Source organism: Nicotiana tabacum, chromosome 11 (genome assembly GCF_000715075.1).
Source record: "Nicotiana tabacum cultivar K326 chromosome 11, ASM71507v2, whole genome shotgun sequence".
Classification (NCBI taxonomy): domain Eukaryota; kingdom Viridiplantae; phylum Streptophyta; class Magnoliopsida; order Solanales; family Solanaceae; genus Nicotiana; species Nicotiana tabacum.
In genome coordinates this window covers 114,084,677-114,156,765 of record NC_134090.1, presented here as the reverse complement: position 1 = coordinate 114,156,765, position 72,089 = coordinate 114,084,677, and positions in this window count along the sequence as shown.

Genomic DNA, 72,089 nt, shown 5'->3' with positions numbered 1-72,089 from the left:
GTCTACCGGGACTCTCGCCTGATCGGGAATGGCGTAGCCTTCCAATTCTGAAGCTTGGCGTTAGGTCCAATATACAGCACCTCAGCGGTGCTTGAGCCTTCCCCTGGCTGAACTATGTGGGCTTCATACAGTATCTTCCTCATCGCCCCACAGATCTCTTCAATCTATTCGGCCGTGAAGACCTCATGTTCTTCTTCCTCATGGTATTTTGGCTTGACAAATGTTTTGTACAGATGCGGCACCGGCTGAGGCAAGACCCAACCATCATCCTTTCAATCATTTGCCCATTTTACATCAGCTAGAGTGGGTCGGAAGCCTATCCCAAAGAACTTTTCACTGGCGGTCAGGGTGACAGGTTCAGTTATTCCTTGCAATGATTTCTCGAGCCCCTTCCCTGGTTTGAAGCCATATCTGATCATTTCTTTGGCCACCATGATTGATGCATTAGAAACAAAGGGTTGAGGGCAAGGGTTTCCCTCTTCGTACTGGTCTGCGACCACAATTTCAAAGGCTTGGTAAACTATGTGCTCACTCCCCTCTCTCACTTCAAGGCATGGGACTGATGGGTCCCGATAAATTGATTGCTCGTCTTCCCCATGGACCATAATCTCTTGATCTTCATTTTCAAATTTTACCATCTGATGGAGGCTAGAGGGTACAGCCCCCGCTGCATGAATCCATGGCCTTCCCAAGAGAAAATTGCAGGATATGTCCATGTCCAGAACCTGGAAGGTTACTTCAAAGTCTACTGGGCCGATGGTCAGAATCAGATCGATCTCTCCAATTGTGTCCCTTTTTATACCATCAAAATCCCGTACACAAACATTGTTGGGTCGAATTATTTTGGTCCCGATTTCCATGCGTTGTAGAGTTGAGAGTGGACAGATGTCTACCCCAGAGCCTCCGTCCAACATAACCCTTTTCACATAGTACCCTTCGCATATGACTGTCAAGTGCAAGGCTTTGTTATGCGCGGCCCCTTCTGGGGGCAAGTCATTTTTGCTGAAGGAAATCTAGTTAATTGCAAAAAAACTTTCTGCAATCCTCTCCAACTGTTCTACAGAAGTCTCAATAGGAACATATGCTTCGTTAAGGGTCTTGATCAATACCTTCTGATGTTCGGTGGAGTTCATCAGCAAAGCCAACAAGGAGACTTGTTCGGGAAATTTTTGAAGCTGATTGATCACCTCATAATCCGCCATTTTCATCTTTTGAAAGAAAGTCTCCACTTCTTCGGTACTCACGGGCCTCTTAGATGGGAAGCGCTTTTGAGTGGCATTGTTCACCTCTTCCAAGTTAGAATACTTTTCAACGGGGTTATTTTCTTGAACTTCTCCTGAGATGACTTTGCCCTTATAGGTCACCACCGTTTTGTTGTAGTTCTAGGGCACAACAGTAGGATTTGTCATGGGCCTCTGCGGCGTGCGTCCATTAACCACGGGCTCACTCAGCCTTGGTGGATTAATTGGCCCCCGCATCACATAGGCTCCTTTGGGCACATACATTTGGGCTGCCTTGTTCAACTCGAATCTCCTAGGAGGACTCAAAGTCATCTGTTTTTCTTTGTGGCCCCGAGGCACATAGAGAACAACATCTTTGGGAGGTGTTGCCCCAATCCCCGCTTTAACTTTCTTCTCTGATTTTGGAGGGGTGGTTTTGTTCTTTTTCTTCCCCTTGTCTTGCTTCGGGGCAGCTTTTGGTTTCTTTTCTACGTCAGCAATGGCAATGATGGCCTTCAATGCCGGGTCAAATTCCTTATCCTCACAAATCATTCCGATTACCGGCCCGTTGTTGTGGGCCGGCAGCGGGTTGTTAGTCACATTGGAATATCTTCATCCCTTAGCACTATCTTCCTTTGTTCTATCAAGTTTTCCACGGCTCTCTTCAGAGTCCAACAGTCATCCGTGTCATGCCCTTCTGCCCCTGAGTGATAGCCGCATCGGGTACCGGCTCTATAAGCGGGTGATGTTGGGTTTTGCCTGGTTTGAGGAACCTGCTGGAGCATACCCATTTGGACAAGCTTTGGAAACAGACTGGAGTAGGATTCGCCTATTGGTGTGAAATTTGGCCTTCTAGGTGGCTCACGAGGGGGAAAAGTGTTTTGTAGAGGACGGGGGTTGTAGTGGTTTTGGTAAGGAGGCTGGTTTCTAGGAAATAGAGCTTGGTTACGGTTGGCTTGTTGCTGTGGGCGGACATAAGATTGAGCATTCATGACTGTGTATGGATGAGGAGCATAGGCCATGTCTTGGTGGGGGTAATAGTGCTGCGGGGTCCTTTCTGGGAGAAGGGATCTGGGAATACGGTGTTTTCTTGTACCCGACGCTGCCATGGATGTTTCTTCCTTTTTATTGCCTTTTGCTATTCCTCCGGACCCACCCTGAATGGCTTGGGAAGTAGCTTTGATAGCGGATTGGCTTAGAATTCGACCCGTTTTCAACCATTTCGCCAATCTTGATGGCTTCAGCGAATGGTTTACCTATGGCGGACATCATATTTTGGAAGTAGTCGGCTTCCTGAGCTTGTAAGAAAACTGTGACCATTTCGACCTCATCCATCGGAGGTTTTACCCTAGATTCCTGCTCTCGCCATTTAACTATGTACTCCCGAAAGCTTTCCGAGGATTTCTTTTTCAAGTTCGTCAACGAGTTCCTATCTGGAGCAATATCAATGTTGTACTGGAACTGTCTAACGAAGTCTCTAGCAAGATCATCCCAGATGTGCCAGCGGGATATATCCTGGTCCATATACCACTCATAAGCGATGCCAACCAGACTTTCTCCGAAATAGGCCATGAGCAGTTCTTACTTTCCACCGGCCCCTCGCAATTGATTGCAATATTTCTTGAGATGAGCAATAGGATCACCGTGCCCATCGTACTTCTTAAATTTTGGGGTTTTGAATCCCAATGGTAGGTGCACATGGGGAAACATGCACAAGTCGGCATATGATACACTTTTCTGTCCACTCAGGCCTTGTATGCTTTTGAGACTCTGTTCCATACTTTTCAACTTCCTCACAATCTCTTCTTGCTCAGGAGTTTTGGCGGTCTTTTCTTGCCCCATAGAGAACTCAAATTGGGGTGGCTGAGAGTAAGTATAAGTGGTAAACTGAGGAGGTTCCATTTGGAAGGTGGGTGTTTGGAAGGTGAAAGCTGAGGGGTCAAAATTGGGCCTCGGTAGTGTAGGTTGTGCTGTGGTTGAGCATGGGGGAGTGGTGAAGATATTCGAAGCTACACCGAACATTGACACCTGGGGCGAACCTCAGAAGGTGTTCCCACAAAATGAGCTGAAATAGTTGTGTGTCCTAATGGGGTATTTGGGTGACTGATCGGAACAGTGAAAGTACCACTTGCTCTAGGAAAAAGTTCAAGGAATCCCGGGATGGAGCTTGGTGGCTCTCTTCCATTTGCCCAAGCGTCCCACATTTCCATAACCCGAAAATGCATGATTCTGTTTTCTTCGGCACCTGCCGATTTTGAGGTCGGGATGCCTGAGATAGGACTGTCATCCATGATGGGAATTGTTGGCAGAGTCATTTCTGAAGACATTTCGACGCTCCTTTTTGATCTAGTAAAGTATGGGTGTGAAGCCAGGTTACCGCAAAAACCAACCACCGTTCTATAAAAACCCGAATTGATTACAGCAGCAAACGGTTAGTTTGAAACAAATAACAGATAGGTAATCACATGTTGGGGTGTGATACACCTATACAATTAAATGTGTTTCTACATGTTTTGCAACAGTTGCATGTTTCATCCCAGCTTTACTTACTACTTTTTTTTTATTATTTTTTCCAATTCCACTCTCTCTCTCAACATTTTTATTCTTTTGGTTATTCTTTATCTTCTCTCTTCTTCTCTCTTTTTGTTGGGTTATGATCGAATCCTATGTAGATTGCCTACGTATCATGACTCCTCATGAATCAGACCAAGCGTAGTTCTGGGGGCGTTAAAATGTAAAAATAAATAATAGAATATTTTGGAATTTTCAATTCTTCAAAAAAAAAGGAAATACTTTGGGTTACAATGATTTAAAGCTAAAAGACTCAAAAAGGAAAACAACAGACTCCAAAAACACGATGACAATACAGACTCACAGACTCTGACAAAAAGAAAAATACCGAATCGAAAATAAACTAACAGACTTCAACAGAAAAGAAAGATACAGACTCCAGTAAAATCAAGAATACATTAATGCTCCTGGTGCCCGCGGGACATCATTCGGTCTCGCCGAGGGCCTAAATGCGAGATCCCCTTGCAGTCGCTCCAAATCATGCATAACTTGGCGGACAAAAGTCGTCACTGCAGCAAAAAAGGTGGTACGAGTCATGTCTTCGCATGCTTGGCATTTCATGGTAATGTATTCAGCGATGGTTCTGATCCTTTCTCTAATTCTGCCTTTTTCCTGAAGCATTCGCCCTATCTGCTGATTCTGGGCTTCCAACACTTGAGAGTCATGAAGGTTTTGATCTTGCAACTGTTGCATTCCTTCCTCCATTTTAGCCATCAAATCATAACAGTATTCTCTATCGGCTTTGAAATCTTTATCCTGCTTGGCTGCCTCGATCTCGAGAGTGGTTACCTTTCTTCTTAGGATAGTTGTAGTCCCTTCATAGTTCCTCTTCATTTGTTTCACATACCGTGTCCGCTCTTCTACCTTCTTTGTCCATTGTTCCCGGATTTTCGCTAGACTAGCTTCAGACTTTTCTAGGTCTTCTTGACATTCGAGGGCTTTCTTTTTAAGACCGCTTATAAGTCTTTCGTTAGCCCGACTTCTTTTCGGGTTTCTGGCAGCTATTTTCATCTTCCAGATCTGAGCTTTGAGGGCCTCATTTTCCTGAGTTAGTTTTTTCTTTTCTCCCTCATCTGCAGCGGCTTGAACGTCATTTTCAAACTGAAGCTCCATGACTCGCCTTTCCAACTAGCTTATTTTGGCCTTGTACCCGTTTTCTTTGGTCAACCAGTCCCACTGCACCTGGGCCCCATCGGTGAATTGTTGTACATGGGGTCTCTTTGCGGGCCTTTCAGAAATCTGGAATCTTTTGCCGAACCAGACAATATACTTAGGGTCCACTTCACCTCTGGCTAGATCTCGCACCATGGTCTTAGGTTCAAGAAATCTACATTCATTCCATACTTGGCGAATTTTCCCTTCTGGAAATGTGGCTTTCGGGCCCAATTTAATGACATGTTTACTCAAATCTTCATCATTGGGGACAGTTTGAAACCTTCCTAATTGGCGCAAAACCCTGTGTGGAGCATAAGGCTGGATGCTCCGGATGCCCATCAGGAGGAGGTAACACACTTCAGCTGACATGTACACTGCTTCGGTGGCAGGAAGCCGTCCGAATTCCCACTCAATGTTATAGTCAGTCAAGGATCTCAAATGTGCAAGCAAGGCTTCAGTACTTTTGGGGAATTCAATACCTGCCACTCGGCTTTCAAACTCTTCAATGCAACTCAAACAGGTCAAACCGTAATTCATATACCCCACTCGATGGCAGAGATGTTCTTGCATCCATAACTGTAGTAGTAGATTGCAGCCTTAGAAGAACTTTCCTCCTTCCCGACAGATAGTCAAGGCTCGGTAAATTTCAGATAAGATCAGAGGAACCACAGTGTTATTGGTTTTCTTGATCGCCATGTCACGACCCAAACCGAAGGGCCGCGACGGGCACCCGGTGCTTTACTCAACCGAGTACCAACGTAACATATCTTTCTTATCATATTATCATGAGTAAATAAGCCAAAAAAACCCGTCATGAGATAACAAGAATAAAACATAAGGGAATACTCAACATATGAAGACCCAATATGATACACAAACTTATATATGTGACATACGGGGCTATAAGGCCGACATGACCATTAGTAAACTCGAAACATAGGCCGACAAGGCCATACAAGTATCCATACACCTGACATTTGTCTACAAGCCTCTAAGAGTACATAAAATTATAAAGGTCGGGACAGGGCCCCGCCATACCAATCAATACATATCCAAAGCATACTGACCAAATAGGCAACTCCGGAGTGGAGTGCACCAACACCTTCGCTGAGCTGATAGCCTACTGGAGGACTGCCAACCTATCAATCGAGACCTGCGGGCATGAAATGCAGCGTCCCTAGGCAAAAGGGACGTCAGTACGAATAAAGTACCGAGTATGTTAGGCAGGAAAGCATAAACAAGAACAGTAATGTAAAGAGAGAGATAGAGGAGATACAACCTGTAACATTAGAGTGCCTCTGGGGGTTACTAATATGAAATGCATAATACATATATATACATAAACTTTTTAAAATATTTGCCTTTGTGGGCATCATCATCATATCGTACTCGGCCTCAAAGAGGACTTGGTAAAAGTGTACCCGACCATCATAAGGTTCGGTAGAATCGTACCCGGCCACGTCAAGCTCGGTAAACCAAACTGATCAGTGGTTGCACAATAGGTGCCGTACCCGGCCGACTATAGAGCGGCTCGGTAGAGTAAAATAGATACTATATATAATGCATGCTAGACTCATGGAATCACCTTCTAAACCTTTTGGAGTGACTTAAGAACACTATGGACATCCATACCCTCAATATGAACCTTAGTAGGATTCAAGGATCATGCACACTTGCTTAGAATAATTTTATAAGGAAAGAACAACATGGACAACCTTAGTTGCTAGGAGTAGATCCGTTATGAAGTAGCGTATTCATTTCACTTTAGATCATGCCAAAAGAAGAAGAAAGTGCCTTAACATACCTTAAACCCGTTGAGTCCTTAATCACTTTCAAGCAACTCTTCAAACAAGTCAACTCAATCTATCATAGTATAAGGAGATTCAAAATCAGTGTTGAGCAAAGGCTAAGTCTATAACTTAAGCTAGTAGCTCGTTTACGTAAATTTTGGCAGCATCTCCCTTGTAACAAGGGCCTCCTCCAAAACCATATACAAACAACAATGACCAGAGAAATCCATCAATACATAATTATCAATATCAAGACACCATATAACAACAACAAGTCACAACTACATAACAACGAGCGACAATCTCCGATTGGAATCCGTATACCCCTTATCAATCCTTATAGACTTCTTACTTCAACATAAAAGTATCATTAACATGATAATAAAGTCATTAATCAATGATTCCAGCCTTATACCATTTATTTATAACAACGAAAATAATCCACAACTTCAACTATCCCCAACTATCAACTTTATTCACTAGTTCATGTCTAGCCCATCCATTTAAGTTAATCAATATCAAGATAACCTTAGGCACAAGCAATAACACAATATACATACCTCCTACAGTAACTTCAAGTCAATCCAAGTTATATTCAATTTACAACAACCCTTAATAGCAATACAACACCATAGAAGTGACTTAAGCTAATCCAAGTATTATCTTGTAGTTTATCATCCTAACAACTTAACCAACATACAAGAAAGCTTAAGCACAATTAGTAGGCTGTTATACTCACCTTAGACAGAAGCAACAACTTGGAATTTCATCCAAATACAGCCCACAACAATCCTCAATGACAACATAACCTCAAAGAGGTGTTGTTCTTCACTAGAACTTAGTTTTGATGTTGAAATATGGTGTAATCACTTTGGAATCACTTCAAATACTTGTGGTATATGTTTAGGAGGGTTAGTAGAAGTTTGGAGACGAATATTAGTTGAAAAATGAGCAAAAATAGGCGTCCAAATCGTTTATAAATTGAAGTAGGTCAACCACCGCCTAAGTGGGTCCCATTGGGAGCAGCTTGCGCGGTCTCGCGAAAACACAAATATATCTCTACTCTGATGTCGTATTGACAAACGGTTTAATGAGTTAGAAACTAGACTCGTAGATCTTCAATTTGGTAGGTAGAAAACCCCATGATTCCAAGTATATTTGGAGAAATTCTCAGATACATTTGACCTAAAGTTCAGCAAATTTATGAATGTAACTTGTGATGACCTTTGCCAACTCTTGTTCCACAACTTGCTTGCCTTCAAAATGTAGAAAATGAATATCATACGACTAAAATAACTCATATAATAACCTCCTTATCATGTTAAGAACCCTAGTCTCACCCCAAAGTACATGTTATAACATTCCAAACTTGTCGACTTTTGACGAAACTTATTTTCTTCAATTGGTTTAGCTTCTAAGATTTCCAACCCTCTTGATATTCGTTACTCATGATCTTAAATATTTGTAACCTCCAAGGTAACATGATTAACTTACTTTATTTGCTTCCAAATATAATCTCATTTCCGAGCTTACATCAATGACTTACGACGTACTCTCACGTATGAAAACTTGGGGTGTAACATCATTCCCCCTTTGGAACATTCGTCCTCGAATGTTGACTGATGCGCTTATCAGTTTCATAAACTATGGCTCTTACAAATACTTTAATGCTCATCTTTCCATCTAAGCAACTGTTTTGTGAATAAATCCAAATGCTTGGGCATTCCCCCCTTTTAGGCCTCTTTGTCATGCCATGACATGTGGTCGGAATTCTTCCAACATCGTAACATTTGCTACCTTATGTCATGCAGTATGTACGACTGTGTCCTTGTATGAGCGCCTAGCGACTCATCTTCTCTTTTTCCTCCATCTTTTAGCCAATCTCTAAGCCTCACTTTATGACATATACAGAATTATGACAAGCTGTCCCTCTAGGCATCTATAAGTGTACTGATGTCTTTCGCTTGGTATTTATCGAACTTAAGACTATTTCTATCTCTTGTTTCATAGCCTTGTATATCTATCTTTATGGATTTACTACATCTAGGTAGGTTATACTATACCATAAAACTTACTTCAGTTTATTATTACCGAGGTTTGCTACCCAACTCCAGGTTACTCTCTCGCTGCTTATCCTATATGTATAAATCTAAGTCCTTTAGTGCTTCCTCATTATTGTTCATCTAAGAATAACAAACAAATCTCATCTCGAACTTTGGAACTTGTACCCATCTATTGTTTATTCACCTTAATGTTGATCTATAATCTATCACTGATAACTTGCAACCTCTTACGTAATACACTGTCACTAGGGCTCACATCTTATCGGGGAACATATGAAGTGATTTTCCTGATCCACCTAGGGATAATACTATACTCCAATAACCGTATTTCATTGCATCCCAACGCGATTCATCTTATGGGGGTATTCTAATCCCGTGCAATTAACATTTGGAGAGCTTAGCATATAACTTACGATCCTGAAGCATCTGTAATACTATCCGCAAGTGGCCCGCATGTTCCGCCTCCGAACGAGAATATACTAGAATGTCATCAATGAATACAATCACGAACACATCAAGATAGGGCCTAAATATAGTATTCATGAGATCCATAAAAGCTGCTGGGGCATTTGTTAGCCCGAACGACATCACTAAGAACTCAAAGTGCCCATATCTTGTCCGTAAGGCCGTCTTTGGAATATCCTTCTCCTTAACCCTCACCTGATGATACCCTGAACGTAAATAAATCTTGGAGAAATACTTGGCACCCTGGAGTTGATCAAACAGGTCATCAATTCTTGGAAGTGGATACTTGTTCTTTATAGTAAACTTTTTCAACTATCGATAGTCGATACACATCCGTAACGACCCGTCTTTTGAAATCCCTTTCTCGTTAAATCATTACTCAATCAAAGGCCTAAGCATCATTCTCTTATCTATCACAATTACACCCTTATTCTACTGCCAGGGCAATATTCCATCTCTTCTAAATGCACCTAGTCTCAGACTCCTCTGTGTTCATTCAGGTTGTACCGAGCTTTTTATTACATATGGAAATCATCAGATCCCTTATTTTGATGGGTTTAATCCCGAGGACATACATATTCTCGTCACCTTCTCACTCGCCTTTTCATATCCTTACTCCTATCTACCTAATACCTTGTTGCTCTACAATACTTTACCTTAGGACCTACACCGATCTATTTATACTACTCGCAACCTTCCTTCAACTTGCTAGAACCATAAATTTCCTTTCGTGCCTTCTCAGTTGTCCTTAAATGTAAGCAATTACTTTTGCTGGTCGTTCTATCACTTGTTGCATGAATACTTGGCTTGTCATTTTGCCCACGAATACTATAATTTCCTGTACCTCATATGATCTCAAACATCACCTTTGATGGCTTTTTTTACCATTCATTAGCCATGATACGTGCCACTTTCTTATGGAGTGTATACAATATTGTAGTGAGGCTATTGTTACATGATCATTTACTCTTTAGCTCACTATGCTTAGGTGAAAACCTTCTTCCTTATTTCCTCAGCTAGTCTTTCATTATAGTACTTAGGGAGACCTTCTGGCTCTTGTAAAGTTGCGAGCTTGATATATCGTACACCCGAAGGTAATTTTCGTTATTCTTACTCGCCTATAATAATCCTTAGTTACATAAATTTATGCCTTTGTGCTCGTTACTTCTAAGCTCAAATTTTTATTGTCTCCTTAGTGGCACTCTCTCTTATTTTTATAAACCTTAAAAATGGTACCTTTAATTGCCTCAACTCCTATCTGAAATTTTTTTCAAATGATTGCGATCTCGTATCTGCGAGATTGAATTCACTATGCTGCGGTTCACTACATTTATCTTGCATGATCTATTGATTTATCCGTGACCTCTTGTCTAGCCATAACTGGGATCTTCCTGAATCAACTACTAATTACTCGTTGGTTCATATATATATATATATATTCTGCATAATCCCTCTTGGGATATATCCTTTGTCTTAACTTATCTCTCGCCACTAGCTCCTGATGTATCAATTGTCCATTCACACTTATTTATCAATAACATCCTGGCCAGAAACTTTTACTGCCTCTCCCCGGTGTCGTGCTTGTATAATGTTCTGGAGTAGCAACATATCTGCAGGAACTGAATAAATGCAACATCATCCCTTTCTCCTTTTTACCACATTCTTCCTTTACCATTCCATAGTTAACTGAACCGCTTAACTCCGACTTAATACCATATCACACCATATTCCCCCCTTCAGGGGAGTACTAAGATTTAGTACTACGACGATCTACCTATACTTGTTTTACCTCTTCATCTTTGGCGTCTTTTCACATTATCAATGAATCTTAATCACCTTATGGTAACCTTCTGTACCAGGGATAACTAAATTTCTTACGCACGAAGGTGACACCTACGGTAACTGGCACACTTAGTCCCTTAAGATTAACTCTGCTTAGAGTGCTTGCTTTAGGTAAGCGACTTCCTAAATAACCTTTAAAGGTTATTCGTCTGTTGTCTATTCTATTATTGTTGGAGCACGATCTTTGAAATTCTCACGATGTCGACCATTATCAAATCCTCCGGTCCCTAATTCATGTTCTGTTTTATCTTGTTCACCAGCCCATACTGATTTTTATTACTCTGGGGTCTAACCTTTCCTCCTGGTAATCACGTTGAAGTCACCAACTCATTTCTCGAAATAAGAATATGACTTTATGACTTATACTCTTTTATTGCCTTAAGGCTTGTCACCTCTTGTATTTTCCTTCACTTGACTATAGACTCTGTCATCGTGTCATATTTTGATTTACTATTATCACCCCTATTTCACATCTTACTCATGATGCTTTATTTATTTTCTTCTTATTCTCCGGATAATATTTTTTTGTCGATCACTTTATTCTGAAAACTTCAACAAAAAGTTCTTTCCCTTTAAGCTCCCCTAGCTTCATCTCACTGGCTCTTTGGAATGCCTAACATTCTTTTTTTTACTCGGGGCTAGAGTCATACTAAGGTAATATTTGTCCCTTCTAGGATCTCACTGCCTATCTTCTGAAATTTTTTAATATTCCAGTATTCGTATCTGATTGTACTACTCTAGAGTTCACCATCTAGGTATCTTAGAAGGAGATCTATTACCACATTTGCACCATCTTTCGGAAACGTTAGTTAATGATAACAACTCATCCACAATTTTTGGGTTACTCTAACTCCAACTGGATCCTGATATCCCATCTTTCTCTTAAATAATATATGTTAGCTCCCATAGAACATAACTGAGATGGGTGTGGCCAATTGTACTTACCTCTGTCATTGATGAAGGTACCAAAATGCTTATATTTCTCTGCCTGATTTGAAAATATTGATAATCTTCATTATCTGGGTGCCTCGTACCCCTCTTCACCTTACTTCTTTTACTTGTTAAAACTTGTATCTAGCTTCTGAATTCCTCATAGATTTTCACCATATTCGTGAATAGATATCCGTGCCTTAAGGCTCCTTATTAAGAAGCATACACATCTTAGTACACACATGATCTGTTGAAGACCTCATATTTACTCATCATAAGCATGATGTGAAATCGAGTTCCTCTGACTCAACTCTTCAACATCCACATGCAATCTCTTACCAACTGTCTTTGTGGATGTAGGTATCGTTGTATTACGACTAAAGTCGAATTTAGGAGTTTGAATTCTTACAACTGAGCTCTACTGCATGATCTAGAGTAAGAAGAAAGAGTGACAGACCTAAATGCCCTGTAGCCTCCTGCTTATAAGTGTGGTGCACAACACACCCATAAACAAGACTTTACTAGACACGGCTTGTAGACTCCCTAGGACAGAATTGCTCTGATACCACTTTTGTCACGACCCAAACCGAAGGGCCGCGACGGGTACCCGGTGCTTTACTCAACCGAGTACCAACCTAACATATCTTTCTTATCATATTATCATGAGTAAATGAGCCAGAAAACCCGTCATGAGATAACAAGAATAAAACATAAGGGAATACTCAACATATGAAGACCCAATATGATATACAAACTTATATATGTGACATACGGGCCTATAAGGCCGACATGACCATTAGTAAACTCGAAACATAGGCCGACAAGGCCATACAAGTATCCATACACCTGACATCTGTCTACAAGCCTCTAAGAGTACATAAAATCATAAAGGTCAGGACAGGGCCCCGCCATACCAATCAGTACATATCCAAAGCATACTGATCAAATAGGCAACTCCGGAGCAAGTGGAGTGCACCAACACCTTCGCTGAGCTGATAGCCTACTGGAGGACTGTCAACCTATCAATCGAGACTTGCGGGCATAAAATGCAGCATCCCCAGGCAAAAGGGATGTCAGTACGAATAAAGTACCGAGTATGTTAGGCAGGAAAGCATAAACAAGAACAGTAATGTAAAGAGAGAGATAGAGGAGATACAACCTGTAACATTAGAGTGCCTCTGGGGGTTACTGATATGAAATGCATAATACATATATATACATAGACTTTTTAAAACATTTGCCTATGTGGGCATCATCATCATCATATCGTACCCGACCTCAAAGAGGCTCGGTAAAAGCGTACCCGACCATCATAAGGTTCGGTAGAATCGTACCCGGCCACGTGAAGCTCGGTAAACCCAACTGATCAGTGGTTGCACAATAGGTGCCATACCCGGCCGACTATAGAGCGGCTCGGTAGAGTAAAATAGATACTATATATAATGCATGCTAGACTCATGGAATCACCTTCTAAACCTTTTGGAGTGACTTAAGAACACTATGGACATCCATACCCTCAATATGAACCTTAGTAGGATTCAAGGATCATACACACTTGCTTAGAATAATTTTATAAGGAAAGAACAACATGGACAACCTTAGTTGCTAGGAGTAGATCTGTTATGAAGTAGCGTATTCATTTCACTTTAGATCATGCCAAAAGAAAGAAGAAAGTGCCTTAACATACCTTAAACCTGTTGAGTCCTTAATCACTTCCAAGCAACTCTTCAAACAAGTCAACTCAATCTATCATAGTATAAGGAGATTCAAAATCAGTGTTGAGCAAAGGCTAAGTCTATAACTTAAGCTAGTAGCTCGTTTACGTAAATTTTGGCAGCATCTCCCTTGTAAAAAGGGCCTCCTACAATACCATATACAAACAACAATGACCAGAGCAATCCATCAATACATAATTATCAATATCAAGACACCATATAACAACAACAAGTCACAACTACATTACGACGAGCGGCAAGCTCCGATTGGAATCTGTATACCCCTTATCAATCCTTATAGACTTCTTACTTCAACATAAAAGTATCATTAACTTGATAATGAAGTCATTAATCAATGATTCCAGCCTTATACCATATATTTATAACAACGAAAATAATCCACAACTTCAACTATCCCCAACTAGCAACTTTATTCACTAGTTCATGTCTAGCCCATCCATTTAACTTAATCAATATCAAGATAAACTTAGGCACAAGCAAGAACACAATATACATACCTCCTACAGTAACTTCAAGTCAAAATCCAAGTTATATTCATTTTACAACAACCCTTAATAGCAATACAATACCATAGAAGTGACTTAAGCTAATCCAAGTATTATCTTGTAGTTTACCATCCTAACAACTTAACCAACATACAAGCAAGCTTAAGCAAAATTAGTAGGATGTTATACTCACCTTAGACAGCAGCAACAACTTGGAATTTCATCCAAATACAGCCCACAACAATCCTCAATGACAACACAACCTCAAAGAGGTGTTGTTCTTCACTAGAACTAAGTTTTGATGTTGAAATATGGTGTAATCAATTTGGAATCACTTCAAACCCTTGTGGTATATGTTTAGGAGGGTTAGTAGAAGTTTGGAGACGAATATTAGTTGAAAAATGAGCAAAAATAGGCGTCCAAATCGTTTATAAATTGAAGTAGGTCAACCACCACCTAAGTGGGTCCCGTTGGGAGCTGCTTACGCGGTCTCGCGAAAATATGAATATCTCTCTACTCCGATGTCGTATTGACGAACGGTTTAATGAGTTAGAAACTAGACTTGTAGATCTTCAATTCTGTAGGTAGAACACCCCATGATTCCAAGTATATTTGGAGAAATTGTCAGATACATTTGACCTAAATTTCAGCAAATTTATGAATGTAACTTGTGATGACCTTTGCCAACTCTTGTTCCACAACTTGCTTGCCTTCAAACTGTAGAAAATGAATATCATACGACTAAAATAACTCATATAATAACCTACTTATCATGTTAAGAACCCTAGTCTCACCCCAAAGTACATGTTATAACATTCCAAACTTGTCGACTTTTGACGAAACTTATTTTCTTCAATTGGTTTAGCTTCTAAGATTTCCAACCCTCTTGGTACTCGTTATTCATGATCTTAAATATTTGTAACCTCCAAGGTAACATGATTAACTTACTTTATTTGCTTCCAAATATAATCTCATTTCCGAGCTTACATCAATGACTTACGACGTACTCTCACGTATGTAAACTTGGGGTGTAACACGCCACATAGATCATTCCCACAAGACCTATCTCTATATTACCATCTTTTCGCGGGCAAACTACAACACACAAGAAGGCTACCATAAAAGCTAAACCTCGCCTTGCCTCCCATTTGTCTTTATTTTCGGTATGGGTTAGACCAGTGTTCGGCTCTTCAAAACCCCGGGGGTTACCATATCGATGATACAAGAACTGGAGCGTGCAATACCCCTCAGATAAGTTTCCATCCCGAATATCTTGACTAATACTTAGCAAATCCAGAAATCTGTGGGGAGATACCGGCCTTGGTGACAATGGATATTGACTTCTAAGGTTTCCATTAAGGCCTGCATAACCTGCAACCTCCTCCAATATAGGTGTGAGCTCAAAGTCAGAGAAACGGAACACATTGCGAGTCGGGTCCCAAAAAGGTATTAAGGCTTCAATTATGTCCGACCTTGGCTTGACGTTCAATAGTCCGACAAGGCCTCCCAGAACTCTTACCACTGTTTCTCTACTGCCTTTTCCTAGATCATTCCACCATATGTGGAGCTTTAAGGGGATCTTATCGAGGACTGTGAAGGGTTCAATTTCGTTTGTGCTCATCCTGCATATTTATTAAGGTGATTTAATAACTCATTTTGACCCAAAAGAGTAACACCATTTTTCAAAGTTTTGCTTCAAAAATAAAATCTGGTTTTGCGGATACGGCCTTTCAGCGCTTCGGGGAAGAAGATTTTAAGGCTGTGCCGGTTAACCATTAAAAATGAACCAAGGTGGCTATTCTTGCAAAAACAGCCTTCCGACGCCCTTTTGGGGACATTCGGCTTATTTTAAACAAGAATGGCATCACCCAATTTATTTGTGACAAAAATTAAAATCTTGGTATTTTTGGGCTATTTTTGCAAAAAAGGGAAGTTGGACCCGATGAGGGTTGCCTACGTATCCCACATCCGGTGAGAATTAAACTGATGTAGTTCGGGCAGATTGAACGAAAATAAACCAACTAATTCTAAAAACTTTCTTTTTCTTTTTCTCTTTTTTTTCTTCAAAATTTTGGCAGAGTTTCAGCATATTTTGGACATTGATTTCTCAAAACAACTAACTATCTCTCTGAGCCCTCACACTGCTATTTTCTTTTCTCAAGTCCTTCTATTATCCACAAGCCAGTCAACATGCAAATCCGAAGAAAATAGATGCACAAGTAGCAAGTAGAATGCATCAGGATGGTCTTTCATTTCAAGTACACTTGTCCTAGACAGACCCAACCCCTGTGTTGAGCCTCCTAAGTCAAATGCATGTGATGCAAACAAACGTTCCTACTAGGGATATGGCATGAGGCTTTGTTATACTAGGTTTAAAACCTGGGTTTATTATTCTAGACCTGGCTTACCCGAGCGGACAACTCGAGCCAGGGGGAGGGGGCAGCGTACTGGGAATACAGAAGCGTCACCGGCGTAGCAACTTGTCTGAACCTCGTTCTAAACTGGGACAAGACTCTACACAGAAGAGAAGTCACACGAAGTGCACCCTTCTCCATGATTTAGAAGACTCAGAGAGAGGAAGGGTTTCGTAGCAGTTTATATACAGTTCACAGAATATCAAAGCGGTAAAAGCATTTAGCACATTAGGCTCCAACATGTAGAAAAATCAGATAATAGATAAAGTCAATTATAACAGCTATTCTAAGCTCGAATTCTTGAACCCTGAACCAGAGATTCTGGGTTCGATCCCCAGCAGAGTCACCAGAGCTATCATACCTCCTTTTTACACTACCCGAAGGTAGTACAAGGGAGTTTTTCCAATTTAAGTGACATTATTCGAAATGGGATTATTTATTCAATTTTGTTCAAAGTCGCCACTTGGGATAGGTTTGTTTTCTGGTGTCCCAAGTCACCAATTTATTTTAAATCCCAAATTGAGGAAATTTCGACTTTCCTGTTGAAGTCTACGAACCAGAAATTCTGAATAAGGAATTCTGTTAACCTGAGGGAAGGTGTTAGGTACCCCCGGATTCCGTGGTTCTAGCATGGTCGCTTAAACTATTATAATTAGCCTATTATCTGATTTTAATACATGTTTTAACCTATGGTATAATTTTAACTTGTTAACCGCTTTTAAATATTTTAGGAAAGATTCAACATTATTTAAAACACGTCTTTAAACCACGCCACATGAAATGCACCCGCGGTCCACGACACATTTTATTTAACGTTGTTGAGATTTGGATTTGGGTCACATGAAATGCACACCCGAGTTTAGGAAGGTAATATTATTAAAATACGAGCCTAAAGCAACTACGCATTTTAAATTTGCGAGGGCCATGGAAATTTGTTAAATGGAACGCCTCGATTTCTAAGAATTTAAAAGATATAATTAAGTGAGGGCCACGCGTTTTGAAATTTTATTTGGCGCGGCGCACCTCTAACCCGATTTTAAGGGTCTAATTAATTGAGGAAAGCTTAATGGAATTCTAATTATTTGTTCGAACCTATGTAGCAACTACTAAGCACTGTATTGAACAACCAAACTACTAAAAAGGAAATTGCCTTCACAATAAAATAACTAAATGAAGGAGCTAAATTTGATGAAACGAACAGGCCGAACTAGCAAGAAGTAAATAATCCATTTACAGATGCCTTCAGGCTTAGGCCTAAGAGGAGCCCAATTCTTAGGGATGAAAGGACGTCCAGGGACAGTCGAATCTGAGGTCAAACCTTTTGTCAACTGGGCCAACATTGGGCCCAAACTTCAGAACCAAACCTTTGTACATAATCATTTTAATGCTAATCAACTAAGGCCATACAAGATACGACATTGAACTAACATTTTATTTCTGCATTTTAAAGTTTCAAGCACAGAGTAAAAGCTAAGCGTTCTGAATTTTAAATCACAACTTCAACTTAAATATGCTCCTAAGTAAAACAGAAGTAAATCAGTGTCTCCCTCTATTCTTAAAGCATTACCAATTTTTCTTGTTCACAATAACTATAAGCTAACTACTTAAACTTGGAAGCCATTCAATTAACAGCTCATGAAATAATCGCTACATGGTTTCCAAATAGTAGAGTATAATACCAGATAGATTACAATGTGAAACCTTCTGGTTCCAAACCTTAAGAATTTAAACAGATTCAAACAAATTCCCATAGCAGCACTGGTTTCAACAGGCTAACACAAATCTGAAGCATACTTAACTCTTCTAAAGTTTCTACTGCACTAATTCTTTACCACCCGCACATATGATCAAAAACTTCAAATATTTAAACTTAACAAATGGAAAGAAGCATTTGTTCAACACTACAACGAAGTCTAGAAATACAATAAACAAGAACTAAAAAGCTTATGAACATATGCAGACTGGTCTTCAAACACAAAACGAACTCAGTTGCATTTTCAACAAGACTCCAAGTTTTACATACTCAAAACATACTTTTATAACTTCACTTGCCATTCAATGGTTCAAAGAAATACCTGGAAATAAAATAGTAACAAAGAAGTGAAAAATCAGCAAGTGAAACAATAGGAAATCAGCAGCAGGTCCAGTAACAAAGAGCAAACCAGCAAAGCAATTTCAGAACCCAGAAAATGAAGTACTGCAGCCCAGAAATCAGTTTCAAATGCACAGTCTAACCAACAGACCTCTAAACTAATCTCAATGACTAAGTCTCAAGCCATTTCTAAGTTCAAATAATAAAGAAGTCGATTCAGAAAGAAGAGGATTTCAGATTTCAAAACTAAAGTCCAATGAAACAGTGTTTTCTGCAAAGAAGTTTTAGCCGTTTAGTTGTTTTCAGAATTTTTTCCCCTCTCCTCAAAATCTGGCTTTAGCTTCAAGTAAGAATGCCTTTATAGGCAAGGCGTTAGGGCAGCTCAAATGAATTTAGTTTTGCATTTTTTACCCTTTTTGAATTTTTATTCTTGCTTAAGTATCCTTAGTATACAAATCAGATTTTCAGTTAAGTCCCCATCCCAGATTCTAGGAAGCTTCCTAAGTTAGTTACAAATTATTCCTTTAGCTTAAATCCCTAAATCACCCCTTGTGAGCCCTGTTTTTACCTTAAGAGACATTCAGGTCGAATCCTCTTTGGGCTGTTGGTTTTATCGAAGCCTCATTTCAAAATTGAAAGCTCAGAGGCCTTTACCAGTTCGTTTACAGAGTCTTAAAGACTCGTGCAATTCTGGGCCCAAAGAAACTTTATAAAAAATAGAAAACAAATACTAATTAAACAAGTTTCTAAAACTAACATGCAAATATGGATGACTTGAAGAGATGAAAAGATAAAAAATAAAAAATAAAAATCAGAAAAATAAAAGAAAGAGTAGAAGAAAATGAGAAGAGAAAAAAAATAAAAAATTAAATATCAAAAGGTAAAGAAAAGAAAAATACCTAAGAAAATCTCGAACCAGAATTGATGAGCCTTCGAACAACTCCGATTTGACTCAAAACAAGTATTAACTGTATGTTCTCAACGTAAACACACAATTAATACCGTTTCAAACCCTATCACTCAAAGAAATTGGAAGGCTTGACGGACTTCCTTTCTTTTTGTTTCCAGATTCAAAAACAGGCCGATTTGGTGAGGATCTAAGGAGAAATGATGGTGGATTGGGTTGAGGGAAGGCTGGTGGTTGCATGGGTGAGATTTGGGGTTGAATAGAGGTGGCGCCGCCACCGGAGAGAACAAGGGCGGCGCTAGGGTGTCCCTTTTAAATCAAGATTCGAGGCGCTCCAGACAAATTCGAAAGAAAAGGAGTGAGGATTCAGAACGGGGAGGTGTAGGGGAGTCTGAGGTGTTGATTTGGCATTGATTGAGACCGGCGCCGCCGCCGGAGATGGCAAAGTTTTGAGGCGGCGGATTAGGGTTCATGGAGATGGTCTGAAGAGGGAGATGGGGTAAGAGACGAGTGGATGGGGGTGGGTACGCATTTGGACAGTTAAATAGGAAGCTAGGATCAGTTCATGGTCATCTGATCAAGTGAGATCAGCGGCTCCGATGAAAAGTTGGGGAAACGGGGTCGTTTGGTATCTGATGGGGTTTGGACCGGGTTGGGGCGCGAGTTTGGGCCGGTTCGAGCGGGTCTTGGGAAAATATACCCTTGTGCCTGGGGAGATTGAATAAAAACGGCCCAAATATCAGATTTTGTATTCCTCTCCAAATTCTTTTTATTTACAAATTCTTTTGATTATTTCCAAATAAAAGTAAAACCTGAATAAAAATCTTAAAACTAGATTATCCTACCAAATTAAATTAATTAACTCTAAAAGATAATTACCACAACTAATTAAATACCAAATTGAAAGAACACTACCAAAATTCCAAACTAAAAAATGCAAAAAATGAGTTATTTTGGTGACTTTTTCCATTTTCGTAAAACAAACTAATTTACTAATTAATCTAAGAAATGTAAAATTAAATCCTAAATGCAATGCATGATAAATTTACTATTTTTTTATGATTTAAATAAAATTAAATGTGCACACAAAATGTAAACAAACACGAAAATTGAGCAATTAATTCCTAAAAACCAAATAATAAAAGAAAAATTCTAATTTTGGGGATTCTTTAGGAGTAATTCATGCGAGGCAAAAATCACGTGCTCACACTAGCGATTTTGCTGGGGATCGAACCCAGAATCTCTGGTTCAGGGTCCAGAATTCGAGCTTAGAATAATTGTTATATTTGGCTTTATTTATTATCTGGTTTTATTTACATGTTTGGGCCTAATGTGCTAAATGTTGCTTTTTACCGCTTCGATATTGTTTAGACTATATATAAATTGCTATGAATCCCTCCTCTCTTTGAGTCTTCTAAATCATCTGGGAAGTGTGCACTTCGTGTGACTTTTCTTCTGTTAGATTCATATCCCAATTTTAGAATGAGGTTCGGACAAGTTGCAAAGTCGGCGAAGCTTCTGTATTCCCGGTACACTTCCCTCCCCCCTCGGCTCGAGCTATCCGCTCGGGTAAGCTAGATCTAGAACAAATAAACCCAGGTTTTCAAACCTAGTATGACATAACCTCATGTCGGATCCCTAGTAGGAACGCTTGTTTTCGGGAAAAAAAAAAGAAAAAAGCTACTTCAAAAGTTTGTGTTTTCTGATGTCAAAATTGGCCGAACTACGCAAGTTTGATTCCCACCGGATGTGGGATACGTAGGCAACTTTCATCGGGTCCAACTCCTTTTGCAAAAATAACCCCAAAAATTGAAGTGTCGCTGTTTTGTCATAAGTAAATTAGGTGGTGCCATTCTTGTCCAAAATAGCCAAAAATGCCCCAAAGGGCGCCGGAAGGCTAGTTTTGCAAGAATAGCCACTTAGGGTCCTTTTTCAAAAAATTTGGTTGGTTAACAAAAATAGCCCTAAAAAGTTTTTTTTTCTCTCTCGAGGTGTTGAAGGGCTGTATTCGCAAGAATGTTTTGTTCTAAATTTTGTGAAAATGGGTGTTTTTCTCTTGAGTCAAAGTAAATCACAGTCTTTTAATCAATCACCTTAAATAAATGTGCAGGATGAGCACAATTGAAAATGAAGCTTTCTTAGTCCGCGAGGAAATCCCGTTAGAACTACATATATGGTGGAATGATTTGGGAGAAGTCAGCAGAAAAACTGTGATAAAAGTTTTGGGTGGTCTTGTTGGGATTTTGAAGATTAAGCCGAGGAAGGATATAATTGAGGCTTTGATACCCTTCTGGGACCCAGCACATAATGTGTTCCATTTTGCTGATTTTGAGCTAACTCCTACGCTTGAGGAAGTAGCGGGCTACGCTGTTTTTAATGGGAATCTCATAAATCAATACCCGGTGGCACCTAGAATAGTGACTCCTTATAAATTTCTGGACCTTCTAAGCATCAGTCGGGAAGTTCAAGACGCAAATTTGGCCAAGGGATTCTGCACATTCTACTTCTTGTACCGACGCTATGGGAACCCCCATGGTTTTGAGATGCTAGATATCGGTCTTACTCATTCGGGGAACAAAGATAAGTGGGAAGCTCGACGGGGACTGGCTTTCATAATGGCATTCCTGGGTGTTTTGATTTGTTCAAGAAAAGATGGAAACATAGAATTGGGGCTTGTGGGGATAGCCGACTTCATGACTAAAAAGGTAAATGGAACTATTGTACCGATGATCTTAGCGCAGATTTACCGAGCTCTAACTGTTTGCCGAGAAGGAGGAAAGTTTTTTGAAGGATGCAATATGCTTCTACAACTCTGGATGGTGGAGCACCTTTGCCACCGTCCGGGGTACATGAATTGTGGTATGACCGGTCTTCAGTGCATTAAAAAACATGAACGACGGGTGGAGGGCTATGAATATCTAGATGGTATGGAAGCATGGTTTGCACACTTGAGCTCCCTGATTGCAAACAAGATTGAATGGACATTCGGGTGGCTCTCGGTCAGTGAAGTCATTTATATGTCGGCTGAGGTGTGTTTTCTTCTATTGATGGGTCTCCGGAGCATTCAACCTTATGCCCCGCACAGGGTTCTACGCCAGTTAGACAGGTACCAGACCATCCCACATGATGAGGATTTGAGTCGGTAGGTCATCGAATTGGAACCCAAAGTTGCTTTCCCAGAAGAAAGGGTGCGTCGAATTTGGCATCAATGTAGGTTCTTAGAGCCAAAGACTCAGGTACGAAATCTATCCAGAGACGGGTTGGAGCCTAGTTACACAGCTTGGTACGGTAAAAGGTCCCAAGTCCATCAAAAGCCCGAACGGCCCGTAAAAAGACCCCATGTCCAACAATTCACTGATGGAGCGCAGGAGCAATGGGATTGATTGGCAAAAGAGGCAAACTACAGAGCCACCATAAGCAAATTGGAGGGATAGATTCAGGATCTTAAATTTGACAAAAGTGTACAGACCACTGCCGACGAAGGGGAGAAGAAGAAATTGACTCAAGAAAACAAGGCCCTTCGAGCACAGATCCAAAAAATGAAAATAGCTGCTAAGAATCAGGAAAGTAGCCGAAAGGATGAAAGACTCATAAGTGGTCTCAAGAGGAAAATAGCTGAGTGTGAGGATGATCTGGACAAATCCGAGGGTAATTTGGCAAGGGCCCGGGCACAGTTAACAAAGAATGCAGAGGGACGAGCAGAGTTTGTCCGACAACTAAAAAAGAAATATGAAGGAGAAGCCACCAAGTTGAAGAAACAACTAACTACCCTCAAAAATGAGATGGCCAAGCAAGCTAAGAGCTTTAAAGCAGAAAGGGAACATTGCTACGCATTAATGTCCCAATTGGAGGAAGATATGCAACAGTTGCAAGGTCAAAACCATCGTGATGCCCAGGTGTTAGAAGCTAGGACTCAGAAAATAGGGCATTTGCTCCAAGAAAAGGGTATCATCAGGGAGAGGGTTAGAGTCATTGCTGACTACATCGTCATGAAGTGTCATGAATGTGAAGACATGACTAGAACCACCTTATTTGTTGCGGTAATGACCTTTGTTCACCAAATAATGAGTGACCTGGAGCGTCTTCAAGGGGATCTTGCGCATAGGCCCGTGGCGAGACCGACTGATGTCCCACGGGCCCCTGGAGTAGTTGAGGCATTGATGTATTTATGATTTTTATTCGAGTCTGTATTTTCATTTTTCTTTGTTGGAGTTTGTTAGTCTGTTTTCGAGTCAGTATTTTCATCTTTCTATTGGAGTCTGTTAGTCCCTCTTTTCGAGTCTGTTAGCTTTTATGATTAAATTCTGTAGGATGAGTCGTTGTAATCAAGTCGTTTTTATTTTATGAAAATTTAAAAATCCGAAAATGTTTTTTCATTTTTATTTGTTATTTTACATTTATTCCCAGAACTACGCTTAGATTGATTCATGTGGCCTCATGATACGTAGGCAATCCCCATAGGATTCGATCATAACCATGAAAAAAAAAAGAGAAGAAAGAGAAAAAAGAGAGAGACAAAAGAAAAGAGAGAAAACAAGAAAAATCGGAAAAGAAATAATGGCAAAACAAGAGAAGAAGATGAGAGAATAAAGAAAAGCAAGAATCAAGCAAAGAAAAGCAGGAATGGAAAAAAAGAGAGAAGTTGCAAAATGAAAATTAGGGAAAGCCGGGATGACGCAAGCAACCGGTCAAATGCATAATAAAAATGGTTAACTGCTTAGGTGCATTGCATCACCAACGTGTGGTTGCCTATCTGTTAAGCCCTAATCGCTAACAAGTTTGTTGTTGTCATCAAGTTCAGGCAAGTGGTTAGTTTGTTTGGCATTCTGGCAACTCACCCGTACAACACCAGGTCCAAAGACAAGTTGATCATGGCTAACCAAGAACTGGATGCAAGTGTTATTGATCCGTCAAGGGAGGGGGAAGAGTCTGATGTTAACCTGAAAGAGGAGTTGTATAAGTTAAAATACCAGATAGCAGAGATGTACCAGGCATGAGTAAAAGGGCATCCACCACCAACCCACCCCGCCAACCCTGCTTTCATCCCGCCATTGGCTCAATCCCAAGAACCTCTCACTGTTGATTCATCTCCAGGCTTCCCTATTTACCACCACTACCAGTCCACCACCCAAACCAATTCCATACCCTCCTCCTCTACCAGCCACCCCTATTTTTGTGGCACCCCTACCCGCTACACTCCATCGATCCTCCAGTGAGACTTTATTCCAGACCTAAGATAACCAATACTATCCCCTGGAGCCTACTTTCAAGGCCCTGGAACCCTACTCCTACGCTCCTCATTTTGACCTCCCTGTTGAGACTGAGAAATCACCTAAAACCCCAGAAAAGGAGGAGATGTTCAAGAAGGTTAGAAGCTTGGAGCAGTCATTCAGAAACATACAGGGATTGGGAGGCCAGGTGAGTGTAGCCTACAAGGATTTGTGTCTATTTCCTGATGTTCAGTTGCCTGTGGGATTTAAGATGCCGAAGTTTGATTTGTATGACAGGCACGGAGACCCGATGGTCTACTTGAGGGGATTCTGCGGTAAAATAAGAGGAGCCAGTGGGAAAGATGAGCTACTGATGGCATATTTTAGCCAGAGTTTGAGTGGCTCGGCATTGGAATGGTACACTCGTCAGGATCACAATAGATAGTATACCTAGGATGATTTGGCCCAAGAATTCGCCCGTCATTTCCAATACAACATTGAGATTGTTCTAGATTGTTTGTCTTTGACTAAGATTAAGAAGAAACCTAGTGAAAGTTTCAGAGAATATGGTTTTCGCTGGAGAGAACAAGCGGCAAGAGTTAACCCCCCGATGGAGGAGAGCAAAATGGTGGAGTACTTTCTGCAAGCTCTGGAGCCCACTTACTTTGGCCATCTGATATCGACCATAGGCAAATCGTTCAACGAGGTAGTGAAGATGGGTGGCATGGTGAAAGAAGGGCTTAATTCAAGCAAAATCATGAGTTACTCGGCTCTCAAGGCAACTACCCAAGCCATCCAGAACGGTACTGGGGGAGTGATTGGAAAGAAGAAGAAGGAAGATATGGCAACAATTGATTCGAGACCATGGTTTGGACCTAGGGGCCCGTCACACCAATATACCCAGCCTCGACCCCACCACCGAACCTACACCCAAACCCCATATAATCCACCCCAGCATTACTTCTCATCACCAGACCCTCAGATTTCTGTCCATCAAGCCCAGACATATACTCAACCTCCTGCCTATGCATAATGACGTGCCCCAGCCCCACAAAACACCTACCCAGCTCCACAAAATGCTTACCCACCCCCACGAGCCTACTGAAACCCTGTCGGTCCAGGTTTTCGACCCAATCCAGCATTCAAAAACCAGGGGCCCGTCACACCAATATACCCAGCCTCGACCCCACCAACAAACCTACACCCAAACCCCATATAATCCACCCCAGCATTACTTCCCATCACCAAACCCTCAGATTTTTGTCCACCATGCCCAGACATATACTCAACCTCTTACCTACGCACAATGGCGTGCCTCAGCCCCATAAAACACCTACCTAGCTCCACAAAATGCTTACCCACCCCCACGAGCCAACTAAAACCCGGCCGGTCTAGGTTTTCGACCCAATCCACATTCAAAAATAAGAGGTTGCAACGAAAGAAAACCTTCACCCAATTGGGAGAATCTTATACCAGTTTATTCCATAGATTGAGGCAGTTGGATATGCTGAGGCCAATTGAGTCGAAATTGCCAAACCCTCCTCCAAAGAATCTTGATTACTCTATGAGCTGTGAATATTGTTCTGGTACTCTAGGGCATGATACGGATAAGTGCTGGCACCTAACAAATGCCATCTAGGAGCTCATTAACACAAATCGAATTGAAGTCCAAATTCTAGAGGCACTCAATATCAACCAGAACCTGTTACCAACCCATTAGAAAACAAACATGATTGAGATAGTACATAAGGGAGGGGAGCCCAAGAAGACTTCATAGACCATCATGATGATCTGATCCAATAAGGTCAAGCCAGTTAAAACACCAATAGTTGAAGGATCAGTGAACAAGTTGAGCATGACAAACGGTGAGCCATCTGTGGTAGTCAAGAAAGGATCCCCAAGTGATATTGTGGCAAAGCAAGAAAAGTCCAAAGTGGTTGTTAGGAGTAGCAAACATGCTGATCATAATTGTAGAGGGTGCCCGTATGGATCCTATCATCATCAAGCATGTAAACCAGTTGTCGGTAATCAGCACCAAGGCCATCCTATGGAACTATGAATGGGTGATAATGACCTATAAGGAAAAGGAAGTGAAAGAAGAAGCCAATGAGGCCTAGGTACTAACCCATTCGGGGAGATGCTTTCCCCCGAAGGAGTTAAGGAAAGCTAAAACATCCAGAGATAACCCAGTTCTAGTGAAGAAAGCAGTGACTGAAGAAGAGGAAGATGAGTTTCTGAGAAAAATGAAGGTACAAGAATATTCCATTGTGGAGTAGTTGAGAAAGACGTCTGCTCAGATTTCATTGATGTCATTGTTAATCCGCTCAGACGAGCATTGTTGGGCCTTGATGAAAATTCTGAATGAGGCTCATGTTCCCGACAAAATTTTAGTAAACCATCTGGAAAAAATCGCCAACAAAATCTTTGAGGTGAATAGGGTCACCTTCTCGGATGATGAGTTGCCTGTGGAAGGTACTAAACACGATAGAGCTCTCTATCTCATGGTAAAATATGAAGATTCTGTGGTTACAAGGTATTAGTTGACAATGGTTCCAGTGCAAACATTTGCCCACTCTCTACTCTGAACAAGTTGAAAGTTGATGATGAGAGGATTCACAAAAACAGCATATGCGTCCGAGGTTTTAATAGTGGAGGAAAAGACTCGGTCGGTGATATAGTGCTTGAGTTGACAATATGACCGGTGGAATTCACTATGGAGTTCCAGGTGCTGGACACGGCCGTCTCCTACAATTTATTGTTAGGTCTCCCTTGGATTCGTGCTGCTAAAGCAGTCCCATCCACTCTGCACCAGATGGTCAAGCTTGAATGGGATAGACCAGAGATCGTCGTGCATGGCGAGGATAATTTGTGTGCTCACAGTGATGCCTATGTCCCGTTCATTGAGGTTGAAGATGACAAAGGGCCCTGGGTCTATCAAGTTTTTGAAACAGTGTCGGTCGAGAAGGTTTCAGAAGGGAAATGTATTCCAACTCCAAAGATAACCTCTGTATCAGTCATTATGGCTTTTGAAATGCTGAAAAATGGCTTTGTTCCCGGAAAAGGTTTGGGTACATCTCTGCAAGGTATCATACAGCCAGTGTCCCTCCTTGAAAATTTGGGTACGTTCGGTCTTGGATTCAAACCTACAGTGGAAGATGTGAAAAGGGCTAAAAGGTTGAAACAGAAGGCGTGGGTGCTTCCAAAGCCTATCCCGCATCTATCCAGGTCTTTTGTCAGGCCCGATGCAAGGAAGCACCCAGTGCCGACAGTTCCCAGCTTTGTGGTTGACATTGATGAGGAGTTAATTGAAAGGTTCCAGAGGTTGTTTGACGATGTGAACATGGTGGAAGTTGGAGAAGGTTCTATCAAGGCGGACGTGCAGTTCGTTGGGTCGAGTACAAAGCTTAACAATTGGGAGGCTACTCCTCTCCCTACCCGGAAGGAGTCTTGGTAGTTTGTTTTGTTTTCCTTTCTAGCTAGGTCATTCCAGGGTTGTGACCCAAACTTTTATCTTTCGCTTGTTGATGTACAAACCTTGTTATCCTTTATTTTAATGAAATGCAATTTCCCTTTCCATCACTCCTGATAGTTTTATCTTTTGTTTTCTTTTCTTTTCTGACAGTTCTTTTTATGCTGGTTTCAATGACATGACATGTATGAGGAATCTTCAGCCTAGTCTTAAAATTCAATCTAATTCTGAAATAATAATCCAAGAAATAGAGTGTGATGATGAATCAGAATATGATGAGGATGAGGCCTTTGAAGAGATTAGTAAGGAACTAAGTCATTTCGAAGAAAAACCCAAGCCTAATCTGAATGATACGGAAGCAATCAATTTAAGGGACCCAGATAATGTCATAAAAACTAAGATAAGTGTCCATCTTGAACCACAAATCAGGGAAGAAATAATTAAAGCATTATTTGAGTATAAGGATATTTTTGCATGGTCGTATGATGATATGTCGGGCTTGAGTACCGATTTTGTGGTCCATAAATTGCCAATTAATCTAGCATTCCCTCCCGTTAAGCAGAAGTTGAGAAAGTTCAAAACCGACATGAGTGTGAATATTAAAGAAGATATCACAAAGTAGCTTGATGCGAAGGTCATTCGAGTCACACGGTATCCTACGTGGTTAGCCAATGCTGTGCTTGTGCCAAAGAAGGATGGTAAGACTAGAGTGTGTGTTGATTACCGTGATCTCAACAAAGCAAGTCCAAAGGAAAACTTCCCACTACCAAATATTCATATTTTGATTGATAATTGTGCCAATCATGAGATTGGGTCTTTTGTGGATTGTTATACGGGCTATCATCAGATCTTAATGGATGAGAAAGATGCAGAAAAGACGGCATTCATCACGCCATGGGGAACATATTGCTAGTGGGTCATGCCTTTTGGTTTGAAAAATGCTGGGGCAACTTACATGAGGGAAATGACAACCATATTCCACGACATGATACACAAGGATATCGAGGTTTACGTGGATGATGTGATCATAAAGTCCAGGAAGCAGTATGACCACGGCAAAGATTTGAGAAAGTTTTTCCAGAGGCTCTGCAGGTACAATCTTAAGCTCAATCCTGTAAAGTGTGCCGGTGTTCCATCGAGGAAGCTGTTGGGATTCATAGTCAGCCGGCAAGGTATTTAATTGGATCTGTCAAAGATCAAGGCTATCTAGGAATTACCACCGCCAAGGAACAAGACCGAGGTAATGAGTCTGTTAGGGAGGCTGAACTACATCAGCAGGTTTATTGCTCATCTCACGACAATTTGTGAGCCCATCTTCAAGTTGCTAAAGAAGGATGTTGCAGTCAAGTGGACTGACGAGTATTAGGAAGCATTTGATAAGAAAAAGGGGAACTTGTCAAATCCACATGTGTTGGTCCCACCAGAACTAGGAAAACCTTTGATTCTTTATTTGACAGTCATGGATAACTCATTTGGATATGTATTAGGTCATCATGACATCACTGGTAGGAAAGAGCAAGCCATCTACTATCTCAGCAAGAAGTTCACATCTTATGATGTTAAGTATACTCCCCTTGAAAGAACATGTTGCGCCCTGACTTGGGTAGTACAGAAGTTGAACCATTACTTGTCATCCTACACTAATTACCTCATCTCTCGTCTGGATCATTTGAAGTATATCTTTCAGAAGCCCATGCCCAAAGGAAGGCTCGCAAAGTGGCAGATCTTGCTCACGGAGTTTGACATCGTATATGTGACTCGGACGGCGATGAAAGCCCAAGCTTTGGCTGATCACTTGGCCGAGAACCCTGGGGACGAAGAATATGAACCTTTGAAGACTTATTTTCCTGATGAAGAGGTAATGCACATTAACGAGGTCGAGAAGAAGGAAAAGCCCGGTTGGAAACTCTTCTTTGATGGGGTTGCTAACATGAAAGGCGTTGGGATAGGAGCTGTACTCATTTCTGAAACAGGGCATCACTACCCTGTTACGGCTCAACTTCATTTCTATTGTACCAACAACATGGCTGAGTATGAGGCATGCATTTTGGGTTTAAGGCTAGCTATAGATATAGGAATCCAGTAAGTCTTGGTCTTGGGAGACTCAAACCTTCTGGTGCACCAGATTTAAGGAGAATGGGAGACACGGGATCTAAAGCTTATACCATATTGACAATGTTTGTATGATCTTTGTCAACAGTTTCAATCTATAGAATTCAGGCACATTCCAAGGATCCATAACAAGGTTGCTGATGCCTTGGCTACCCTGGCGTTGATGTTACATCATCCAGGTAAGGCTTATGTTAACCCTTTGCATATTCAGGTCTACGATGAGCATTCTTACTGTAACATGGTTGAAGAAGAACTTGACGGTGAACCTTGGTTCCACTATATCAAGGAGTACATCAGAATGGAGGTATATACGGTACAGGCCACAGGGGATCAAAAGAGAACAATTCGTCGATTGGCAAGTCGAGTTTTCTTCAGTGGGGGAGTTTTGTACAAGAGAACTCTAGATCTTGGACTGTTAAGATGCATAGATGCTAGACAGGCCACGACTATCATGACCGAAGTGCATTCCAGAGTCTGCGGACCGCATATGAGTTGGTATGTTCTGGCAAAGAAAATTCTCCGAGCAGGTTATTATTGGCTCACCATGGAGAGAGATTGTATCAGTTTTGTGCGCAAGTGTCATCAATGTCAAGTACACAAAGATTTGATTCATTCTCTACCATCTGAATTGCATACAATGTCTGCACCACGGCCTTTCGTTGCTTGGAGTATGGACATTATCGGACCAATTGAGCCAGCGGCATCCAATAGGCACATGTTCATTTTGGTGGCCATTGACTATTTCACTAAGTGGGTTGAAGCTAAAACTTTTAAATCCGTGGGCAGTGGTCGATTTTGTTCATTCAAATAGCATTTGTCGATTCGGAATCCCAAAAGTGATCATCACAGATAATGGGGCTAATCTTAACAATCATCTGATGAAAGAAGTGTGTCAATAATTTAAGATTATGCATCGCAATTCCACCCCATATCGCCCCAAGGCGAATGGAGCAGTCGAGGCAGCCAACAAGAATATAAAGAAGATACTTCAAAAAATGGTACAAGGGTCCAGGTAGTGGCATAAGAAGTTGCCTTTTGCTTTGCTAGGTTATCGCACTATTATTCGCACTTCAGTAGGTGCAACTCCTTATTTGTTGGTGTATGGCACTGAGGCAGTGATACCCGTAGAAGTTGAAATTCCATCCCTTCGGACTGTTGCTGAAGCCGAGATTGATGATGATGATGAGTGGGTCAAAACCCGTCTGGAGCAATTGAGCTTGATTGATAAGAAAAGATTGGCGGCAGTGTGTCATGGCCAGTGCGTCCTCGGAAATTTGAAGTGGGTCAGCAAGTATTGAAACACATCCTTCCACATCAGGCTGAAGCAAAAGGCAAGTTCGCCCCAAATTGGCAGGGGTCGTTCATCGTAACGAGAGTATTATCCAATGGCGTTTTGTATTTAACAGATATAGAAGGCAAATGTGTAGACATGGCTATCAATTCTGATGCAGTCAAAAGATATTATGTATAATTTCTATGGTTTAAATTATGTTTGTTTGTACTTGGCATGTTTTGAAAATTGGAATGACGAATGCATTTTGTTCTGCTATGTAAACACTTTATCCTTTGTTACCCCTTTTGAGCCTTATTTATTTCCTTTCATACCCCTCTTTTGGAATTAGTAGCGAAACTTAGAAAACACGAACACAAAAGGTAAGTAAAGAAGTAAAAAGGGAAAGAAGAGAGAAAAGAAAAGAAAAAAATGGGAAAAGAATGAAAAGAAAGAAAGGAAGAGAATAGAAAAGAAAAAGAAGTGAAGGAAAAAGGAAAAAGAAAGAAAAGACAGGAAAGGAAAAGAAAAAAAAAGAGAAAGAAAGGAAAGGAGTAACAACCACAAAGTAATTCCTATGACATGAACTACGTTCGACCTGATTCCTTTTAAGGATACGTAGGCAGCCTCACGGCTTGGTCCCACCAAAATAAAACTCCAAAAGTCCCCAAACAGAGAAACTGGGGCAAAAAGTTGTGGTTGTTATGAGAAATATGATTCCAAGAGTTGTAATTTTGAACCCATTCAAGTTGTTTTGAGCCTTTGTGATACCTTTTCTTTCTAACCAAAAGCCCACATTACGGTCCAAAGAAAGACCTTCCGATTAGTCTTCGAGAGATGTCAAGTCGAGCAAGTAGAGGTGATTCATGTCAGGGGCAACACTCTATACTGAGCAAGAAAATGACAAAGGAGAGAGTCTTATTGGTGAAAACCTTCACGGGCATCGAAGGCGATGGAAAGCTAAGAGAAATTAAATGAGAGAGTCTTATTAGTGAAAACCTTTACAGACACCGTAAGGCGATGGGAAGCTGAGAGAAATTAAAATGAGAGAGTCTTATTGGTGAAAAGCCTCATGGGTACCGTAAGGCAACGGGAGTTGAGAGATAAACAAATGAGAGAGGTTTGTCGGTAAAAACCCTTCAGGCACTGCAGGCCGAACAAGGTCAATGATTTGGCAAAGAAATTGGGTTATGGAGATCTTGGGGCATAAAGTATGACCACTGAAAGGTGATTGGTTGAATAGGTTGGGCTGATTAATCCGAAATGAATGTCATGATCATTGGTGCCAGTTATTCCGCTCAGATAAGTCTCTTTTCTTTTTTCCCTCTCAAACAGTCATCTAGTTTTGGATCTTCTTCTTTATTCCTAACTCTCGAAGTCATTGCATTTCATTTCTTTTGGGTTTATTTCTTTAAGATTTTTCCAATGTCAGTGTTGTTTAAGCAAGTGAGAAGGGATTTCAAAGCTTATTACCAACTGCCAAATTGCACAAAGCAAAGTGCGGCCAAAGCATACCAGAGACAGCATGATGTAAAGTGGGAAATAAGGTGTTAATGAAAATTCCATTGGTTGAATGGTTTATTAATCTTGTGGAAAACATAGAGGTTTAGGTAGAAGGGTCAGAAATGACGGTTTGGGTGTAAAGCACTCGGGTCATCCAAGGTCCTGCGGTTGAGGGTCAGTCAGAAAGTCAAAAGGTGCTTGGCCAGTTCAAGACAACCAGGCAAAGCAAAGCTCGGCAGCGGAGAGGCCACCTTCAGCAAGAATGCTACAAACTAACCACCACATTTTAAACTGACAAGATTTTTCTTTGATTTGAAACAGGGGCATAAAATTCCGTTTGTTTCGGAGAAACCTTCCGTAAAGAAAGCAAGTACCAGACAGGTTCGACCGTAAATCCTCAGGACCCTCCTGGACAATGGGACCTAGTTTAAAATTTAAAACATTCATGAGTAACAAGATCTAGCATAAGCTTTACCTTGAGGAAATATAGGTTGGCTTTGAAGTTTCATTCTTAGGATAGGATTCAATTTGAAATTTTCAGGACCCTCCTGAATAATGGGACTTAGATTTAAGACCTCCATTAGATAATAAGATTTGGCGTAAGTTCTGCCGTAGGGAAATATAATTTAGCCTTAAAGTTATCACTCTTAAGATGAGATTTGATTTTAATTTTTAGGACCCTCCTGTATAATGGGATTTAGTTCAAGATCATCACAGATAACAAGATTTAGCGGAAGTCATACCTTTAGGAAATATCACGTAGCTTAAAAATTGTCAGTTAACTAGGAATTTTCAGGACCCTCCTGAATAATAGGATCTAGCTTTCAAATTCTTAGAGATATTTGGTAACATGATTCAATTAACACTCACCGATGTGCCCAGACACCAAACTGGGGCAGGAAATTTTCTTTATTTTGTCTATTCTATTGTAATCAGGCACCCACCTGGAGAACAAAGGGAAAACAATTCAAGTATCAAAGGAAAGGAATACAATTCAGGTTCAGCAATTAGGAGCCCACCAGGAGAACAAAGGGAAGAGCAGTTGAAATTTTGGTAATCAGGAGCCCGCTTGGAGAACGAAGGGAAGAGCAGTTGAAGTGTTGGTAATCAAGAGCCCACCTGAAAAACAAAGGGAGAAGCAGTTCAGATATTGGTAATCAGGCACCCTCCTGAAGAACAAAGGGAGAGCAATTCAAGTGTTGGAAATCAGGAGCCCGCCTGGAGAACAAAGGGAGAAGCAATTCAAGTGTTGGAAATCCGGATCCCACCTGGAGAACAAAGGGAAGCAGCAATTCAAGTGTCGGTAATCAGGAGCCCACCTGGAGAACAAAGGGAAGCAGCAATTCAAGTGTCAGTAATCAGGAGCCCACCTGGAGAACAAAGGGAAGCAGTTCAAATTTTGAGGAAAAACAGTGCAAATGTTGGTAATCAGGCACCTTCCTGAAGAACAAAGGGAAAACAAGTCAAGTTTCGGAGGAAAGGAAGATAATTCAAATGTTGGTAATCAAGCGCCTACCTGAAAAACAAAGGGAAAGCAGCAATGTTCAAAGGAAGACGGTTCAAGTTCAGCAATCAGGCGCCCTCCTAGAGAACAAAGGGAAAGCACCTCAGAATACAATTCAAGTCGGCAACAAAGGAAGCTCACTCAGAGAGCACAAGTTAGCATGGTAGCAGAAACTGCAAGTTCAAGTTTGGGATATAGATAGGAATCTTGTAATTCACAGATCATAATTTAATCTAGCTTCTTTTATTTTGTTTTGGTGTAATAAGGAGTTCAGCAAGCAGTAGCAGCAGCAACAACAGTGAAATCACAGCTTCCTCGTAGTCCCAGCTACCGAAACTTTCCGAACTACACTGACCTGATTCTTTTATAGCCAAGGATATGTAGGCAACCTCGGAAGCAGGGTGCGGTCAAATCTTTTCAAAATGCTTCCTACGGAGTATTCCAACGAGCAAAAATCGCTCGTACCCATTCACTTTATCTTTGTACGAAAACTCTTTGTGTTTCCGAGAAAAGAGGGGCAGCTGCGAGCACGTAATTTTTGCCATATATGATTACTCCTACAGAATCCCAAGGAAATTGATTTTTTCTTTTAATTATTTGCCATTTTAGGAATTTTTGTAGAATTTTCTTAATTATTTGCAGTTTTCTATGCATTTTTAATATTTATTTAAATCATGAAAATACAAAAATACTCTGGATTTGCATTTAAGATTTATTTTTACATTTTTAGGTTAATTAGTACATTAATTGTTTTATAAAAATAAAAAAATCACAAAAAATGACTCACTTTGCATTTTTAATCTTTTAATTTTAAATTTTGTAGTTCTTATTTTAATTTAGGAGTTAATTAATTTTTGTAAATACTATGATGAGTAATAATCTTAATATGGTAAATTATCTTAATTTAAGAGTTAATTTGGTTTGTTAATTAATTTGAAAAGAAAAAAAAGAAAAATTGGAAATTGGGAAAAAGAAAATCAGAAGGGCTGTTTAGAGCTAATTCAGCAGGCCCAAACGAATTCCAGGTCCAAGAACCAAGTCCCACACCTGGTCCAAGTTGTCAGTCAATAAGACCTTTGAAACGACGTAGTATGGGGGCAATATTACGTCTTTTTGAGTTCAATTATGTTAAGTTGATCTTAGCCTCTCATTTTCCATCATCCAACGACTTTGAAACTGCCTTTTGTTTCAATTAAAACTGTCCAAAAGCCCTGATTAACCTAAGACCCCTGTTTCTTCGTCTCTCTCAAACCCGTCTCTCACCACAATCAACCGCCCCCAAAATCTCATCACCCTAGCCGGCGGCGCAACCCCAAACCACCTCCAAAATTACACCCCGTGATCCCTGGCCTCTCCTCTTCCCAAAACCCAAAACAATTTCCCTCGAATCCCTCTCCATCTGCTCGAATTTTAAATCTAAGGTCAAACCCTAATTTGCTTCCTTTTTAGAAATTAAAGTAGTTTTAGGGTTTGCTTTGAGTTGAAGTTTATGTTGATCAATTGTTCTTGATAAGAACAATTGATTAGTATTGAGTTTAGCTCATTTTAAGCCCCATCGAAGCCCTGAACATGGCCAAGATATCTCGCACTGATGGTTCATGCATAAACAGTAGATTTCACCGTTGTTTCTTCATTTCTTTAGTGAGTCGATTGTTTTCTCATTTTGTTTAGTCTGTTAATTTAATTGTTTTCATCTTAGAGTCTTTCTTGTTCTAATCTTCTAATTAGGTTAATTAGGTTTTGGTTCGACTTAGTAATCTGGTTTAATTCTAGCTTAGTTAGGTTAGTCTAATAAGTTGTTTGTTTAGTCATGTTTTTGATTTTGAAATCATGTGATTCTGGATTTGCTTCCTTTTCTTCTTTTCATGAACCACTGAAGTTAATTTTGATTTGGGTCATTTCGTTTGATTTGGCTTTGGGGTCATCTCGGACCTGGTTTCAAGGGAAGCCCGGTCATTTTGGGTTGGTTTTGGGTACTAGTTTAATTCGACCCATGAGCTGTCCCGAAGGTAAATAACAGCATTTTAAAGGGTACTTTGGGGAATTTTGATTGAGAGAATCTTGAAAAAACTGAATGGGAAACTTCCAGGAAAGAGGAGTTTGGGTTAGTTCAGTAATTGGTTTTAAAATTCAGGGTTAATAGTATAAAAAAATAAAAATTAGGGAAGGGTTGATTGATAAAATGGTAAATTATTTCTGCTGCCCTAGGATTTGCTATATAAGGTTACTTCTTCTCATTTAGAAGGGAGAATTACAACTAAACTTAGAAACAGCTGAAGAAATACCAACTTTGAGAGAGTTTGAAAATCAGAAGGAAAAACACAAAAGAAATCACCATTACTGTTCTATTGAAGTTGGCATTCTCATTTTTCTTTAGTTCTTAAAATTGCTCCTTATTTCTAGGTTCCAACAAATGAAAAGCTGACTATTGAGTTGTTGTTGGTTATTATTTTACGATCTGCTATTGATTGCTATTTCCATGCTGAATTACTGCTAATCTCACCTTCTTCTTTTAAAATTCTAAGGCTGTTGTGGTTGTATCCAGGTACATTTTCGGACCTTTGGAATGGAAATGTTGATCATTAAATAAAAAAAAGGTGTTCCAATGTCTGAATCTCAACCTCATTCAAAGCTTGATCTTAGTATTCTTGTTATAGATTAATATTTGTCAATTAGTTCGTTTATATATTAGCTGAACTTGGTATAATTTCAGTGGATGTTATGTAGTTTTTTGTAATCTTAAATTTGGACTCTCGGTTTAGTTTCAGTAGTTTCAAATATATTCGAGTGAATTTATGGTTCATTATTAGGGGGTCTGATGACATACTACTGCTTGATTCATTAGCATCATGGGATGAAACCAATGTTTGAATCAGCTCTAATGTGCTTGTGCTACGTATATTCGTGAAGAACCAATAACTTTTGCTTAAGTTGACATCTACTTAGAGAGTCCTGAAGGTGATCACCTTTGAATGTTGGCTTCTGCTTGTGGAATTGACCACTAGTTGGTCAAGTCAACAATCATTAAGCCCAAACAAGTCTATTGCTAATGTAGTGTAAAAATTAACAATTCTATTATCATGTTTAAGGTTTACTTTTGTAGAGTATATGAATTTAGGATTTAGTATGTTCAACAATACAATGTTCAACATGTATGTGCCTTTGGGGTTTTAAGTCGTGTGTGCATCATTAGGATTGATAAAAGGTTTAATGGACTGTTTCATGTTATAGTGCTAATATTAATAAGGATTCAAGGTTTGTTGTGTCATGGTTGAATGGTATACTGTCTCATGTAAGTGTTGATGGTTTATGGCCTCATGTGGGCTCAGTTAGTATCATTGAGTTTCAAACGTTGCTCACGTTTTTGTGTGGACTCGATCTCGAGTTCCCCATTCTTCAGCCTTTGCTTTTCATAAGGTTTGGGTTTCCTTTGGGCCTAGACCTTGAGGCCACTTGAAAAATGGGAATTATAAGCCTTATCGTGCTTGGGCCTGCTTTTCTAACCCAACTCCTCATTTAACTGCCACTGATGGCCCAAGCCGTCTTCAAGTAATCAAACTTATTTTCTTTTAACGCAAGCCCAATATTTGTTAAGTTAGTTTGAACATTAGTTTAGAATAAATTCAATTTCCCTTAGTCTTCCTTAATTAATTAGATTCCTTTGATTAGATTGAGGTGCGCCATGTTACCAAAACCAATGATTTATGGCCCTCAAAGATTAGATCAAGAAACCTTAAGAATAATTTGAGGCGTGTCATGCCGAATAAAATCCCAAAATCCATGGCCCTCATTTAATTAATTTTAACTACTTGAAAATCGAGGTGTCCCATCAATTGAATTTTCCATGGCCCTCGCAAACTTTGTTATTAATTTGAACTTTCGTAGTTGCTTTAGGCGCGTTCTTTAAATTGATTTTCTTTTGAGTACTAAAACCCGGGGGTACATTTCATGTGGCCCGGTTCTAATTTCCAACAAGGTTAAATAGAACGTGTCGTGAACCACGGGTGCATTTCATGTGGTGTGGCTTGCGATATATTTTAAGTAACCTTGAATTAATTCTTTAAATAAGTAAAAGCGGTTTCAAGAGTTAAAATGCACATAGGTTTAAAAGTGTTTTAAAATCAGATAAATAGGCCAATAATAATAGTTGAGCGACCGTGCTAAAACCACGGAACCCGGGAATGCCTAACACCTTCTCCTGGGTTAACAGAATTCCTTACCCGGATTTCTGTGTTCACGGACTATAAATAGAGTCAATCTTTCCTCGATTCGGGATTTAAAATCGGTGACTTGGGACACCATAAATCATCCCAAGTGGCGACTCTGAACTTTTTTTTAAAATAAATAATCTCATTTCGATTATTGCCATTTTAATTGAAAAAACTCCCTTATACCCTTTCGGGGGTAGGAAAAAGGAAGTGTGACAGTCCCCACTCTGCAAGTGCGGTTATGACAGTTGAGTTCAACTTCAGCATTTCCTCAAATTCCAACCTTGTTCTGTCAACCACCCGAAATAAACCCGAGGCCCTCGGGACCTCTATCAAACATACCAACAAGTCATATATCAATATACGAACTTAGTCAAACCTTCGGAACACTTAAAACAACATCAAAACACCGAATTAACCTCGGATTCAAGCCTAAGAACCTTTAAACTTCCAAATTTCGCAAACGACACTGGAACCTACTAAATCACCTGCACACACGTCACAAATGGCACTACGAACCTACTCCAACTTCTGGAATTCCATTCCGACCCCGATATCAAATTTTTTACTGCCGACCAAAATCGCCAAATTTCCAATTTTGCCAATTCAAGCGTACTACTACTACATACCTCCAAATCACATTTCGGACGCGCTCCCAAGTCCAAAATCACCTAATGGAGCTAACCGAACCATAAAAATTCAAATTCGAGATCATTTACTCATAAGTCAACATCTGGTTGACTTTTCCAACTTAAGCTTCTAAATAGGAGACTAAGTGTCTCATTCCACACTGGAACCACTCCGGACCCGAACCAACCAACACGATACGATGAAATACAGCTGAGGAACACATAAGAAAGCAGAAATAGGTGAAACGCAACTATAACTCATGAAACGACCGGTCGGGTCGTTACAGAAGAGGAGTTTCAATACCTTTATATCATTTTCAGTTTAAAAAATGATATCATGTATTTTGAGTGGGCTATAGTTGGAAGATCACCCATTAGGTTAACCCATATTTTACCAATATTTTACCCCTGAATACCCATATTTCTACGAGTTGAATATGGGTTGAATTCCAAATTTTACCTAACTTAAACATCTCTCATCCAACCCACTAAAATATGAGCGGATTGGGCAGATTGACAAATATGGGCTCATTTGCCAGCACTAATAATAAATAAAGCCGGATAATAAATAAAGCTATGAATACATGAAAGCATTTAGCAAATAGAGACATGTAACAAGCGAAGTCATATATTTAACAAGTAAAGATATGTGGCAAGTAATGCATGTAATAAGTATAAACATAGAATAAATGAAGACATGGTATAATTAAAAACATGCAATTAAGTAGTCCACCCTATATTCTTGAAACCATGAAAACATATATAGACTCGCCATCTTGCATATACGCCATCCCCACACATAAATCACGTAGGAAATAGACCGATCAAGTCTTAATTCTCTCAAATCAAGGTTAACCATGACACTTACCTATTTTTGGAACAAAGTCAATAATCCAAAATAGCTTTTCCTTTGGAATAAGCCTCCAAACCACTCGAATCTAGTCAATTATTATTAAAACAAGTCAAAACAAGCTTTAGAAACTACCCTCGTAGATAAAGGTTCCATTTTTAACATAATTAAAAAAATCAACAAAAATTCTACTCGGGCCCACGTGATCGAACTCTGAAATTAAGACCAAATACCAATTACTCATTCACCTCCCCCCCCCCCCGATCCCGGATATGTGACTTGTTTCAAAAAAACATGATCTCAATTTGGGGTCTAAATCTCAATTTTATAAAATTCCTAAATTCTACCCAAAATCTCAATGTCTAGTCTATGAAATCCTAGATATGATGATGAAATTCATGAAAAAGTAATGAAAATTGAATGAAAATAAGTTAAGATGACTAACATGTGAAGTTGGGAAGAAATTGCTCTCCAAAAATCACCTCTATGGAGTCTAGGGTTCAAAAATGGTGTAAAATGAGCTAAGTCCCAAAATTCCCATATTTTACCCAGATGCACAGGTCAATTACGAGCTCTTGTCACAATTGCGATCATACCAAATGCGAATCACTTATTGCAAATGCGAACCACTTAGCACAAATGCGATCAGTGCCTCAGCTTTATAGTTATTGCAAATGCGATTTATCATAAATAAGACATACCCTTTGCATTTCCAAAGGTCTAGCCCATCGCAAAAGTACTGAGCTTCGCAAATGCGAAGTTGTTCCTCCACACCTAGTGACGCAAATGCAACCTTTCCCTCGTAATTGCAAAGACCCACCTCTCTTGCAAAAGCGAGCAAAACTTCGCAAAAGCGAAGCTTCCAGCCCCTAACCCAGAATCGCAGATGCGCACTTGACATCGCAAATTCAAAGCTTGCATTTGCGTACAGGTCTTTGCAAATGCGAGACTTGTGGATTCACAGCACCAGTTTTCAACAGCGATGCCAAAACTTCCCACAACACATTCTAAACTCATATGAGCACGTCGGGATCCAATCCAAACATTCACACAAGTGTAATAACATCACACAAACTTTCTAGCAAGCTCAAATCATCAAAATAACATCTAAAATCAAGAATCGATCATTAAAACTCAAGATTTTCAAGTTCAAAACTCAATTTTCTAACTTTTCACATAATGCGTTGAAACAGCCTCGGGTCACCCAGGACTCCAACCAAATATGTGAAAAATTCCAAAATCATCATACAAACCTACCAAAATTGTCAAAACACCAATCCGATGTCGTTTACCAAAAATATTGATTGTGGTCAACTCTAGTCATTTTCAATCATATTTTCTTTAAAATTTCACATATAAACTTTTTGGAAATCGATATGAACTATGCACATAAGTTATAAATCATCAAATAAAGCCACCAGAGGTCCCCTAAACACAAATAGGGGAGCTAATACTCAAAACAACTTATCGGATCGTTACATTGTCGTTGTTGTTGATTAGTCGTTACATTTGGTGTTATAATTTAATTCGTGTGGTGCATTTTAATTGTGAAACACATTGATGTTCTTGTTTTAAGTCATTACATATTTGATCCTCAGTGTATTTGGTAGTATGGGGGACTATGATGAAACATAGTCTTTTCTTCCATCTATTTATGTTCTTGCAACCATTAATTGGATTGCAAAATATTTATTAAGATTAACTGCTGCCATTATGAAGAGCTCTAATGGCCATATTTGCCCTTTATCCTAAGGTGCCTTATTTGCATTCTACTTTGAGATTGCTCCTTGTAATTGATGTAGCCGCACTTACATTTGGTTCGGTGTTTGGCTAGTCTTTTTGGTCTAGTTAGAGATTTGCATGTGGAATTTAGAGAACCTGAGTTTTATAAAACTTATAATTTGTCCAATAGTGCATAACATATATAAAAGGTTTACAGAGTCTACCACAACTAGTTCCAAACCGAGTTTCAACTCCTGCACCATTAGCCCTCGGGAATTTCTCGATCATCAAAAAAGAAAGAGTCTAACTCCAACTAGTTTGGGATTAAGGCAAAATTGAGCGACTGCTCCTGTGCTTTGAACGTTTGAGGCCCCATAAGATTAGTGTATACGGTCAAAATTAGGTATGCCCGATTTCGTAGGCTTGAAGAGTCGCTTCGAGCCTAAGTTCAAAATGGATTGGGCTTGAGCCCGATTGCGTATTACAAGACATGAAGATAGAAGTGCTCGATGAACACTGAGGCCGAGTATGATCAACCTCAAGATAATACCGTTATGGTTTTATAACAGAAAGAGCGAGATTCCCACAGCGGCCCTAATATCACGGCGTAAATTCTGGAACGGATTTGTACAAGGTAGTTAGAAAGCTTTTCAATAAGATTCCCTACTAAAAATGGAAATGTACCTTATTTAGGACTCCCCTATTATATAAAAGGGAGCCATTCATTTGTAACGGTATCAATCATTGACAAGAGAATATACATACATCACTTTCTTGCTTACTATTCACCTGAATTGCATTATAATTTATTATTCTCACTGACCCACCTCGAGGATGCCATATCTCAGTAGGTTTCTATCGCTCAGCTTCAAAGTCAACATAAAACTCCAAGTGTGGTCGAACCAGAAATCACTCGCCGTACTGAACCGGTGCCAGAAAGGTCGAACGGTAATGGATCGGGGACTGATCCTGCAATTATAAAGATGCTCGAGGATCTCACTAAAAGAATCAAGTCAGGAGAGAAAAAATCAAGGAAAATGACAAGAAAGTGGAAACATACAACTCCCGTGTTGATCAAATACTGGGGGCACCCCTGATCTTAAAAGTTTTGGATGCAAAAAGGTTCGTGCAAAAGCCATTTCCTCAGAGTGCGGCTCTGAATCGCATTCCTAAGAAGTTCTGTATGCCGGATATACCTAAATACAACGGTACAAGTGATCCTAATGAACACATCACTTCGTATACATGCGGGATTAAAGGAAACAACTTAAATGATGATGAGATCGAGTCGGTTTTGATGAAATAATTTGGGGAAACTTAGTTAAAGGGAGCAATGATTTGGTATCACAACTTGCCACCGAATTCCATCGACTCATTTGCTATGTTAGCAGACGCCTTCGTGAAGGAGCATGCCCGGGCCATAAAGGTCGCAATAAGGAAATCGGACATTTTTAAGATAAAACAGGGGGTGGTGAAATGCTAAGGGAGTTCGTATCCCGATTTCAAATGGAACGCATAGAGTTGCCACTGGCCATAGATGATTGGGCCATTCAGGCTTTCACCCAAGGCTTGAACGAGCGGATTTCAATAGCCTCACGACAGTTGAAACAAAACTTGGTCGAGTATCCAGTTGTAACCTGGGCAGATGTGCACAATCGATATCAATCGAAGATCAGGGTCAAGGACGACCAATTAGGAACCCCTTCCGGTTCAGTACATCCAAACAGGCTAGCGACTAAAACACAGAGGGACGTCGATAGGGAACCAAGGTCGAATAGGGAGCAATATTAACCATACACCGCGGATCGAAGGAACAATGGCTCGGGATGCAACCCTCCCCCAGAATGATCGAAGGAATGATTGAGGACAAAATTCTAGGGGTCTTATGAGCAAGAGTGGTTTTGATAAGCATGCCGATCCCACCAAAGCACCTCGGTTATTGGAGTATAATTTTAGTGTCGATTCATCGGGGATTGTGTCGTCCATCGGAAGGATCAAAGACACCAGGTGGCCCAGACCTATACAAATTAATCCTTATCAAAAGAACCCAAACTTGATGTGTAAATATCATGGCCATATGACCGAAGACTGCAAACAACTAAGGGAGGAGGTAGCTCGATTGTTCAACGAGGGCCACCTTCGAGAGTTCCTCAGTGATCGAGCTAAGAATCACTTCAAAGAAAGAGACGCCAACAGAAAGAACGAGCAGGAAGAGCCTGAGAATGTTATTCACATGATCGTCGGCGGGGTTGACGTCCTGCAAGAGCCTATATTTAAACGTACCAAGGTGTTGATCATCAGAGAAAAGCGGACTCAAGATTATGTGCCCGGGGGCATCTTATCGTCCAATGATGAAGAAGCGGAAGGCATTTCTCAGCTACACAATGATGCCCTGGTAATTTCTATTTTGTTAAATAAAAGTCAAGTTAAACATGTTCTAGTGGATCCAGGTAGCTCAGCAAACATAATCAGATCGAGGGACGTAGAGCAGCTCGGCCTACAGGACCAAATTATGCCTACATCTCGAGTCCTAAACAGCTTCAACAAGGTAAGTGAAACAACGAAGGGGGAGATAATCTTACTAGTAAACATGGCCGGGACCATCCAAGATACAAAATTCCATGTCATTGAAGGCGACATGAGATATAATGCATTGCTCGGAAGGCCCTAAATACACAACATGAGGGCAATACAATCGACCCTTCATCAAATGATGAAATTCTCGACAATGGATGGTGTGAAAATAGTTTACGGGGAACAACATGTTGCAAAGGAAATGTTTGTAGTTGACGAGGTAACGCCGATATCAGCACCTTTTACCTTAGAAAAATCAAGCACCAAAGATAAGTAGATGGCCAAATAGCAATCACCGTTCCCAACCTCAGCCAAATCGGAGAATCAGGTAATCGAAGAAGAAGAAGAAGAGGATTTCCTTACTCCTCGAAATTTTGTTGTTCCCGAAGAATCAGATGCAACCAAGTCAATGGTCGAGGAGCTGGAACAAGTGATACTGATCGATTATCTACCCGAACGAAAGGTATACTTGGGAACAGAGTTGACCCCCGAACTTAGGAAAAAACTTATTCAATTTCTTATCGATAACATAGATTGTTTTGTTTGGTCCCATTTAGACATGACAAGGATCCCACCGGAGATAACAACACACCAGCTAAGCCTCGACCCTAGGTTCAAATTGGTGAAGCAAAAGAGAAGGCCCCAGTCTGAGGTAAAGCATGCATTCATAAAGGATGAGGTAACTAAACTTCATAAAATAGGATCCATTCGGGAGGTAAAGTACCCCGAATGGTTAGCCAATATAGTTGTAGTCCCTAAAAAAGGGAACAAACTTAGAATGTGCGTAGATTATAAGGATTTGAACAAGGCATGCCCCAAAGACTCTTTTCCACTGCCTAACATCGATTGCATGATCGATGCCATAGCTGGCCACGAGATACTTACCTTTCTCGGTGCCTATTTCGGGTATAATCATATTCAAATGAACCCGGAAGACCAGGAGAAGGCCTTGTTTATCACCAAGTATGGAACTTACTATTACAAGGTAATGCCCTTCGGGCTAAAAAACGCAGAAGCTACATACCAATGCCTAGTTAACAAAATGTTCGAGGAACAGATAGGCAAACCAATGGAAGTTTACATTGACGATATGTTAGTTAAGTCCTTATGCGCAGAGGACCATTTGACTCATTTGCAGGAAACATTCAAAATTTTGAGGAAGTACAACATGAAACTTAACCCCGAAAAATGTGCTTTCGGGGTCGGCTCGGGCAAATTCCTCTGCTTTATGGTATTAAATCGGGGAATCGAAATCAACCCTGATAATATTAAGGCCATCAAGGATATCACCATCGTAGACAGTGTGAAAGTTGTACAAAGGCTAACCGGACGGATAGCTAATTTGGGCCAATTCATTTCGAGGTCATCATATCGAAGCCACAGGTTCTTTTCCTTACTCAAAAAGAAAAATAATTTCGCATGGACCCCGAAATGTCAGCAAGCATTGGAGGAATTGAAGCAATACTTATCGAGCCCACCCCTACTCCACACTACAAAGGCAGATAAGAAGTTGTACTTATACTTGGCAGTGTCCGAAATAGCGGTAAGTGGTGTACTAGTTCGAGAAGAGCAAGGTACGTAGTTTCCTATTTATTACATAAGTCGGACCTTAGGAGATGCTGAAACTAGGTACCCACACTTGGAGAAATTGGCACTTGCATTAATAAGAGCATCTAGAAAATTAAAGCCATATTCCCAGTGTCACCCCATATGTGTGATAACCACTTATCCACTCAAAAATGTTTTGCACAAACCCGAGTTATCGGGCCGATTGGCCAAATGGGCCATCGAACTTGGCGGGTACGATATCAAATATCAACCCCGAACGACCATCAAGTCTCAAATTAGCAGACTTCATGGCCGATTTTATGCCAACCCTCGTACCCGAAGTGGAAAAGGAACTTCTACTAAAATCAGGTACATCATCGGGGATATGGACGCTCTTCACAGATGGTGCCTCGAGTGTGAAAGCTTCCGGGCTTGGCATTGTTCTGAAGCCACCCATAGGTAGAATTATCAAACAATCTATCAAAACTTCTAGGTTGACTAACAATGAGGCCGAGTATGAGTCCATGCTTGCAGGTCTCGAGCTAGTTAAAAGCTTGGGGGCAGAAGTCATTGAAGCCAAGTGCGACTCTTTATTGGTGGTGAACCAAGTAAACAAAAGCTTCGAAGTTCGAGAGGATAGAATGCAAAGGTATTTGGACAAGCTACAGGTGACTTTGCACCGCTTCAAGGAGTGGACTCTGGATCACGTACCTTGAGAACAAAACAGTGAGGCCGATGCACTTGCAAATTTGGGATCATCAGTCGAGGAGGATGATATTATCACGGGGACTATCATCCAGTTATCGAGATCTGTGGTTGAGGAGGGTCATGCCGAGATAAACTCTACAAGCTTGGCCTGGGATTGGAGGAATAAATATATTGAATATCTAAAGAACGGAAATCTCCTATCGAACCCTAAAGAGTCGAGGGGCCTACGAACCAAAGCTGCCCGATTCACGTTGGATGAAAATGAAACATTATACAGAAGAACGTTTGATGGACCATTGGCGGTATGTTTGGGTCCAGGAGACACCGATTATGTTTTATGAGAGATTCATATTGCGGCCAAATGCACACGTAAGTATATGCGGTCGTCAAGTAATAAAGTGAGTAAAAGTCGGATGTCGAACCCACGAAGACTTGTGATTAACTATTAACTAAATTAGACTATCCTACTTATCTAAACAAGAATTAAACCTAGAAATATTCGAATCTAGACTAATTAAAATAAAGAAAAATAACTAGTGAACTCTGAACAAGGGAAAAGCAGATTTTTATGATATCAATGTAATGAAAACGATCTAGGGTCATGGAAAGCCTAACATTCATATTGTATTCTTCAATTGAATTGACTAACTAATTTATCTAGTTTATTGGTTGACAAGGTTAATATTGCTCATAAGAATCTGTCGAATTCTTACTCGCCTATTCAACCTAACCTAACGCCTATATGTCTATGGAATTAGAATCAATAAGACAGAACCGGAAGCGCCCCTTCTTTCAAAGAGAGGAGGACGGGTTATTCACATTTCATTTGATGGTCAGAGGCGAATTGAAAGTTAAGCAGTGGGAGAATTCCTGCAAATCAACCAAGCAAAGCAATTAGGTATATGTCTATCCTAAACGCGAATCTATTCCCCGATACCCAGGTTCAAGAACATGCTTTACTCAATCATATATGTAATCTAGAATTCCCACTTTCGAGTTCAACTCTAGATTCATAGATAGTATTCAATTGGTGATCAAACAATCAAATAATTAAGCGCAAGATTGAATAAATAACCCAATATGATAAATCAAGAAAGCAAAATCAATATTCGAATAACAATAGTTATGAAAGAATCACAACCCTAGAACGTGAAATTTAGCTCCACATAGACATGGTAGCCAAACAATAAATCATACAAAGAAACATAAAAATTACTAAGTTTGGTGGAAGAAAGATGAAACTTGATGAATTCCGGCCTCCACGGCGGCTCTATGCTTGTGTTTTCCTCTAAAAACGTCCTCCTTCCTTAAAATAGGTTTAGGCTGGCTTTTATATGAGTTGGGGACGTCTTGGGATTAGAATAATCGAGTCTTAGTTGAAATAGGACAACTTCACATCCGAGCATCCAGGGTAGCATGGGGCGCTGGCCCTGGCGCCCAAACTTTTTAACTTCTGTAAATTGTGCCACAGCTAGCGCAAATTTCAAATTTTGCTTCCCAATTTCGCTCTAATTCGCGCCATTTCATCCCAAATTGTAGCTGAATGATTCCTACACATATAAATACCACAAATGAGCACAAATCATCATATTATACATCTCAAATCTTCGAGACATGAGCCAAATGCGAGGCGATATATATCAAAATATACATACTTTAAGTCGATTATCAATACCCCACACTTAGACTCTTGCTCGTCCTCGAGCAATGGAACTAATAACTCTATTTTTGAGCACTTTACATCAATGACCATGGTTGATAGAAACAATTAAACTCTTGCATATGCAATCACCACACACTTCCCTTTAACTTATGCCATACTTCAAAAATATTCAAACAAAAACAACATGATCATAACAATCCTAGCCTCACAAACCGACTCAATATCACAATGTACTTGTGGCTTGAATACCCAACATCATAGAGAAAGCTAATAATGTAACCTAGCCCTTGTAAAATCATGTGCCCTCACAACAAGAACAAGAGAGTAAAATCAATCCACACATTCGAATCTCATGCTCACATATCTCAAAGAAAATCACTCACTCTCACAAAATAAGTCACATGTATGTAATTAGTACCATAAGCTTGCCCTTAATGTAAATCTCTACTAATGTAAGCTCGCTCGATCTAAAATCAATTAGGACTTTTTCATGGTTTTAATGTTGGCTAAGGGATGGGTAGGGTATATTTATAGGAATAACAGTTCACTCTCCTAAGCACTTTAACACATCACCAAATAACTTAAGCGCAAACTCTTCAACACCACTTCAATTTCACAAATAATATCACCCCCAAAAATGTTCCTTCTTCTTTAAGCACAACTTTAATTCATACCCACTAGCAAGAACAAGACAATAATTTATTCATCTATATTTTTCTTTCTTTCTTTCTTTCCATATTTTTCTCTTCTTTTTTTCAATTTCTGCTAGTGGTGTATTATTATACAAAACAGGTGCACCTTTGTTCCTTTCATTGGTTCCACTCAGAATCCACCTCACACTTATTCCCTTCTTACTTCTTTTAGCGCTCATTTCACAATTAAAGTGCTTTAAGAGGTAAAAGGATCAAAACAATATCAATTAAAAACAAAAGGGTATAGGCTCGTAATGTGGGTGTCAAATAAAGGTTTATAGGCTCAAAAGGGTTAACTAGCGATAAATTTTATTTTTTATAAGCAATTAATCTCAAAAAGATCAAAGAAAGCCTAAAATCTTTTTTCAAACCGAGCATCACCTAAAATTTCGCTTCATCTCACATACCGGGCAAGTTCTAGACACAAGTACAATACATGGACTACACAAGAACTTTACCACACATGGCACATGACTAACTAAGGACGGTCCCCTTCTGACTCTCAACTAATACAAGTATTCACGGAGCCATGAGATTTTAATCATTAAGCATAAAGTGAACATAAGTCAAGTAAACGAGACATAGGCGCCAAAAACCATGCTATCCAATATATAAAGGCATCATGATCAATTTCAAATCATAGGGAAGATATTACACATGCCAAAACCTAATATGCTACTATCAAACAAGTCAAGGGCGTCTAGGTTCATCATTCTTTCTCCTTTTATTCCCTATGTACTCTAAAAATATAAATACTACTACCCGATTCTAACTATATCCCATGGAAAAGAACCAAGGCACAAAGAAAAACCATGGGGGATTATTACTATCTAAAAAAAAATAAAAGATGTATTTTTGGACTTTTTCTATTTTCTATTTTTTTGTGTGTTTTTTGTTAGACTTTAATCCCTCAAGAAAACTATCTAGGAGATCCATCATCGGGAAAAGTCCAAATTTTCCACCTTTTTCAATTTATCTTTTTAATAAACTAAGTTACTAAAACTACTACTCTATACTACACCATTAATTCTACCAACTATGCATTAAAAAAAATAAGAAGCTAGCTAACAATAAAACAAGAAGAAAAAAACTAATAATATACTAATATAATACTATACAAAGCACATAGAATCTTTCACCGCACACTTAAGAGAGTGCAATGTCCCCAATGCACAAATAAAGCAAAAATAACAAGGTGAACAAGAAACTCCATGAAAGGACAAAGCCGAAGTAATAGCAGCTCACGGGGTACTGAGACTTCTCCCAATGATGGTCCTTTGTGCGGGTACCTCACACTAGCTCCAACCATCTGGCTCACTTTTGCACGCTTCCTATGGTTTTGCTCCCCATGCTCAAAATCCTACAAAATAAAACAACACTACAAAAATAATACAACAAGAAAAAAAAGTCAAAACTAAAAGAAAGCAGTAAAGCTGGGTTGCCTCCCAACAAGCGCCTAATTTAAAGTCCTGGCACGACTTAAATCACTTTTTGTCTCCACCTTGAACTTATGAATTGTACCCTTAACAGGGCATCTAGTTTGTGGCTATGCTCCTTTGGCGGGGCTACAAAGATATCCAGGCCAATTAATAAATTTTTCACTCTGCACTTATTAGCCTTTAGATGAGGAATGTAATATTTGCTCTCTGGCACGACAAATATAAGAATGTAAGCAGCTTGTTCCTCTTCCATTGACTCCTCCAAAGTCTCAGATAACTCGATTTCCATGTCATCATCCAAACACAATGCCGAAAAATGTTTCGACTGAGGACCAACACGCCCCAACTTTGGAATTGTATTACTATTTATATCCCCATATATACACACACTCGAGTCTCCCAAAGTTATGTTATCTACTCTCTCACATGACTCTAGCGCACTCTTCACAACATTGGTATCTTCAAGAAAAACATGGTCTAATGATTGGTATTCTAGTTTTAGTTCCTCAATTTGGTCTAGAAGATTTTTTTTATCTTCACACAACCATTAAATTGTTGGGCATTACACGCATCAACATTTGTACTCACATCTGCATCCAAGTTATGCACAGCCAAGCCAAAAATATCAATTTTATGTGCAAATTCATCTCTCTCCTTAGGCCAATCATTCACCAACGTTGTTAGAAGACAATGTCGTTTCGCATATTCGCCTAATCGAGAATATCCGTCCCATATCCAACCCTTACTCCCATATTCACATTCAGACCTCCCAGAGTTCAGGTCATGACAAGCCCAAAAAGATGGGCCATAAAAGTCTTCCGTCAACCAAGCATCTTCATCAATAACCTTACCTCCAGATATTTCATCCCCAAATGTCATGCTGAGAGAACTAGAAACACACTAAGAGAAAAATCAAATAGTTATAAAAATACAATATTTACAAAAAGAGAAGAAAAAATACAAAACTTGTAAAGATAAAAGTAAAAGTCTAATCTAGAAAAATTGTTAATTTCTAAGTCCCCGGCAACGGCGCCAAAAACTTGTTGTGGCCAAACGCATACGCAAGTATACGCGGTCGTCAAGTAATAAAGTGACTAAAAGTTGGAAGTCAAACCCACCAGGACTTGTGATTAACTATTAACTAAATTAGACTAACCTAATTATCTAAACAAGAATTAAACCTAAAAATATTTTATCCTAGACTAATTAAAATAAAGAAAACAACTAGTGAACTCTGAACAAGGGAAAAGCAGATTTTTATGATATCAATGTAATAAAAACAATCTAGGGTTATGTGCTATCTAACATTCCTATTGTATTCTTCAATTGAATTGACTAACTAATTTATCTAGTTTATTAGTTGAGAGGGTTAATATTGCTTATAAGAATCTGTCGAATTCTTACTCATCTATTCAAGCTAACCTAACGCATATATGTCTATGGAGTTAGAATCAATAAGAATGCATTTATAATTCCTGTAAATCAACCAAGCAAGGCAATTAGGTATATGTCTATCCTAAATACGAATCTATTCCCCGATGCCCAGGTTCAAGAACATGCTTTACTCAATCATATATGTAATCTAGAATTCCCACTTTCGAGTTCAACTCTAGATTCGTAGATAGTATTCAATTGGTGATCAAACAATCAAATAATTAAGCGCAAGATTGAATAAATAAACCAATATGATAAATCAAGAAAGCAAAATAAATATCCGAATAACAATAGTTATGAAAGAACCACAACCCTAGAACGTGAAGTTTAGCTCCACATAGACATGGTATCCAAACAACAAATCATATAAAGAAACATAAAAATTACTTAGTTTGGTGGAAGAAAGATGAAACTTGATGAATTCCGGCCTCCACGGCGGCTCTATGCTTGTGTTTTCCTCTAAAAACGTCCTCTCCCCTCAAAATAGGTTTAGGTTGGCTTTTATATGAGTTGGGGATGTCTTGGGATTAAAATAACCAAGTCCTAGTCAAAACAGGACAACTTCACGTTCCGAGCATCCAGGGCAGCGTGGGGCGCTGGCCCTGGCGCCCAAACGTTTTAGCTTCTGTAAATTGTGCCACAGCCAGCGCGGGCTGTAAATTGCGCCACAGCCAGCGCCCCACGCTGGCTGTGGCCCTCAAATTTCAATTTTTTCTTTTTCTTTCCAATTTTGCTCTAATTCGCGCCATTTTGTCCCAAATTTCATCTGAATGATTCCTACGCATAAAAATACCACAAATGAACACAAATCATCATATTATACATCTCAAATCTTTGAGACATGAGCCAAATGTGAGGTGATATATATCAAAATATACATACTTTAAGCCGATTATCAATTCATGAAGGCACTTGTGGGAACCACTCTGGCACGAAACTTTGATTCGCAAATCATTAGAGCAGGGTATTACTAGAATAACATAGAAAAAGACACTAAGGAGTTTGTTCGAAAATGTGATAAATGTCAAAGGTTCGCACCGATGATTCATCAGCCCGGAGAGCAACTTCATTTAGTCATGTCCCTATGTCCATTCATGAAATGGGGAATGGACATCGTTGGCCCTTTACCAACGGCCCCAGGTAAAGCTAAATTCATTTTGTTTATGACTGACTACTTTTCTAAATGGGTGAAAGCATATGGCTTCGAGAAGGTCAAAGAAAAAGAAGTTATAGACTTCATCTGGGATCACATCGTATGTTGATTTGGGACACTTGCCGAAATCATATGCGACAACAGAAATCAGTTCATCGGCAGCAAGGTAACGGAGTTCCTCGAAGAACACAAAATAAAAAGGATCTTATCAACGCCGTATAACTCGAGCAAGAACGGACAAGCTGAATCGACAAACAAGACTATCATTCAAAACTTAAAGAAAAGGTTGAACAATGCCAAAGGGAAATGGAGAGAAGTTCTACCCAAAGTTCTTTGGGCGTATCGAACGACATCAAAGTCCAGCACGGGGGCAACCCCGTTCTCCTTAGTATATGGCTCTGAGGCCTTAATTCCAGTCAAAGTCGGGGAACCCAATGCCAGATTTCAACATGCAATGGAGGAATCAAATTACGGGGCTATAAATACCAGCCTCGAATTATTATATGAAAAACGAGAAGCTGCCCTCGTTCGGATGGCTGCACAGAAGCAAAGAATCAAGAGATATTACGATAGAAGAACCAACCTTCGCCACTTCGGAATCGGGGACTTAGTTGAAAGGAATGTCACCCTCAATACTCGGGACCCAAATGAAGGGAAACTAGGCCCAAATTAGGAAGGACCATATCGAGTTATTGGCGTCATCGGAAAGGGATCTTACAAACTCGCACAATGCAGGGAGGACAATTGCCAAACAATTGGAATGTATCACTACGCAAACAATATTATTGATGAGGTATGACTTTCTCCCTTTTCCATTTGTATTTGATACTAACTTATTGCAGGTGTTTGATCGAAGACATCAAGAGAACCCTTCTAAGTACCCGCACAAGGGATCATACCTAAGTGTGAGGTACCCACACAAGGGATCATACCTAGGAGAAGTCTGAGTATCCCGTGAGTTGCTAATGCTTTAGCCTTTGGCCTACCAGGGAGTCTCTTTTACCCTCTTGTTATTTTCAGTGTGCATTGAGGACATTGCAAAATTTTAAGTGTGGGGTGAGGACATTTTCTGAGTAATTTTTTGTGCTATCTTAGCTTAGTTGTAGTACTCGTTCTTCGTGTAGAAATTTTTGTTACAAAATATGTCACGCCCCAACCTTGGGAGGCGTGACCGGCGCTCAATCGAGTGAACCCAACTGAGCAAGCCTTTTTAACAATTTCTACCCAACTCAATACAATTAAGAAACCATGCTTTCGTTTATTTAGACAATAGCAAAATCGTACATTCAACATTGTTAATTCATTTTCATATCACAAACCTTAAGTCGTGGTTAAGTTTTTAAGGTTTCATACAGTTACAACTTAGAAGAACTAGAGTTTAGAATGTCAATACAGTACATTATCCCATCCGACATTCGGACACAACCCACCCAAACGTCTACGGAGCCTCTAAAGATACAAAAGATAATTATGATAACTCCGGCAACAAGGCCCCGGCTATACCTCAAAAGTGGAAGTCTATAACAAAAGATGTACAACATAACCCCTTGGAGGAAAAAGGGGGGCTCACCAAGACTCTGAGAGGAGGATACTCCACTACGCGCGATCGGCACTGTCCGCTATGGAGCCACCTATATTCATTCAAAAATGTAGCGCCTCCGGCAAAAGGGACATTAGTACCATGGAATAGTACTAGTACGTATAACTAAACACCATCCTGTTAGAAAGAACAATCATACAAGAGTAAAAAAGAAATCATAAGGACTACAAAGCTTCAAACAAATACCACGTCAGCAATATAAAAGGTTCACATAGTTTCCGAAGTTTTAGGTTGGGGCATTCCATATTGTTGCATCATCATCCAAAATACCACCGCTCCCTTGAGCGGAGTCCGATTACGGCTCGATCGGCTAAGCCGTCTCACCAAGACTTTACCCTTATTTCATTCTCACTTTCCAGTTTCAATTATCAATACATTACCACCATGTGTGTATAACATGGCGTCTGATCATGGCCCGATCGGCTAAGCCGTCTTACCAAGACGTTACCCTTTTCTGTTAATCATCTCACCTCAATCTTTGGTTTCACATGTATTAGTTCATCGGCACTTGGGGTCACAATTACCACATGCCATAACTCACGTTTCACATTATTCCTATTTTCAACATTAACCTTGCCATTTAAGATCATAGGCACATACAAAAGCGATTTAAGTTATAAGCATAAAGAGGAATGCATCTAGTTCGGCATATTAATCACAATGTAACCTTGACTTGACATTTAGGCATTTAGCACATAGCTCATGTTCTCCACACATCCTCAATTTACAAAGAATAACACATTAAACACATGGAGAAGCACCTTCCACATACATTTTCACAACATCAATTCATTTGACATAACAAGTACTTCATCAATCAAATTTTGGACTTACAACATTTGCACGGGCACCATGGAGGCTCAATGTCTAAGAGGAGGGGGGTTTAGCCATACATACCTCAATAGAGCTTTCCTTAAATCCTTATAATAAATTCCGGAATTTCCTAGAAACTTCGATCTATTTTATGAAAATTACAAATTGAACCAAGAATTAGAGACATGAATAAGATTCTAGCTCATTTAAGTAAATTATCAAGCACTAAGTGTGCACAGTGATTTTAGGACTCTTTTGTGAGAGATTTCTATTATTTTACACCCCAATTTCTATCTTTTTAGTTCACAACCTTCTCATACCCTATTATCTTTTATGCATGCAAGAAAATCCATTCTTATACCCATGAACCCCCAAGCTGACTACTCATTCTAGTGTGAATTTCGAAACCAAAGGTTAGGGCTCAAGTTCTTACCTCTTGGGGTGAAGGTCTAGCAAATTTTATTTGATAATCTTCAAGGGTTTAGGCAAGAATTGAGTGGGGATTTGATGAAGATCACCCTATCTCTCTAGAACTTCCCCTCTCACTCTTGTTTTTGCAGAAGAATATCTTAAAAGGGGTCTAATAGGGGTGTTTTTAATGGGATGGGGTCGGGTTTTAAAAGTTAGAAAATAGGAACCCTGACACGATCTGTGATCGCATAATGGACATGCGGCCCGCAGAATGGACCGCAAAAATGGCCCCAAAACCTGAACAAACTGCCCGGGTATGCGACAGAAATGCAGCCCGCACACCTGTTCTGCGGTCGCATAATGCACCGCAGAACTGCCCCTCACAAAATTTCCAAGGGGATTATGCGATGACTATGCGGCCCGCATATTGATTATGTGATCACATAATTGGCTGCATAGTTGACCTCAAATTAACCATCAAACTGCCTGACTCTGCAGCGATTATGCGGTTCGCATAGCTATTCTGCAATCGCATAATGGACTGCAGAAATGCACTTTTTTGGAAAACATTGTTCCTTAACTTTTTAATGCACAGATCAATCCAAAGGGTCCGAACCGCACATATACCTAACTTGGCACTATGTGCTTTCAGGTTTTGAGTAGAAATTTTCACGGGGCCTTACATCCTCCCCCACTTAAGATCATTCATCCTCGAATGAGGATCAAGGTTCACTCATTAGAAATTTTTATGTAATCTCAGCTTTTCACAACATGAAACATATCCACATCCCCAAATTTGGCTAACTCCCTAAATTTCCAAAAATTTTGCTAGAGTTTCCTTTGTAACTTAGCCTATCCACCTGTCAGAGAGCCCTAGAAACATATCCTAACAGAATATACATGTTCCATAGACACAACATAACTTGTACAACACCAACCATGGCCGCATAGGCAACATATAACCATGGCAGAACAGCTTTACGTAGATCAAATCAAAAGATAAGAGTTCATAGAGACCAAATGCATAAAAAGCTATTACATGGCTATACAAACAAATGTGGGTAGTTCTTTCTCATTTCTTCCTCAGCTTCCCAAGTGGCCTCCTCAACCTGCTGGTTCTGCCATAACACTTTTACGGAGGCAATTTCCTTATTTCTCCATTTCCGGACATGCCTGTCAAGAATGGTAACTGGAAATTCTTCATATGACAGTTCCTCATTAACCTCAATAGTTTCAACTGTCACAATAGCGGACGGATCTCTCACTACCTTCTTCAACATAGACACATGGAAGACTGGGTGTACCAATGACATCTCGGGTGGCAGATCGAGCTCGTACGCCACCTCACCAATCCTCTGAATGATTTTGTATGGTCCAACATACTGTGAGCACGTGATTTTTGCCCTATATATGAATTATTCCCAAAAATTCAAACAAAATGATTCCTTTCATTATTTTGCAACTTTGTGAATTTTGTGTTAATTGTTTGCATTTTATTTGCGCATATTAATTCATATGAAAATACAAAAAATACTTGGCATTTGCATTTAGGATTTACTTTCATATTTTAGGATTAATTAGCGGTTAAGTTGTTTTTAGAACAAAATACAAAGAAAATAACAAAAATAGTCCATTTTTACATTTTTAATTGTTAATTGTTGAATTTGTCATGAGTTTATTTTTTAAATAGGATTTAAACAACAATTTTAGGAATTAATTAGCTTAACTTGGAAATATATTGGGTCTTTAGTTTTATTTTAGAATTTTTAATAAAATCAAAAAAATACAAAAATGAAAATAAAACAAAAGAAAAGAAGAAAATAAAAAGAAGAAAAACAATCAAAGGGCTGCCCACAATTTGGGCCTCGTTTGAGTTAGAGCCCAACACCCACGAGCCCAGCTCACCCCAATACCCGGCCTGCCCCCTGGAGTTCAAAACGACGCCGTTTCTTAAAGCCATATCCTGGCCGTCGAGGTTTATCAGATCAGACGGCCAGGAACTAACCCCACCCCATATAAAACTGTCCTAATCGACCCCCCTACCCCTATCGTCTTCTTCACACCCCCAGCCTCCAAGAACGCTAATACCCGCCGCCACGAAATTCCGCCGCCGGCGATGACGGCGCCACCGCCAAATCGCCCAAAAAATACACCCCAAACTCCCCTTCTCATCCTCATCCCAAATATTCAATTCTTTTCCCTCAAACATCAACCGTTAGCTTCGAATCTTGATTCAAATGTTTTCCGGCCATGACGCAACTCCGTCCAAACCACCCCAAATTAACACTACGAAATCTCCTTTGTGTCCTCTATCGAACCCCCAAGGCTTTGACTCTCAAATATGGCCGGAATTGTTCGAATTTCAAATTGAACATTTTCCGGCCAAAAACCTAACTGCTCCAATCCCTACCAAATCAATACCATATGGTCCCTGGGGTTCCCTCGTGATGAATTCAAGGTCGACGACGTTCAAATCCTTTTGGAATTGGCCGATTTGTAAATCCGAAATGGCCAGTGAGTTCCCCTCTTTTGTTTTCCTTTTTCTTTTTCTTTTTGGTAATATTTTAGTTTTATTTTATTAATAATAATTGGTAATCTGAAAATCAACAAAATCTTCTTTAATTCCGTTTTCACTCGTTCCTTACCCATCTGATTTTGGTTTAGCCTTTAGTTTAGTTTGTTGATTAGTTTAAACTTGTTAATTGATTTAGTAAATTTGTTTGAATACATTTAGAGATTCGTTTAGTTTATTTTCTGTTTTGCATGTTGTGTGTGTTTTTGTGTTTTGGTAGTTTAATTCTGTTTCCAACCTGTTTTGAAACTGTTTGATTCTCGTCTGGTTGAGTTAGTACTTTTGTTAGTCGAGTTTAGTTTTATTTGATATTCAGTGTTCATTTGCAAGATAATTAGCTTTAGGAGGATTGGATATAGTTGATTAGAATGTTAGTAGTGTCAGGGATAATCAGGGGGCAAATTGGGTATTTAGGTTAGGAGAATAATGATCTAGTTCTCTAGATCTTTCTAGAATGGGTTCAATTCAGATTTTAGTAATTGTTAGGATAGCAACTTGAGGCATAAGTTAGAAATTAAGGGACTAAATTGAGTAAAAAAGAAGGACCAATAGGGTAAATAGAAGTTTTCAGGCCTGCCCTCTTGGTGCCTACAAAAGGGCATCATTGATGCCTTGAAACACAAGTTTTCAGCTCAAAAATTCCCCCCAAAACTACTCTATAGTTTCAGAATTTGAAGTTTGAATTTCAGATTCATAAAGTTAGACCTGAAATTTGAAATCTCTTTGAGATCTTAAGCATTTTCAGAAAAATCAAAAAAAAAAACATAACAGAAAATCCAAAAAAAAACATTGTTTCATTGCTTTTCCTTAAGTCATTTTCGAATTTTAGCCTCAGTTCAACTCTCTAGCTCATTTCGAAACCAAAATAGCTTGAATTCCCTTTGTTTCTGATGGATATTTGAAATCTGACAGCGTTTGTAATCATTTGTTGAAATGAATCTGATTGGATTGAGTTAGTTGTGGGTCAGTTGCTGAGTGTGGTCGATTTCTGAGCTCAATTGCTTGTTGTTTTGGGTTTTCTTCAAGTTTATTTGGTTTAATATTGGTGATGTCCTTCTCAGAACTCAACTCTGGATTGCTGATTCTGTTTCTGGGCTGTTTTGATCATCTTTTAATCTACTGCTGGCCTCTCTCTGCTTCCTTCTTTCATTTCCAGGTGCACACTTGAACTCAAATTGATGTAGCTTTGAGATGAACATGAAATGAAAGTACTCAGACATTTGTTTACTGGATGATGCATGTTTGGACGACTATACATCTGTAGTTAAGTAGATATTAATGATATGTAACTGTGTAGTGTAGTCTAATTGGCTTTATATTCACATGAAACTCGGACTGTGTAATTTGTACCTAATTGGACTATTTTGGACTGTTAATTTGTGGTTATCCAGTTGTAGCCTTAGTATAGCTTAGAACTTGCTTTAGTTTAACGATTTTGTTTTAAAAAATAAAAAAATCAGAAATAGTTTGGGTGTTGCAATTGATTTTGAGATTAGCGTATGATATTCACATTAATTTTAATTTCAAGCTGAAGAGACGTCTCAAACAACTTTTATTGCAGTAGCTAAGATCAGTAGATTAGTTACTCATATCAACATCTGTGTTTCATTAAGTAGTTTAGTTTAGTTGTATGATGATTAGATGTGAATAAAGTGTGAAGTTAGGCTATTAACATATTCGTGTTAGTGTAAGTAAAATCTCGTAATTAAGTTGCTTAGCCTGCTCATCTGAGGTTTATATTCATGACTATTTTTGTTAAAATTCAATTCATGTTTCCTAGTTTGTTTTGCCTTTAGTAATATCCAGAAGTTCACTAGTAGGTAAATAGATAAGAAAATCTGAATTTTAGAATATAAATCCAATCCAGTCGGTTTAAACGTCTAGCTGTTTTGAATTTTATTGAGATGAGCATATGAGTATGTCAAGTGTTGATTTGAATAAATGTGAAATAGCTCCATCATTTGCAAGTTAATAAGCCTGAATGTCAAGGTTGGGCGTGAGCCTGAATGAAGTCTGTCCGAAGCCCAACTTGAGTTTTGACTGTGTCTTATTCTTACTGGGCTGAGATTGAAGCCCAAGGGAATTACTGAAATTTTGAATAAAAGTCAAGGACGTAAGTATATTAGTTCTTGAACAATACTAATTAATTAGGGCTTTTTCTTTTATTATTAGAGACAAACTAAGTAGAAAATTGTAGTTTGCTTTAGGTTAGCCTTTAAATAATAAATGAGGCGAGCCCTGCTAAACAAAATGCATAAATTGCGGGGTCCTCTTAAATGTCTATAATAAAACACTTAGAATTCGAGATGGGCCGTTTAGCGAATTTCACAGCCCACCCCAAAGATAATAACGCATTAGTCACTTTAGGTGCGCTTTTAATAATTTACCTTCTTAAACTCGGGTGTGCATTTCATGTGACCCAAATCAAATCCCAAAAACGTTGAATAAAATGTGTTCAGGATTGCGAGTGCATTTCATGTGACGCGATCCAAAGACACGTTTTAAACGACGTTCAACTTTCTCTAAAAATAATTGAATAAAAGCGGTTGAAAGCTAAAATTGGCACATAGGTTCAACATGTATTAAAATCAGATATATAAGCTGAATATGACAGTTGAGCGACCATGCTAGAACCACGGAATCCGGGAATGCCTAACACCTTCTCCCGGGTTAACAGAATTTCTTACTCAGATTTCTGATTCGCGGACTGTTAACAGAGTCATATTTTCCTCGATTTGGGATTCAATTGGTTACTTGGGACACTATTAATCTCCCAAGTGGCGACTCTGAATAAATAATAATAAATCCCGTTTCGATTGTCCTTTAATTGGAAAAACTCTTTTATACCCTTCCGGGTGTAGGAAAAAAGGAGGTGCGACAGCTCTGGCGACTCTGCTGGGGACACAAACCCAGAACTCTGGTTCAGGGTTTAAGAATTCGAGCTTAGTATAATTGTTATATTTGGCTTTATCTGATTTTCCTACATGTTCCATGCTATCGTGATAAATGTTTTACCGCTTTGATATTTGTTGAATTGTATATATAAACTGTTGCGAAATCCCTCTTCTCTCTAAGTCTTCTAAATCATGAAGAAGTGTGCACTTCGTGTGACTTCTTTTCTGTTAGAGTCATATTCCAAATTTAGAACGAGGTTCGGACAAGTTGCAAAGCTGGTGAAGCTTCTGTATTCCCGGTACGCTGCCCCCCTCGGCTCGAGCTGTCCGCTCGGGTAAGCCAGGTCTATAACAAATAAACCCAGGTTTTGAACCTAGTATAACAATACCTCATGCCGGATCCCTAGTAGGAACGTTTGTTTGCATCATGTGCATTTTGACTTTGGATACTCAACACAGGGGTTGGGTCTGTCTAGGACAGGTGCACCCGTAACAAAAGACCATCCGGATGCATCCAATTGTGCATTTATTTGCTTCGGACTTGCATGCTGACCGATTTATGAATATTGGGAAAAGTTGAGGAAAGAGAAATGGCAATGTGAGGGCTAAAGAGAGTTAATCGCCTGTTCTGGAAAAAATCGACGTCCAAATAGTATCGAAACGCTGCCGAATTTTCAAGAACAAAAAAAAAGGAAAAAAAGGGGTTTCGAAAAAAAGTTGTTGTTTTAAAAAAAAGAGTTTTATTTGCCAATGAAATGAAAAAAAGAGAAGTTTGTTTTGCTTGCCCGAACTACGCCAGTTTGATTCTCACAGGGTGTGAGATATGTAGGCAACCCCCATCAGGTCCAACTTTCTTTTGCAAAAAAAATAGCCCAAAATTCCACTTTAATTTGAAAATAATCAGGGTGATGCCATTCTTGTTAGAAATAGCCGAATGGCCCTAAAAGGGCGCCGGAAGGTTGTTTTTGCATGAACAACCATTTTTGGTCACTTTTAAAAGGTTATGGTTGATTAGTTGACACATCCTTAAAATCTTCGTTTTCGAAGTGCCGAAAGGCAGTGTCGACAAGGCCGGATGTTTTGTGAGAAATTTTGAAAAATGGTCCTTTCTTTTAAATCAAAATGAGTCATAGTTTTATCCTAATTAAAATCGCCTTAATAAATGTGCAGGATGAGCACAAATCAAAATGAACCTTTCTCAGTCCGTGAAGAGATCCTTTTGGAGCTATATATGTGGTGGCATGATTTGGGAGACGATAGAAGGAAAGTTGTGACGAAAGCATTGGGTGGTCTTATTGGGCTCTTGAAGGTTAAGCCCAGAAAAGACGTGATTGAGGCCTTGATACCATTTTGGGACCCAGCACATAATGTGTTCCACTTTGCAGATTTCGAGTTAACTCCTATGTTGGAAGAGATAGCAGGCTATGCAGGTTTCGAAGGGAGTCTCAGAAATCAGTACCCGGTAGCACCGAGAGCAGTGACCCCTCACAAATTTTTGGACTTGTTAAGCATCAGTCGAGACATCCGAGATGGAAATTTGGCCAAAGGATTTTGTACCTTCTATTTTCTGTACCGACGATACGGGAATCCTCGGGGCTTCGAAACACCCGATACTGGTCTTACTCACGCTGGAAATCAAGACAAGTGGGAAGCTCGGAGAGGGTTAGCTTTCATAGTGGCATTCCTCGGTATTTTGGTCTGCCCGAGAAAAGACGGAAATATAGAGATAGGGCTAGTAGGGATAGCTGACTTTATGATGAAAAAGGCAAATGGGACTATAGTGCCATTGATCTTGGCAGAAATTTACCGAGCTCTTACTCGTTGTCGAGAAGGAGCCAAGTTCTTTGAAGGGTGCAATATGATGTTACAAATATGGATGGAGGAACACCTTTGCCACCATCCCAGATACTTGAATTGTGGTATGACTGGCATCGAGTGCATTGATAAACACGAAAAGCGAGTAGAGGGTTATGAGTTTCCAGAGGGTACGGACGCATGGCATGCTCATTTGAGATCTTTGACCACAAATAAGGTCGAATGGACATTTGGTTGGCTCTCAGTCAACGAAGTAATCTACATGTCAGCTGAGGTGTGTTTTTTGTTGTTAATGGGTCTTCGGAGTATCCAGCCTTATGCTCCGCACAGAGTCTTACGTCAGTTAGGCCGATACCAGACCATCCCACACGATGAAGATTTGATCCAGCACGTCATTGAATTAATGCCAAAAGCTACCTTTCCAGAAGAGAAAGTGCGTCGGGTTTGGCATCAATGCAGATTCTTAGGGCCTAACACCCAAGTACGAGACTTATCCAGAGGCGAGGTGGAGCCCAGTTATATTGCTTGGTATGGTAAAAGATCCCAAGTTCAACATGAGCATGATAGGCCCGCAAAAAGACCCCACGTCTAGCAATTTACCGACGGAGTTCAGGTGCAATGGGATTGGCTGACCAAAGAAAACGAGTATAGGGCTACCATAAGCAAGTTGGAAAAGCAAGTCAGAGAACTTCAATTCGAGAACAGCTTGCAAGTGGCGGTGGATGAAAAAGAAAAGAAAAAGCTCGCCAAGGAAAATGAGGCCCTTCGGGCTCAAATTCAGAAACTGAAAGTAGCGGCAGAAAATCCAGTCCGAAGTGACAAAGATGAAAAGCTCATAGCTAACCTAAGGCAGAAAGTGAGTGACTATAATTTCGATTTGAACAAAGCAGAAAGTGAACTAGCCAAGGCTCAAAAACAATTGGCTAAAAATGCAGATGAACGAGTACGCTTGGTTAAGCAGTTAAGAGAAAGGTATGACGATGAGGTTGCGGGGTTGAAGAAAAGGGTCATCACCACAGAAAACAAAATAATTAAGCAGGCAAAAGACTTCAGGGTTGAAAGGGAACACTGTTATATGGCATTGGCGCAATTAGAATTAGACTTGCAACAACTTCAGGAACAAAATCATGCGGTTGAGCAAATTTTGGAGGCCAGGGCCTAGCAGATTGGGCGTTTGTTACAAGAAAAGGGCGTTATCAGAGAAAGAATTAGAAGCATTGCTGACTATATCGTTATGAAGTGCCACATCTGTGAGGATATGACTCGCACCACTTTCTTTGCAGCGGTGATGACCTTTGTTAAACAAATAATGAACGACTTGGACCGACTTCAAAGAGATCTTGCACATAGGCCCGTAGTGAGACCGAATGATGTCTCGCGGGCACTAGGAGCATTAATGTACTCGTGATTTTCCGATTGAGTCTGTATTTCTTTTTTTGTCAGAGTCTGTAAGTCATGTTGGGTTCGTATTTTCTTTTGTTGTTGAGTCTGTATTCCTTCAGAGTGTGGTAGCTTAATTTCGGAGTCTGTATTGTGTCTTTGCATCAGAGTCTGTTCATCTTTTGAAATTTGTTAGTATTGAGTCCTTGTAATCAAAGCATATGTTTTTATAAAAAACTGAAAATCCAAAAAATGTCTTATTTTCTTTTGCACTTATTTCCCAGAACTACGCCCGGTCTGATTCATGCGGGGTCATGATACGTAGGCAATCTCCATAGGATTCGACCATAAACAAAAAAAAGAGAGAAGGAAAAAGAGAAAGAGGGGAAAAACAAGAGAGGATAAAGAAAGAAAAGAAACAAAGAAAAAGAAAAAGAAAGAAAGTTGCAAATGACCAAGCCGGGATGACGCAAGCGGCCAAGCTAAGGCATGATAGAAATGGTTAACTGCTTAGGTGCATTCATCCCTCAAATGTGCAATTACCAACTTGTTGAGAACCTAACCACTAACAATGTTGTTGTTAAATTGAGTTCAAGCAGGTGGTTAGCTGGTCGGCATTCTGGCAACTCATTCATACAACACCCGATCGAAAGACAAGTTGAATATGGCCAATCAGGAACCAGAAACGAGTATTGTCGACCCATCGAAAGAAGTAGAAGAAATGGACGTTCATGCAATAAGGGAGGAAATGTATAAGTTGAAGCAACATATGGCTGAAATATACCAAGCCTGGGCGAAGGGGCATCCACCGCCAGTTTATCCCGCTAACCTCGCTTATATCCCACCGTTGGCTCAGCCTCAGGAGCCTCCCACTGTGAACTCATCTCTAGCCTTTCCCCTCTACCAACAGTGCCAAGGCACCACTTCTCATACATCACAGGCTCCTCCGCCCAAACAAGTCCCATACCCTCCTCCACCAATTACTCCCGTCCTTGTGGCACCTCCGCCTGCTACCCTGCACCGATCCTCTATTGAACCTCTGTTCCAGACTCATGAAAACCAGTATTATCCCCCTGAACCTACCTTCAAAGTTACAGAACCCTACTCTTACACCCCTCATCTTGATCTCACGGCAGACACTAAGAAACCGCCCAAAACCCCTGAGTAGGAGGAGATGATCAGAAAGGTCAAAAGCCTGGAGCAATCATTCTGAGACATGAGGGGGTTAGGGGGCCAAGTAAGTGTGGCCTATAAAGATTTATGTTTGTTCCCAGATGTTCAGTTACCGGCCGAGTTCAAGATGCCTAAGTTTGATTTGTACGACGGGCATGGCGACCCAGTAGCACATTTAAGGGGATTCTGTAGCAAGATGAGAGGAGCAGGAGGAAGAGATGAATTGTTGATGGCATATTTCAGCCAAAGTTTGAGCGGATCGGCGTTAGAATGGTACACTAGACAACACCACAGCAGGTGGTACACATGGGACGATTTGGCCCAAGCCTTCGCCTGTCATTTTCAATATAATCTTGAAATCATCCTAGATCGACTGTCGTTGACAAAGATCGAGAAGAATCCCGGAGAGAGCTTCCGAGAATATGGGTTCCGTTGGAGGGAGCAAGCAGCGAGGGTTGACCCCCCGATGAAAGAAAGTGAAATGGTTGATTATTTCTTGCAGGCTTTGGAGCCCACTTATTTTGGTCATTTGGTGCCGGCTGTGGGAAAGTCCTTTAATGAAGTTGTGAAAATGGGAGGCATGGTTGATGAGGGACTCAAGTCCAATAAGATCATGAGTTATTCAGCAATCAAATCAATCACCCAGGCCATTCAAAACGGTACTAGAGGTGTACTTGGAAAGAAGAAGAAAGAGGATGTTGCAACGATTGTGCCAGCAGCTTGGGGTGGATCCAGGAACCTTCCACATTACTACAACCAGCCTCGACCCTATCCACCAAATTACCCCCACACTCCATATATCCTACCACAACATTACTACCCATCGCCAGATCCCCATTTTTCTGTCCATCATGCACAAACCTATACCCAACCTCCCGCTCATGCACAATGGCATGCACCGGCTCCCCAAAATCCATACCAAGCTCCACAAAATAACTATCCACCTCCAAAGGCCTACAGAAACCCTCCTGGAACAGGTTTTCGACCCAATCAAGTCTTTAAGAATGAGAGGTTACAGAAGCATAAGACTTTTACTCCATTGGGAGAATCCTATACTAGTCTATTCCACAGGCTGAGACAGTTGGGTATGTTGAGTCCAATCGAGGCCAAAATGCTGAATCCCCTTCCCAGAAATCTTGACCGCTCGGTAAGTTGTGAGTATTGCTCAGGGGACCCGGGACATGACACAGAGAAGTGTTGGAAACTGAAAACAGCTGTGCAAGAGCTTATTGATACTCATCGGATCAAGGTTCAGGCCCCAGAAGCACCAAATATCAACCAGAATCCGCTGCCATCTCACCATAAGACCCATATGATTAAGTTGATACACAAGGGAGGGGAGACTAAGAAGCCCTCGCAGACGGTGATGATGATCCGTTCAAGTGAAATCAGTTCAAAAGAAAAGGTAACCAGTGGGAAATCAGTGGTCTAGTTGAAAGGGGTAGACAATAAGCCAACTATGGTAGCAGAGAAAGGGTCGTCAAGCATTGTTGCAGTGAAACTAGAGAAAGCTAAAGTGGTGGTACCGGGGGTTACAAGTAAACCTGTTGTGGTCATGAAGGGTGCTCACACAGAGCCTGTTATTATAAAACTAGTAACTCAGCTTCCAGTGATCAACAGCAAGGTGATCCCGTGGAATTATGAACGAGTGACAGTAACTTACCAAGGGAAAGAGGTTAGAGAAAAAGTGTGTGAGACCCATGGCTTGACTCGATCGGGGAGATGCTTTGCTCCCGAAGAGTTGAGAAAAGCTAAAACCTCCAAAGACAACCCGGTGTTGAAAAAGAAAGTTGTGACTGAGGAGGAAGCAGAGGAATTTTTGAAAAAGATGAAAGTGCAGGACTATTCCATTGTGGAGCAGTTGAGGAAAACACCGGCTCAGATTTCCTTATTGTCATTATTGATCCATTCCGACGAACACCGTCGGGCTTTGATGAAGATCTTGAACGAGGCCCACGTCTCGGATAAAATCTCAGTGAACCACCTAGTAAAGATAGCTAACAAGATATTTGAGGTAAACAGAGTCACTTTTTCTGATGATGAGTTGCGCGTGGAGGGTACTGAGCATAATAGAGCCCTCTACCTGACGGTGAAATGCGAAGATTCTGTGGTTACTCGGGTACTGGTCGATAATGGGTCTAGTGCAAACATTTGTCCTCTCTCCACGTTGAACAAGCTGAAAGTGGAAGATGAAAGAATTCATAAGAATAGTATTTGTGTTCGGGGATTCGACGGTAGAGGGAAAGATTCAGTTGGGGACATAATGCTTGAGCTCACCATAGGGCCAGTTGATTTTACTATGGAATTCCAGGTACTCGATGTGGCTGTTTCTTATAACCTGCTGTTGGGACGACCTTGGAGTCATGCTGCCAAGGCAGTCCCGTCTACTCTACATCAAGTCATCAAGTTTGAATGGGATCGACAGGAAATTGTTGTACATGGTGAAGATAATTTATGTGTGCCCAATGATGCCATTGTTCCGTTCATAGAGGTTGACGACGCCAAGGGACCGTGGGTTTATCAGGTTTTCGACACAGTATCGGTAGAGAAAATTCCGGAAGGAAAGTGCGTTCCAACTCCAAAAATGGCTGCGGCATCAGTCATGGTAGCTGTTGAAATGTTGAAAAACGGTTTTGTACCAGGCAAGGGTTTGGGTGCATCACTTCAAGGTATTGTGCAACCAGTTTCTCTTCCAAAGAATCTGGATATGTTTGGTCTGGGGTTCAAGTTCACAGTTGCAGATGTGAGACGAGCTCACAAAATGAAACAGAAAGCATGGGCACTGCCAAAGCAAATCCCGCGTCTGTCTAGATCGTTCGTCAGGCCGGGTGTCGAAAAGCAATTGTTGTCAAAGGTTCCTGGATCGTTGATTGGTGCTGATGGAGACTTGGAGAAGGGATTCGAAAGGTTGTTCGCTGAGGTTAACATGGTTGAGGCTGGGGAAGGGTCGAGCAAGGCAGATATGCAATTTGTGGGACCACGTGCAAAAGTCAACAACTGGGAAGCCACTCCTCTTCCTATCCGGTGGGAGTCTTGGTAGTGGGTTTTGATTTTCTTTTAGTTGTCTAGATTATTCCAGGGTCTGTAATTCAGATACTATGTTCCATCCAGTTGGATGTGTTAAAACCCTATTATCTTTAAATTCAATAAAATGCAATTGTCCTTTTTCCTTCATTTCTTCTAATTTTATTTTGTTTTCTCCTTTTGTACAGTCCTTTTTATGCTGATATTAATGACATGACATGCATGAGGAATCTCTGGCCCGATTTTAAAAACCAATCTAACTCTGAAATAATAATACAAGAAGTTGAGTGTGATGACGAGTTGGAATTGTATGATGATGAGGCCTATGAAGAAATTAGTAAGGAACTAAATCATTTTGAGGAAAAGCCCACACCTAATTTGAACGATACAGAAGCAGTTAATCTAGGAGACTAAGATAATGTCCGTGAAACTAAAATAAGTGTCCATCTGGAACCTCAACTCAGGGAGGAGATAATTAAGGCATTGTTCGAATACAAAGATGTTTTTGCATGGTCCTATGACGACATGCCAGGTCTAAGCACTAATTTAGTTGTTCACAAATTGCCCACTGACCCGGCATTCCCTCCTTTCAAACAGAAGCTGAGAAAGTTCAAAACAGATATGAGTGTAAAGATCAAAGAAGAGGTTACCAAGCAGTTCGATGCAAAAGTCATTCGGGTCACTCGGTATCCCACCTCGTTAGCCAATGTTGTGCTTGTGCCGAAGAAGGATGGCAAGACCAGGGTGTGTGTTGAATATCGGGATCTCAACAAGGCAAGCCCAAAAGACGATTTCCCATTGCCAAACATTCATATCTTGATTGATAATTATGCCAAGCATGCGATTGGTTCTTTTGTGGATTGTTATGCGGGTTATCATCAGATTTTAATGGATGAGGAAGACGCAGAAAATACGACATTCATCACTCCGTGGGGAACGTACTGCTATCGGGTCATGCCATTTGGTTTGAAGAATGCTGGGGCAACCTACATGAGGGCGATGACAACAATATTCCATGTACACTGGGAAATCGAGGTGTACGTGGATGATGTGATCGTGAAGTCTAGAAAGCAATCTGACCATGTCAGGGATCTGAGAAAGTTCTTCCAAAGGCTTCGCAGGTACAATCTCAAGCTTAATCCTGCAAAATGCGCGTTCGGGGTACCGTCTGGAAAATTGTTGGGGTTCGTAGTCAGCCGCCGGGGTATTGAATTGGATCCATCGAAAGTCAAGGCCATCCAGGAATTGCCACCTCCGAGGAACAAGACCGAGGTAATGAGTTTGTTGGGGAGATTGAATTATATCAGCAGGTTCATCGCTCAGCTCACGACAACTTGTGAGCCTATCTTCAAGCTGTTAAAGAGAGACGTTGCGGTCAAGTGGACAAATGAATGCCAGGAGGCATTTGATAACATAAAGGGGTATTTGTCAAATCCACCTGTGTTGGTCCCGCTAGAACCAGGGCGAACTTTGATTCTATATTTAACGGTATTGGACAATTCATTCGGCTGTGTATTGGGTCAACATGATATCACTGGCAGGAAGGAGCAGGTCATCTATTACCTCAGCAAGAAGTTCACACCCTACGAGGTTAAGTATACTCATCTTGAAAGGACATGTTGCGCCCTAACTTGGGTGGCACAGAAGCTGAAACACTATTTGTCATCTTATACTACTTACCTCATATCTCGCTTGGATCCATTGAAGTATATCTTTCAGAAGCCTATGCCCACAGGGAGTCTTGCAAAGTGGCAGATACTGCTCACAGAGTTTGACATTGTCTACGTGACTCAGACTGCAATGAAAGCACAGGCCTTGGCGGACCATTTGGCCGAGAATCCGGTTGATGACGATTATGAACCTTTGAAACCTTATTTCCCTGACGAAGAGGTAATGCATGTCGATGAGTGGGAACAAGTTGAGAAGCCGGGATGGAAACTTTTCTTTGATGGGGTCGCAAACATGAAGGGTGTGGGAATAGGAGCGGTACTTATTTCTGAAACAGGGCAACACTACCCTGTTACGGCCCAGCTTCGTTTTTACTGTACCAACAACATGGCTGAGTACGAGGCATGCATTCTGGGTTTAAGGTTAGTTGTGGATATGGGTGTCTAGGAAGTCTTGGTCTTGGGTGACTCGGACCTCCTGGTGCACCAAATTCAGGGAGAATGGGAAACACAGGATTTGAAACTCATATCGTACAGACAATGTTTGCATGACCTTTGTCAGCGGTTTCAGTCAATAGAGTTAAAGCACATTCCAAGGATTCATAATGAAGTGGCCGATGCGTTGGATACTTTGGCGTCGATGTTACACCATCCGGATAAGGATTACGTGGACCCTTTGCAGATTCAGATCCGCGATCAGCACGCTTATTGTAATGTGATGGAAGAGGAACTTGACGGTGAGCCATGGCTTCATGACATCAAGGAATATATCAGGATGGGTGTGTATCCGGTATAGGCCACAGGTGATCAGAAACGAACAATTCGACGGTTGGAAAGTGGGTTTTTCCTTAGTGGAGGAGTGTTGTACAAAAGAACTCCAGACCTCGGGTTGTTGAGATGCATTGATGCGAGACAGGACACATCTATCATGACTGAGGTACATGCCAGAGTTTGTGGACCTCATATGAGCGGGTATGTTTTAGCAAAGAAGATTCTCCGAGCAGGATATTATTGGCTCACGATGGAGCGGGATTGCATCAGCTATGTACGCAAATGTCATCAGTGTTAGGTGCATGGAGATTTGATTCATTCTCCACCCTCGGAGTTACACACGATGTCCGCACCGTGGCCTTTTGTTGCATGGGGCATGGATGTTATTGGGCTAATTGAGCCAGCAGCATCAAATGCGCACAGGTTCATTTTGGTGGCTATAGATTATTTTACCAAGTGGGTAGAGGGTAAAACATTCAAGTCCGTGACCAAGAAAGCTTTAGTGGATTTTGTGCATTCGAACATTATCTGTCGGTTTGGGATACCCAAAGTGATCATTACAGACAATGGAGCTAATCTTAACAGTCATTTGATGAAGGAGACATGTGAGC